Source organism: Schistocerca serialis, chromosome 1 (genome assembly GCF_023864345.2).
Source record: "Schistocerca serialis cubense isolate TAMUIC-IGC-003099 chromosome 1, iqSchSeri2.2, whole genome shotgun sequence".
NCBI lineage: Eukaryota > Metazoa > Arthropoda > Insecta > Orthoptera > Acrididae > Schistocerca > Schistocerca serialis.
The window spans coordinates 343,210,746-343,282,834 of NC_064638.1; positions in this window are offsets into that span (position 1 = coordinate 343,210,746).

The window sequence follows — 72,089 nt, forward strand, 5'->3', positions numbered from 1 at the left end:
ACTTTAGTTCGTGTTAAGCGACGTTTGAGGTGGCGTAAAGAGCGACGCCAACGGGCAGCGAATGCCTCGAAACGAGTGATCTGGAGTAACGAATTGCGCTGAAAACCTTTGGCAACCCAGTGGAATGTTTTGGGGTATGGCGAGAAAAACGTTATTTGCCGTCATGAGTAGTGCCAACAGTGAAATACAGCGGAGGCGGCGTTTACGATGTTGGGGTGTTTTTAGTGGTTAGGGTGTGGTCTCCTTACCGCGCTTAAGTAAACGCTAGATGCAGAAGGATACGAACACATTTTATAGCGCTGTATCGTGTGTGCAGTAGAGGAACAGTTCCGGAGACGATGGTTGTTTGTGTCGGCATGACAATGATCTAAAGCAGCGTCCGTGTGGCAATGGTACGTGGAGAATGACGTTCCTGAAATGGGTTGGCCTACACTAAGGCCCACGTGAACCCAGTGGAAAGTATACCTAGCTCCAGAGTCCACCATAACCTTGGGTGGTTTCGGCTCTGAGAAGGGCTGGGCTGCTATTCCTCCACGACATTCAGACTCCTCACTGAAGGCGACTCAAACTACCGTAAAGGCGAGGGGTGGACACATCCCCTATTAATGTCCTCTAAAAAGTGTACGGGTACTTTTGAACATATTGTGCATGCGAATCCCTTTCCTGTCGACATCGTATCCTCCCTTCAGTAATTTTCACACTATCGGCTTATCTAACTTCGACGTTCTGACTGCACGTTCCTCAACTTTTGTAGCAGCAATGTAATTCCTTTCTGCTCATAATTACTACATGTAATGACTTAAACAGAAAGCCATAGTAACCTTCCCGTATCAATAATAATAAAAATAATTAAATTTGGATAATTAAATTCTGACGTATGAAAACTGATAAATCCTAACTCATGAAAAACTGATAAATTTTGACGTCAGCAGCGCTACGCCATGGCCCTGTGAAATCAATCTGAATCTGTCAGTGAGAAATAAACTGAAAAATGGTGTCGCCGGATAATGCTGTCTATATATCTGCTCGTAAATGGCGCAGCTTAGTGCAATGTGGCCTATCTACTAATACTGGGTAACCTTTGTCTGAGATCTGAATTACTAGAAAAACTGACTTTATTTAGTGACACGGCTGCACAGCTAGTCGTCTGATTACTGAAGAGCACTTGACTATGATCTGACAAAAATTCTGGAATATTTTAATTTAGATAAATGACTGGATCGGGACTGGCAATGACTTAAGGGGAAATTATACATTTATAATTGACTGGTTGGGTTGGGTTCTTTGGGGAAGGAGACCAGACAGCGAGGTCATCGGTCTCATCGGATTAGGGAAGGATGGGGAAGAAAGTCGGCCGTGCCCTTTCAAAGGAACCATCCCGGCATTTGCCTGGAGCATTGTAAGGAAATCACGGATGACCTAAATCAGGATGGCCGGACGCGGGAGTTGACTGGTAAAAACAATTATATTCTGAAATTTTTTTACGTTATTGATAAAGATCTACAATCTATTACACGAGAAAATTGAATATTTTACAAATCTTGGTCAACTGATGCTGAGGAATCACAAAAGAAAATATTGAAAGAAATTCCCATTAAAATTTCAGAGAAGTGACTTAACTACGTGCATGCAAGTAAAAATAATAAAATTTACCTTACAATTGCTGGTTGACTTAATTACACTGTTGAGTTTTCGTTATATTAACAATTATTCATTTGTTCATCATCATCATCTCATTCCATGGTATCACTTACCTCTGCGGCCGATCACAATTATTATTCAGTTCCATATATTAAAACTTTACAATTTGTTCTGCACTGTGACTTTAACAACTACTTAGTATAAACTGCACTGTACCAGCTACAGACTACAATTACACTCTAGCAGTGAGCGGATGCAACTGCCGCAGAGACTGCTCTGACCTGCGACTCTATTGCAGCTCTCTTTTAACAGGGGCAAAGATATTTTATGTCTCAGGGAGCGCCTGTGAATTGTCGTTCTAGCAAGTGAGCAACACATCGAGATTACAGTTGCTCCAGCATGTTGGTGAACCCCTTACACCGTCACAGCTGCATTTTCCGCTGCCACTTTCCTTGCTTGTACCGCGAGCTGACTAAGGACACTATTTTAAATAAAATGTGGCTTTACCTTATCACGTGACCAAATTAGTTTCCGCTATGTGCGAGTGTACTATTCGATTTTTCGAGTAATGTACGCTTTGTCTTTCGTTTCGAAGCAAACTTATTCGATTCGCACCTGGTACTTGTTTTGACAACAGTAATGGCCACTTCACTCTTCACCATGAAGCTTGCACTTAATACTGCATGGTTATATTTCGGGTTTGTCTTTCCGACAGAGTAAGTCATACGATAAGAGTGACACACAGCAGTACGGATAGGTTTACTGATGAAGAGGTGGCCGATGTGCACCTGTTTTACGAGCGTTCTGAATGCAGTGGAAGAGTGGCGCAGCGACGGTAATCACGTCGCCCTACCTTAGCATCTGGGGGGTTGCTGCATTACTCTATGTTTTGTGCTGTATGTCTGGTGATAGCATATTACAGCCATTTTCAATGTTGTAGAGGTATTTTCACACAAACTGAGGTAACTAGCTTATCAAACCGAATAAATCATAATCACATCATTACTCCACCACGAGTCAACGTGACCACGCGTCGATTATACCAAAATACTAAGAATGTATCCCCGGACAATCTCAGAAATTTAGTCGAGGTAGTACGGGGCCAGCTCGTCCGGTGTGGCCGAGCGGTTCTAGGCGTTCCAAATGGTTCAAATGGCTCTGAGCACTATGCGACTTAACTTCTGAGGTCATCAGTCGCCTAGAACTTAGAACTAATTAAGCCTAACTAACCTAAGGACATCACACACATCCATGTCCGAGGCAGGATCCGAACCTGCGACCGTAGCGGTCGCCCGGCTCCAGACTGTAGCGACTAGAACCGCACGGCCACTCCGGCCGGCTCTAGGTGTTTCAGTCTGGAACCACGCGACCGCTACGGTGGCAGGTTCGAATCCTGCCTCGGGCATGGATGTGTGTGATGTCCTTAGGTTAGCTATATTTAAGTAGTTCTAAGTTCTAGGGGACTGATGACCTCCATTGTTCAGTCCCATAGTGCTCAGAGCCATTTGAACCATTTTGAAGTACGGGGCCCACCCTGTATAAAAGTCACTAGACTGCAAAACTCCGTCATTTACAGTTCGTAATTTGTCCGAAATTTCAGGACAAAGCTGAATTCATTGGCACCAAAGTCCGTTTAAAATCTTCGCTTCACAAGTCGACTATTACTTCATCTCCTGTGTTATGCGTCACTCGGCGTCGATATTTCAGAGAGGTTTCTTCAAGAAACCGGTCTCTCGGACCAATATGGTTGCAGTGGTTGTGATACTGAGTTTGTGTTCGCGGTGGACGGAGTTGTAAATTCCCTTCCCGTCGTCCTCGCTTAGATCTTTAATGTTTCTCTTAATTACTTAAGGTAAATTTTGGTGCGGTTCCTTCAACAAGGCCATGGCAGTTTCTTTCAGAATCATTGTCAAATCAGAATTAATGCCCTGTCTCTAATGACATCCATGTTAAATGCCACTTAAGGTTTATTCCTGTCTTATCGCTGTGCCGTATCTCGAATCCAGCCCCTTGTTTTTGCTGAGGCTGATCCTCCTATGCAACCACCAATGCACGCATTGTAGACCGACGCAGACCTTCTGTTGTTCACAAGAGCCTGATACGAATCCATCGAATATTCATAACAAGGATAATCTTCTGAGGTATTGCAAATGAATCCCAGTCCCCTGCGAGATGGTCAGACATATTTTTCCTCCGTCACCTAGGTTCAGAATTACATGCATTCAAAATTGCATGTAAATACACAAGTATAACACACCTAATTTTACCACGTCTGTTGATTTCAAGATAGAAATTTTTACTCCATTTCAAGTATGTAGAGATATTATGTCTGAGGTAAAAATGTGAACTGAGGAATGTAGTATGACGTACATCTGTGAAATTATGTTTGATGCCCAGATATACAGAAATACATAAAAGTCACCTAGGAGTGAAATAATTAGGAACTGCAGGGAGTTACGGCGAAATGACTACATGAAAAATGTGAAGAAATAGAAAACTAAATGATTGCAGGAAAGACTGACTCATCATATAGAAAAATCAAAACAACCTTCGGCGAAGTTAAAAAAAAAAAAAGAAAAGCGACGGTGGTAACATTAACAGCGCAATGGCAATTCCACTGTTAACTGTAGAGGAGAGAGCGGGCAGGTGAAAAAGTACTCTGAAGGTCTCTATGAGGGGGAAGAATTGCCTGATGACGTCGTAGGGGAAGAAGCAGGAGTTGGTATAGAAGCGATAGGGGATCCAGTGTTAGAATCAGAACTGAAAAGAGCCTTCTGATACTTACGATTGAGTAAGAGAGAAGAGTAGATAACATTCCATCAGAATTGCTAAAATGATTGGGGGAAGTTCCAACAAAGTGACTATCCACCTTGGTGTTAACAGTGTATGAGTCTGCGATATATCATCTGACTTTCGGAAAAACATCATCCACACAATTCCGAAGATTGCAAGAGCTGACAATTGAGAGAATTATCGCACAATTTGCTTAACAGCTCATGCATCCAAGTTCCTGACAAGCATAATATACAGAAGTATGCAAAAGGAAACTGAAGATGTGTTGTATGAGGATTAGTTTGGTTTTAGAAAAGGTAAAAGCACTAGAGAGGTAATTCCGACTAGCGGTTAATAATGGACTGTAGAAAAATCGAGACATGTTCATAGGATTTGTAGACCTGGAAAAAGACTTCGAAAATGTAAGGTGTTGCAAGATGTTCAAAATTTTGAGAAAAGTAGGGGTAAGCTTTAGGGAAAGTCGCGTAATATACGATATGTAAAAGAACCAAGAAGGAAAAAATGTGGGAGACGAAGAACGAAGTGCTCGGAATGAAAGGGTTGTAAGACAGGAACGTAGTCTTTCGTCCCAACTGTTCAACCTGTACATCGAAGAAGCAATAACGGAGATAAAAGAAAGGTTCAAGGGTGGAATTAAAGCTCAAGGTGAAAGGATATCAATGATAAGATTCGCAGATGACATTGCTATCCTGACTGAAAATGAAGAAGAGTTACAGGATCTGCTGAATGGAATGAACTGTCTAATGAGTACAAATATGGATTGATGGCAAATCGAAGAAAGACGAAAGCAATGTGAAGTAGCAGAAATGAGAATAGCGAGAAACTTAGCATCATAAATGGTGATCACGATGTGCATAAAGTTAAGGGATTCTTTTACCTAAGCAGCAAAATAACCCATGACGTCGGAGCAAGGAGGGCATCAAAAGCAGACTAGCACTGGCAGAAAGGGCGTTCCTGGGAAATACAAGTCTACTAGACCTTAATTTGAGGGAGAAATTTCTGAGAATGTACGTGTGGAGACCATCATTGTATGGTAGTGAAACATGGACTGTGGGAAAACCGGAAAAGAATAGAATCGAAGCATTTGAGATGTGGTGTTACACATAAAGTTCGAAAATTAGTTGGACTGGTAAGATACGGAATGAGGAAGTTCCCGGAGGAGAGAGGAATATATGGAAAACATTGACAAGAAGATGGGACAGGATGTTAGGACATATGTTAAGACATCGGGGAAGAACTTCCATGGTACTAGAGGGAGCTGTAGAGCGAAAAACTGTAGGGGAAAAGACAGACTGGAATACGTGCAGCAAATAACTGAGGGCGTAAGTTGCGAGTGCTGCTCTGAGATGGAAAGGTTGACACAGGAGAGGAATTCCTGGCAGGCCGCATCAAACCAGTCAGAAGACTGATGAGTAAAAACAAATAGATAAGTATGAGAGAACAAGTGAACAGTTTGAATATATTTATTGACATCAGGTAACAAGGAACTTCTTTCAGGTAACTGTTCACTATCTTAACGTCTTGTCACTTCTCCGTGATAGAAGTGAAAGATTAAGAGACACATTCCAGCAAATGAGGCAAAATTTCAGGGATACCATATGTCACCATTTTGTGACTCAAATACGTAAACAGTAATTCGCAACATACCTAACTGAAAATATTAAGTCTTATATACGTTCAGTATTGGTTATCAAAGGGCTAGTAATACGACGGTAAGTGAATGGTACACCATAATACCCGTGTTTCCTTTTAACGTGCTAATTTTCACTGCACGAAGAATGTGTCCATTGGCACTTTCATAATGAGTATCCAATTGGTCCTATTACCTTGCTCGTTGTATAGAAAAATGCTGGATACAGACTGTGCATGCTTTGAAGTAAAGCTCTGGTGGAATCATAGGCCGTTCGGCATTTTAAGGCCATAGAGATTTCAATTGGAAGCACAGGTTCTCATTAAGGACAGTTGCTCAAACAGCAATAACATTAGAATTTTGAAAGAAAGTAATGCAGCGGTTTTTCCGAGAATGAGGTATTCTTGGGAGTGTAAGGCGTGTCACTATTAGTAGTTTGAAAGACCATTGAATCCGTTCTGATTCGTTCCTCTAGTGTTTCTAGTAGGCTGCTACTCCAACATAGTAGTGGAAGGCATTGTGTTTTCTGAGCTATTTCTGGGTTTGCATGGATTCTACGGCGACGGAAACTGAAGTATTGTTGAATAATTTTCAAAAGTGAAAACAGTAAGTACGAGTACGAAATGGCTTAAGATGTTATGTCAGTACGGGATTTATTTCTGAAAGACGAAGGATATACGGTATAGTCGGCGCCTTAGACTCCCCTCTGGGTCAATGGAGTGTTACATTAAACGTGCCTGAACTTTGTGTATCCTGTATAGGTTCAGTATGTGAAATGAGAACTCTTTATAATCATCAAACACGCGCGCGTGCACACAGAATCAGAAATCTGGAGCGATAGATGAATGGATGAGATTAGGAGGAACAAGTATGGATATAACTGAAGGGCGTAATGCGTGGAAAAGATTAGAGAAGGTCTTTCTTCAGCAGCGGATGTGAAATCGCTGATGATGATGATATCCAGTGATGGCTATTGGGCTTGACGAGTCATAAATCAGTTAAGTTAAAAAAGAAAAATAAATAAAGAAGTTTCTTCAGAGAGTCAGCAATTCTCTTGTAATTATGCGTACGGTACTTAAATACTATAAGAATACGAGGAAGCTTGTTTGGCTAAGAACTGTGATTGTATCATTTTCACACATGCCGATTCAATATTATTAGTATGGTAAGTGTCTTCAGGTCTGAAGATGGTCATTATTGATCGAAATTAATAACCTGATTTATAAATATTTTTGCGATCCCTGTCTGGAACAAAAAGGACATAAAAAACAACAACAACAACAATAAATCTCTGTATCCAGTGCTGTGTTGCTGCACACGTCACTGAAGAAAACAGTGGTGCGAACAGAACTGCGAGAATCAAGGTAGTCTCCGTTATAGAAGAGGGGACTAACGGGACCCAGACCAATTTGTAGCAGAAAGAAGAACGTGCCAAATCATTAATTTTGGCGGCTTGCGGTGAAAAATTAGTTCTCTCGTTAAGGGGGCGCCAATGCCGGCGATCAGACCGAAGGCTGATGACCGTTTTTAGAGACTGCTGCACGGTGGGTGATGCCGCGTAATTGTTTGGGCTGGCGGGCAAAAAAGGAACCAGTGGGCGTGGTGCAAGGCCGGGAGCGCTCGCTCTGGGCCAAGGACGGAGCCGCGGGGGCAACGAACGTCCTACCTGCTACGCTCCGACGCCACACTGCGCGCCTGCCGGTGACCACACGTACAGTTGCTAGCGAGCACCCCGACACTGTGCGATGCGCATGCGGCCCCAAGTGCTCGAATTTAGAAGCTGAGTAAATCTCTTTGACATGAAGGTCGTTGGACACGGGCCAGCAGAGATGTACAGCGCCTTCTTTAACCCTGTGGTGCATGAATTTCACTGTAGTGGAAAAATTATAATGGTCAATTCTCTGGCGTTTTCCATCAGCCACAAGGCTGCAAATGCATCCAGGACACAACACCAGTAGGGAGTGCCCACTGCAGTGAACTGTGTGCATTTGCAGCCTCAGGACTGATTGAAGATGCCAAAGAAGCGACCATTGACAGCTGTCCACTGTAGTGGACGCTATGCGCCACAGGGTTAAAGAACCATCAGTAGATTCGTATCACGTTGTCCTGGGAAGAAACGGAAAACCTTAATCGCTTAATCGGCATGAACACATCGGAATTTGAACCACGCCCCCCCCCCCCCCCCCCCCAAAGTTCAGTGTACTAATAGATCCAACGACTATCTCTCTTAGTAAATTTAAGAGCAACGAGCACGAAAATACAGTGTGTTGGAAATCCACTTGCCTTATGCTCCTAGTATTTGACTAGTACGTATATTCCTAGTAGAGTTTCGTTCTGGACGACTGATATTTTTAAGGAAGCAATCGGCGATGACTGCAGCAGAGAGCAACTGCCGGTATTTTCTGCATAACGTCACCTATGGGAAATTATATATGTCCATGCTGTACACGTTCCTTACGCTCCTGTGCAGCAAGTTAATAGCTGTCCGCTTGTTGCCAATAATTTACGATGGTTTTTCGCATGGTACGGGTCTGCCTGGTTCCTAGGTACGTGACGGATTCATCGGCAATCTACATCTACATTTACATTTATACTCAGCAAGCCACCCAACGGTGTGTGGTGAAGTGGTGGAGGGCACTTTACGTGCCACTGTCATTACCTCCCTTTGCTCTTCCAGTCGCGTATGGTTCGCGGGAAGAACGACTGCCGGAAAGCCTCCGTGCGCTCTCGAATCTCTCTAATTTTACATTCGTGATCTCCTCGGGAGGTATAAGAAGGGAGAAGCAATATATTCGATACCTCATCCAGAAACGCACCCTCTCGAAACCTGGACAGCAAGCTACACCGCGATGCAGAGCGCCTCTCTTGCAGAGTATGCCACTTGAGTTTGCTAAACATCTCCGTAACGCTATCACGCTTACCAAATAAACCTGTGACGAAACGCGCCGTTCTTCTTTGGATCTTCTCTATCTCCTGTGTCAACCCGACCTGGTACGGATCTCACACTGATGAGCAATACTCAAGTGTAGGTCGAACGTGTGTTTTGTAAGCCACCTCCTTTGTTGATGGACTACATTTTCTAAGGACTCTCCCAATAAATCTCAACCTGGCACCTGCCTTACCAACAATTAATTTTATATGATCATTCCACTTCAAATCGTTCCGTACGGATACTCCCAGATATTTTACAGAAGTAACTGCTACCAGTGTTGGTTCCGCTATCATATAATCATACAATAAAGGATCCTTCTTTCTATGTATTCGCAATACATTACATTTGTCTATGTTAAGGGTGAGCTGCCACTCCCTGCACCAAATGCCTATCTGCTGCAGATCTTTCTGCATTCCGCTGCAATTTTCTAATGCTGCAACTTGTCTGTATACTACAGCATCATCCGCGAAAAGCCGCATGGAACTTCCGATACTACCTACTAGGTCATTTATATATATTGCAATGTATATACAATCAATTTGTATGTATAAGCTGTGGTCCCATAACACTCCCCTGCGGCACGCCAGAGGTTACTTTAACGACTGTAGACGTCTCTCCATTGAGAACAACATGCTGTGTTCTGTTTACTAAAAACTCTTCAGTATAGCCACACAGCTGGTCTGATATTCCGTAGGCTCTTACTTTGTTTATCAGGCGACAGTGCGGAACTGTATTGAACGCCTTCCGGAAGTCAAGGAAAATGGCATCTACCTGGGAGCCTGTATCTAATATTTTCTGGGTCTCATGAACAAATAAAGCGCGTTGGGTCTCACACGATGGCTGTTTCCGGAATCCATGTTGATTCCTACAGAGTAGATCCTGGGTTTCCAGAACAACATGATACGCGAGCAAAAAACATGTTCTAAAATTCTACAACAGATCGACGTCAGAGATATAGTCTATAGTTTTGGCATCTGCTCGACGACCCTTCTTGAAGACTGGGACTACCTGTGCTCTTTTCCAATCAATTGGAACCTTCCGTTCCTCTAGAGACTTGCGGTACACGGCTGTTAGAAGGGGGCCAAGTTCTTTCGCGTACTCTGTGTAGAATCGAATTGGTATCCCGTCGGATCCAATGGACTTTCCTCTGTTGAGTGATTTCAGTTGATTTTCTATTCCTTTCGATGTCAGCCATTTATTCGTTCGTGCGAGGATTTAGAGAAGGAACTGCGGTGCGGTGTTCCTCTGTGACGCAGCTTTGGAAACCCAGTTGACAACAGGGGCAATAATCTCCTCCAGTAGACTGTATCAGTTAATGTTAGCACGAGCAACACAAAAAAAAGATGTAACGCCTATATCACTCTGTGTCAGGATATACACAGTCGATATGAAAAGTATGACTGCAGGCAGATGTTACAGGTTTGGAACCTCTCTAGCAGATGAATAATTGTGGCCTAGAAAATGTAGCTGCCCAACCACAGATTGTTGTGGTAGCGCAGAATGAACACCTTCGGGCACGCAAGGAAAGTGAAGACATCGATTTTGACCCATCATTTAAATGTGGGGTAACATGTGATGTCGTACGCGCGCATGCAGAAATAAAACAGAACACGGACGACATTTATTTTAGTTATAATGTAATATGTAATGTATGTAATGTAATATCTTTCTAATTCTGAAGGTGGCAAGGGTAAAATACAGGGAGCGAAAGTCTATTTACAATTTGTACAGAAACCAGATGGCAGTTATAAGAGTGGAGGGACACGAAAGGGAAGCAGTGGTTGGGAAGGGAGTGAGACAGGGTTGTAGCCTCTCCCCGTTATTATTCAATCTGTATATTGAGCAAGCAGTGAAGGAAACAAAAGAAAAATTCGAAGTAGGTATTAAAATCCATGGAGAAGAAATAAAAATTTTGAGGTTCGCCGATGACATTGTAATTCTGTCAGAGACAGCAAAGGACTCGGAAAAGCAGCTGAACGAAATGGATAGTGTCTTGAAAGGAGGATATAAGATGAACATCAACAAAAGCAAAACGAGGATAATGGAATGTAGTCGAATTAGGTCGGGTGATGCTGAGGGAATTAGATTAGAAAATGAGACACTTAAAGTAGTGAAGGAGTTTTGCTATTTGGGGAGGAAAATAACTGATGATGGTCGAAGTAGAGAGCATATAAAATATAGACTGTCAATGGCAAAGAAAGCGTTTCTGAAGAAGAGAAATTTGTTAACATCGAGTATAGATTTAAGTGTCAGGAAGTCGTTTCTGAAAGGCTCTGAGCACTATGGGACTCAACTGCTGAGGTCATTAGTCCCCTAGAACTTAGAACTAGTTAAACCTAACTAACCTAAGGACATCACAAACATCCATGCCCGAGGCAGGATTCGAACCTGCGACCGTAGCGGTCTTGCGGTTCCGGACTGCAGTGCCTTTAACCGCACGGCCACTTCGGCCGGCGTTTCTGAAAGTATTTGTATGGATTGTAGCCATGTATGGAAGTGAAACATGGACGATAAATAGTTTGGACAAGAAGAGAATAGAAGCTTTTGAAATGTGGTGCTACAGAAGAATGCTGAAGATTAGATGGGTAGATCACATAACTAATGAGGAGGTACTGAATAGGACTGGGGAGAAGAAAAGTTTGTGGCACAACTTGACTAGAAGAAGGGATCGGTTGGTAGGCCATGTTCTGAGGAATCAAGAGATCACCAATTTAGTATTGGAGGGCAGCGTGGAGGGTAAAAATCGTAGAGGGAGACCAGAGATGAATACACTAAGCAGATTCAGAACGATGTAGGTTGCAGTAGTTACTGGGAGGTGAAGAAGCTTGCACAGGATAGAGTAGCATGGAGAACTGCATCAAACCAGTCTCAGGACTGAAGACAACAACAACAACAACAACATAATATTACTTTTGGTTACTTAATAATCTGTAGCTTAGCTCGAGGTCTAGGTTAAGTTGGAAAGTGACAGTCTGGGTGGTGGGTTGAAGAAGCCAACGAATGTGAAGACGAAATCTTAATTGTAATGAGATCCTCACGGGCAGCCTACATTATCTGAGTTTTCCTATATATCAAGTTCATCACTGACGCAGAACGTCACGCTAGTACAATAATTTTATCTTGAAACTCTTCCATTTGTCAGTGTTGGCATACAAAAACAACATTGTGGGAGTGTGGGTCCGCCTTGATGTAAAACACTTTTGTTATTTATTTATTTTTTTCCCCCGAAGTAGTTTCATCGATATCACCATCATCAGTGGGTGTTTTGAGTCCAAAACATGCAAAAATAGCAACTTATAAAACATTATTACATACGTACTGTTTTGTTCCGAATATTGTTTGTGCGAATAATTTCATAATATCTTATTTACTATACGTCACAGCATGATTTTACAATTACTGCCGCTGTTCCTGGCATATTTTTACAGTTTGGTTGTGTGTCGGTGAAGTCAATAAGACTTGGTGTAACACTACATACAATTCTTGTTATAGTGCGTATTTTGCGCATATTTGATTTCGATGAGTGGCTTATGTTCGCCATTCTGACGACGTCATGTGTCGAGAGAGATTGGTGGTATCGGCGAATATCATGAAACATACAATAATTAAAATATCAGTGAACCTCAAAAAATGTCTGGTTCTGAATTGTACTTGTTAAATTCAGTGCGAGAAAATAAAACCAAAACGAAGTTGTAACGATAAGACACGGTCATAAATGAGTGATGTGTGTGAGTATTCGAGCACTTAGTCCGTGTACTGATAACAGAGATAAGAATTTTTCGTTTTGCACTGTTTACGCGACATGAAGTGTTGGTGACACGTGATTTGTCTTTTCAGAACCTGGAAGTGTCTGCGATCGTTACGTATTTTATGTATGAATGATTTCAGCCCATGCACGGCACTTTGGATTGCTACTGGCTCTACGATCGCCAAATGGATGGGAGAGAAAATATTTTTGGAATGTTTTAAAGCTCTTTTAAAGATTTTAATATTATTAATCTCCTCCTCTGTATTACATATGTTACATTTAGGAACTTGTTTTATGTATTAGGTTGGTCCATGGAGAGCACTTTTGAGCGCTAGAGAAATTTGCACCAGTTAGAATCCTTATAAATAAAATTAAATTTTTTGTAAATGTTTCATAAAGTTCTTTTAAAATATTTTAATGCTATTGAATTCCACGACAATCTTCATACTAAACTTGTTAGGAGCGTTTATTATGAATTACTTCAGTATACCCTCTACAGATAAAGGGCGCTTTTCAACGTCGTAGGTGTTGCGCCAACCAGATTTCTTATGGAAAAACTTACAAAGTCTTAGCAGGCTAGTGCATAGCCAGTGAATTTTCAGTTCAATATTCAACATGTTACTCTCTAACTGTGACAAGTGGTATGTTGCACACGTGTTGTATTATGAACAATATTTTAAGAAGTTTTACTCGTGGTCTAGTGATAGCGTCGTTGGTAATCAAAACGTCCTCGGTCCCAGGTTCGAAACCTGCCACCGCTTAAATTTTGATTAATAATCAGCATTGGCGGCCGACCGCCAACGTGCGTGACTCCAACTATAGAAACCACTCACACGGTTGCAGATGACATGATGTATGCCGAGAAAAATGGCAACAAACAAACGCAGAAAATATGCCGTAAACAGCGGCAGTAATTTTAAAATCATGCTGTGACGTACAGTAAATAAGGTATTATGTAATTACTCGCAGAAACAGTATTCGGAATAAAACAGTACGTATATAATAATGTTTTACAATGTTTTGTAAGTATGCTATTTCTGCCTGTTTTAGAATCAAAGAACCCACTGATAATCTTGATAAGCTGAAAGTACTACGGGGAAAAATATAAATAAACAACAAATGTGCTTTGCATCAAGGTGGATTCACAATCCCATATCGTTGTTTTTGTATGCCAACACTGACAAATGGAAGAGTTTCAAGACAAAATTATTGTACTAGCGTGAAGTTCTGCGTCATTGATGAACTTGATATAAAGGAAAACGCAGATGAAACAGTAACTTACAACATAATGAGACTTTAATGTATCGCAAGCACAATTGCTGAATGTCTTTTTTTATGGCTGCACAATTTTGCACAGTCATATGATGAACTATGGTAGTTTTACCTGTGCATTCCTTTGTGATTACGTTAATTTAAACGAGAAACGGTAAGTTTCTTCTTTAAAGTTGGTCTCGTACTGGTAATATGTTCCCAATAAACCCTTAATTGAAACAGGAATGGCATCAGCACAGTTTTCGTGAGAAATCTGTACGTTGTTCTTAACAATAGAAATATTCCCGTTTGGGGGCTTTAATACCCGTGTACAGTATCTAAAAACAGGAAAGTATAGTACGAAATCTACTAAATGTTTTTAAAAATGTTATTGGTTTTTTTTTCAACATTTATAATGAAATTATGTAACTGAGATTTTCAAACATGTGTTTAGATATGGTCCTGAGTACAGGTGAGATACTTCCACGGAAATGATGAGCTATAAAGAGGTGGACCCGAATATCAGAAAAAACTGGAGTATATCACGTTATACGCACTAAGTCTTATAACAGGTGATTATGTTTTCGGGCTGGAACGGTTTATACGTACTAGAAATAAAGCTAACCATTGAGTTCGAATAAAAGAGAATTAAAACGCTGAGAAAAACAGAAAATTACACAAGAAGAAATAAAAGAAGATTAATAGTTATGAAGAAGATGGAAAGACGACGACCAGATAGCTTGGTTACGTGAATCGCCTTGAAGACAGTGAAAGCCTCAACAGGATTTTTATGTGGAATTCATCTTTTAAAACTAAAAGAGAAAAAACACTGAGAGAATGAGAAAACAAAGGAAGAATAACAGGGCAGAAGAGGGATGTAGGAAGATTAATGAAGATATTATTTATTTGTTTATTTATTTAACACTCTCCATTACACTGCAGTTTCGGATATGTCTAGATAAGCTCAAATGTTTTTGCAGTGTTTTAAGTTAATAAAGGCAACACAGCTCATGCGGTTGTATTAGGTACATTTCTTTCAAAATACTGGTTTAGAATACTTCAAACCTTAACAATTTTACTGAGATATCACATTTATATCTACATATACATAATATCTTAAGTTATGATAACAAATCCGTTAGTCTTCCAGCACATATCCAGATTTTTTCAGGGTGTGTGTGAAGAAGTTACACTTGTCACCAAAGGTTCGTCGTACGACTGAGAATTTTACTGAATAACAGAAGTCGTAAAACCTGGTTGTGAATTTATAAACTAAACCTGATTTGTTATTAATCGTCGTATCTTTCGTTAACTTACACTAGCCTACAAGCAGATGGCCAATAGTTGGGCCCGCTTCATTCATGTACACAGCGCGTCTTCAGTAATTGTAACCCTTCACAATAGGCTTTCAGGTTTCCATGGTCCGTTAACGTGGTTGTAAAGATCGACGTTGGTGGATCGCAGGAAAATGCAGTTCTATTTTCCCCGTACTTAATTCGTTGTTACTGTGGCACTTGTAGATATTTTGCTATAGCTTATTTTTGCCCCCTTGATGAGTCTGCTCTCGTAGCTAAATTTCAGCAAGTTCATTACGTCATACCCCTGCATGAGCTTTAATATATCCGAAATCTACTTAATAATGGTGTATCTGCAATCTGCGGACTCAATGTTGTCAGTGTGGATGCTGCAACTTCGTCAATATTCGTTAGATTGTTCACTCACTCAACAACATTTAGTATAACAAACCGTTCTGCTTGGTTATTTGAGAATTCACTGTCGATTTCGAGCTGTAATTGATTAGAAGGCGTCTGGGTGATAAATATTGCTAGCCCAGAACCTACTCCGTCGTCCGATTTTTTACCATCTGTTTATACTTTATCAGAGTAGTACATATTTTCTTGCTTCTCAGTTCTTCTAGAAATCTCTGCAGCGTGTGGCCCACTTCGGTACTCTAGGGATGCCTGTTGTCTCTCTGGCGCCTTTAGATTTGATTGTGTTATAAAGCACTCCGTCTTCAGGCCACAAGTGGCCCATCGGTACCAGCCGACCGCCGTGTCATCCTCAGCTGAGAATGTAGATAAGAGGTGTGTGTGGTCTGCACACCGCTCTCCCGGTCGTTTTGATGGTTTTCTTTGACCGGAGCCGCTGCTATTCGGTCGAGTAGCTCCTCAATTGGCATCACGAGGCTGAGTGCACCCCGAAAAATGGCAACAGCGCTTGGCAGCCCGGATGGTCACCCATCCAAGTGCCGGCCACGCCCGACAGCGCTTAACTTCGGTGAATTGACGGGAACCGGTGTATCCATTGCGGCAAGGACGTTGCCTGATTGTGCTATAACATTCTGATATTTCTTTTACATTAAACGGTGCAGTTACATTAATGTGACAACCGCCTATGTTCGACGTCAACGTGTCATATCCATTCATAGCTGACAGGTGGCAGCACTAACAGTACAGGTTATATCAATTGCGTCGCGCAGACGCGAAAAACAGTTCAGTCGTTGTCAAAATGGGGGAAAGGAGGGATTTATCTGACGTCCAAAAGAGCGTAACCATTAACTTTCGAACTAAGGATGGAAGTATTTCCCAAATGGTCAAGTTGGCCAAGTTTCTAAACTGTTCGCGTGTCGCCCTGGTAAAAGTGTACCGTGCATGGCAAAATGGCGCTTTCCAAAGCCGGCGCCGAGGCAACTGTAGTGCATCATGGGTCATAGATGACAGGGTTGAATGACAGCTGCAGAGGTGTGTACGGTCGAATAGACGTGTAACTGTTGATCATCTGATCGCCCACATCAACCAACAGAGTCTCTTCAACGACCGTTTAGCGAACGTTGCTGCTAATGAGCCCCCGCAGCGGGTGCCCGGTTAATGCACCCGGGCTCATTGCTGTCCATCGGCGACGAAAGCTGGAATTTGCAGCGGACTCAGCTGAATGGTCAAATGTTCAAATGTGTGTGAAATCATATGGGACTTAACTGCTAAGGGCATCAGTCCCTAAGATTACACACTACTTAACCTAAATTATCCTAGGGACAAACACACACACCCATGCCCGAGGGAGGACTCGAACCTCCACCGGGACCAGCTGCACAGCCCATGACTGCAGCGCCGTAGACCGCTGAATAGTCACAGCTGGTCGTTTTGGATTAATCGCGTTTTGTGCTCCATAGGGCAGATGACCGTTGGCATGTACGGCGTGAAACAGGAAATATCTTTCAGAAATCGTCGGAAGGTTCCAAGCCGGGGGAGGTAGTGTTACGGTCTCGGGAATGTTTTCGTGGCATTCCCTGAGTGGTCTCGTCATTCTGGAAGGCACAATGAATCAACAAAAGTATGGAATAAAAATGAGTATGGATCTATCGCTGGGGACCACGTCCACCCTTACATGCAGTTTGTTTCTTCCTCGGCAGGATGGTATCTCCAGCCGGACAGTGCAACGTGTCATACAGCTCGCAGTATGCATGCATGATTTGAAGAGTAACAGGATTAGTTTACTGTACTCCACTGGACATCAGACTCCCCGAATTTAATCCAAATCGAGAATATATGAGACCACCTCGATCGGTGTGTTGGTGCGATGGACACTCAGGCAAGAAACCTATCGCAATTGGTCACGGCTCACAGCCCTGTTCGTACCTTCCAGATCCTCACTGACTCTCTTCCTGCACGCTCCATGTTTCGCAGCGGTCCTCACCGCAGAAGGTGGTTGGTCAGGCTCTTGACAGGTGGTCACATTAATATGACTACACCATATATTTATGGAAATGAGAGCAGCCAAAACAAGTAACTCTTCGTTCGGTATCGTCATGTGAGCTTCTACTGGAAAAGACGATGTAAAAGATGGCATAGCCAACTGTGTAATATGTAGATAGGAATATTTAGACGAACGGATAACAGGTTTGCAACAGCTTATAAGACCGGCTCGTTACTACATTCCCAATTTTAAGGATGGTAAAACTCTCGCGGATGAAGTACCTTTGAGGGATACTGTCGGCTTCATTCTTAAAATTGCTTGTGTGGTTTTTTCAACGATTTAATGACACGACACTGTTGGGGATATGATACTTGGGTAAGCGAAGTATCCGAAATTTATTTCAGTACCATAACAAAGGCTGAAACTTCCCGGCACGGCCGAGACTCGAACTCGGGACCTTTGCGTTTCGCGGGCAAGTGCTCTACCATCTGAGCTACCCAAGCACGACCCACGCTCCGTCCTGGCAGCTCTACTTCCGCCAATACCTCGTCTCCTACTTTCCAAACTTACAGAAGCTGTCCTGGCTTAATCTGCCAGGAAGTTTCATATCAGCTCACACTCCGCTGCAGAGGAAAATCTCATTCTGGAAACATCCCCCAGGCTGTGGCTAAGCCATGTCTCCGCAATATCCTTTCTTCCAGGAGTGCTAGTTCTGCTAGGTTCGCAGGAGAGCTTCTGTGAATTTTGGAAATTAGGGGACGAGGTACTGGCAGAAATGAAGTTGTGGGGACGGGTCGTGAGTCGTGCTTGGGTAGCTCAGATGGAAGCCGGCACGGTAGCTCAGCGTGTTCGGTCAGAGGGCTGCGTGCTCTCTGTGATAAAAAAAAACTGAGTCAAAGAATCAACGATCAACTTATAAAAAAAAAATAAAAAAAAGGATGGTAGAGCACTTGCCCGCAAAAGGCGAAGGTCCCGAGTTCGAGTCTCGGCCCGGCACACAGTTTTAATCTACCAGGAAGTTTCATATCAGCGCACACTCCGTAGCAGAGTGGAAATCTCATTCCATAACAAAGGCTATTTGGGACTAGCATTCTGGTTCAGACATTGACGACTAGTTTACTGAACTTGGTGTCAGAGGCTATTGCAACGTATACGGTTGCCAGATATGACAGCGCGCTCTTTTTTACCACCGAAAATTGTTTCCAGATTGCGTGGGCGTGTTCGACTCGATACTTGGCCGGGGCAGCAATTTCTTGCTGGACTGTCCAACGCTGCGCATGCTAGCACGCTCGCCAGACATCCGCATTGCGACCGCAGATAAAAACTGAAGACATCATTGCGGCATACTAACCGAGCTGCAGCTTGTAGGGTGTGTTTCAAGTTCGCCTGGCACAATTTCTTGTAACTTCTTGGTTTGACCTCGGCAAGAGGTACAGTTTTCTCAGAAATGCGATATGTTTCTGGAACAGAGCAAATAAGATTGTGATGTCCAGTCTTACTTGACAAAATTTAATGCTTCACACGTCAGTAGGAAGCAACGACTAGATATACATTTACAAGTAACGGTGAAACACTTGAACTAGAACCGCTATGGTAGTAGTAGTAGAGGGGTTGTTTGGGCGCACGACAGCAAGGTCTTCAGCGCCGCTATGGTGTTGTTGGCGTAGTTGTAATATTACATTTGAAGGACGGATGGAAAATGAATGGATGTTGTAGCTAATACTGCGTCCTGATCCATTTATGCAGAGAATATTTTTTCTTAACTTTCAAGATCTGGTGCTAATTGGAACCCAGTGACTTGTTTCTTTTCTTCAGATGAAGAACCATTGCGTCAAAGTATATCCAGAATGACGTCAAGTGAATTTTGGGGCGGAAATTTTCCTGAACATCCAAAATGTATACTTTTCCAACAAAGCTCTCCGCCAAATCATTCATCTTTGGGAAAAAGGGCCGCACTGATGATAAATATGGAGAGAAGATCTTACACCATCACCAGATCTAATGGTAGCAACTTGATTTTTTTCGAAGTGATAGCTATAACTGTGCGGCCATCCTCATAAGTAGTGTAGGAGGTTTAATAAATCTATTCCCCCCTCCCCTGCTTCTTGGAAAGATAAAGGTAAAGAGAAAGGTAAGAGGTTTCTTCGAAAATATCGGTTTGTGACTCGACGTTGTCTGTAATGTCTGAAGTTATTCGAATAACATAGCTGCAAACCGAAGAGAGAGATAAGAGTTGTTCTCGGAGGCTCCACTCTCTCTGCGGAAACGTTAGATAGCCAGAAACGGCTGCTGGAACAATGAGAAGTGCGTGTGGCTCTTGCATCCGGTCACAAGGGGAAAGCTGTCAGTAGTTCGTTCAATGTGTAAATGAGCGTTCCGGTGCGCTGCACACCGAAATCTCGTCGGACTCTCTTATAAACGCTCCACTAATATGACGCAGCCAGACAACTCTCTTGGCAGTGGGCTAACTATCGACGACAATCTTTAAACCTTTTCCTGGAACTTGTCGTTTGAGCAAGGGACTTATTCATTTCTTGCTATGACATTAGTGAACTAATCAAAATTCATCTTTTCCACTATTGCTATTTATCTTCTGCTTAAAAAAGGAAATTAAAACCATTGATTTATGGAAAAAAATGTAAACCGTCGAGTTTCACTACAGTTTCTTCTGGTACCAGGACCGCCTGCTCCATCTCTCCATTCGAACGATGAATTATCCGAGAACATTCTCATAAAGGAATTGGTAGTTGGAATGATTCGCTTCCGCTTTTCCTTAATGATAGAGATTGGTATAGAGACTCATGTTCACAGCTTCTTATACTACATTTGTCAGGGCGTTTTACACACACACACACACACACACACACACACACACACACACAACACATACACACACCCACACATGTTTGACTCTTATTAACCCCTGCGACGACGTAGATGACAATGAGACAAGTAATTTAATACAAGACACATGGCGTCGCCATTATCGAGAAGTACCTCGAAAACGGATGAGAACTGTTGAACATATGACGTCACCAGATGAAGTACCTCACTACACGTACAGCGGTTGGGCTTGGGAGCAAAGGAATGATTGAGCGATGCAGTAGTATAAGCGCGAACTAAGTTGACACTCAGAGCGGCGGCCTATGGGAGCGACTGTAAATGTGAAATGCGTTTATGTTCCTTCGCATCGCCCACCGCGTCGAGTGTCAACTTATTTTGTGTGGATAGTACTTGCATTCGAGCAAACGGTGCAAATTTTGAACAGCTTTTGTACATGTGATCTATTATAAACGTACTGTCCTGGCTATAGCCAAGCAAAAACTGTTTTTATTCTGTGTTTCTTTTCCCTTGTGTCCTTTTTTTTTTATTCCAGACATTATTTACTAATGAAAAAGTAGACCACTTACTGGTAGCGATGCATTTCGGATGCTTATACTTATTTACTTATAACGCAATACAGTAGGTATTTGTCGTACTGTAGTTTGCAAAAAACCAGCGGAGACCAAGAGACTGGTTAATGAAGTAATAAATCTCACTTAAATGCAAACACATAACTGTCTAATGCAGTGAAAGAAAATACTACTTACCGGAAGCAAGACTCGAACCATGAACACCATGGGTCAAAGTCGCCCAGAGACACACCAACGTGAGTAGTTGACTTGGGTTGGAATGGGTGCGACGGACCCATAGGCTCAACCGTGGCACCTGCGATAAGGTATGTGATCTGGTGACGTCACACTTTCACCATTTGTCATTTACTTTTCGGGTCTTTTCCACTTTGGGGACCTCATTTGTCTTATACCAAATTAATTTTCAGAGCATCGTCTACGTCGCTTCAGAGGATTTTAAACTTAATAAGAATCGCCCTGTATGCGGTGGTTATAATTAAACTTTCGCTACATGAGAGGGCCCGATGAAAAACAAGTGACCGTAGGATACTGAAACTTCGTGGAGACATTTTTTAGGACATATGGAAGAGAAATAACGAATAAAGCATTGAAAGAAACATTTTTTACACAAGACAGGGTAACATTTGTTAACTGCGTACCATGTTTATGTTCCAGGCTACAAACGTGTCTCAATGTGACGCCCATCAGCGTCCACAACAGCCTGGAGCCGCGCTAGAGATAGAATTTCACAATTGTTCGCAGCAGTTTTAGAGTGGTGGACAATGTTTTGTTCAGCTGTCGTATATATATAGCTAGAATCTTAGTTTAATAAATCCAACTCAGATAGTACGATGACGGCGACAGTTGGCTCAACAATTTCCGTTAAGTACACGTAACCGAGTTATGTTGTACATAAACAGAAAAATAATACCTTTATCTTGATGAGACCTAAGTTCTTACATTTCAACTACGCATTATAAGCAGACGGTACGATGATATTAAGGAGTGGTCCATTTGCACCCATGTAACGGTAATATTCGGTATTGGAACTTAGAAGAGATTTTCTTAAAACAAATGAGTGTCACGGTTCCATTAGTGAACTTTTTTTAATACTTTTCATTTTCTGCTCCGAAGGGTAGAGCGAACTGTTAGAGATCCGACGTATTTTAGAGTTCAGTTCATTTCAGCCAGATACGTGGCATGTGTGTCAGAAAGTTCCCAGTTGCAAGTATTTGGAAGCGGATCTCCATTTGCGTTACATTCAAGGGAAACCTTTCGGAAACCTCGGTCGGATCCGGGGGATTGAGGCTACTTCCCATTTATATTTTGGAGAATACGTCCCCGACCAAAATGTGAAGACCTTGGGTGTATTTGAATATCTTTCTGAATATGTAACACTCTCAAGACTGGTATCCTTTTATAGCGTGTTCATCAGTAAGTGCTTATTTAGTTTGTTTAGAGTATCCATATGAACCTGCCTATAAGAGCCGAACAGAATAAGACTGCTATCCTTTTACAGCGTGCACATCAGTAAGCGCTCAATTAATTCATTTAATCGCCGATCTCAGACATCTGGGACCGTATTAATCTGATATAAGAGCCATGTATCTTATATCTTCCTCATACCAATTACTCTGAGCATAAGGTTTTTATCCCACTTACTTCATCGTGTCAATTCAGAATTTCTGTGCCACAGAAGGTTCTTCCGTCAATGTTTTGTTGCGTCAAGCTGGTTATTCGTAGCGGTATTACTGTGCGAAAAAATTGATCAGAGCGTTACAAACCGCAGTGAAAATATTCGCAGAAGTTGCATCAATGAAAGTAGAACAAACCGTACTTTGTGGCTTTCCAGAAAAATCTCTTTAGTGTTATTGAGCGAGGGGACACAAATGTTAAGATATTACACTAGCACTGGGAAGGAGTGGTGCTGAAATCACCGTCCTGAACTCAAAATACAGATTGTCGTCAGTATTTGCCTAAGTAGCTCCAGGGCGACACTAAAATGAGTGTTAAAAATGTACTGCAGTTCTTCTTCTCAGCGTCTAATGTTTTCAACGATCCGTCTATTATAATTTGGATGTCGAGGTTAAAATTTCAACTGTAATCTTTCTTGTTCCTTTCTAGAATCTATTAGCATTTAACCACTTTATTGTTAGTTTCTGAAAATCATGTGTAAATTAATTAGTATTAAATAATAAGGAATTCCGTCTGAATGTCTTAACTGGTTCGTCAATTCCCTCGCCAACGAAGTATGTCTTCACCAGGGTTCCCTGTATTAGTCTAGAGGTAGAGTAAAATATATGCTACTCACTCTGAAGCTGTTCAAGAATGCAATATCCAACAATCAACTTATTGAAAAACAATTCTGTCTTTGCTATGGAGAAAAATGAAGCACAAAAAGCAAATGATAAATTTGAAATGACAGTACCTGAGGAGGAAAATGTGAAAAGCGTGTGATTATTTCTTGATTGATGTACTGACAATAACTTGATCAACTGCAATTTTACCATAAGTTTTCTAATTGGTACTTTACTATTATAATGAGTTTATTCAAATGTTCAAATGTGTGTGAAATCTTATGGGACTTAACAGCTAAGGTCATCAGTCCCTAAGCTTACACGCTACTTAACGTAAATTATCCTAAGGACAAACACACACACACCCATACCCGAGGGAGGAATCGAATCTCCGCCGGGACGAGCCGCACACTCCATGATGCAGCGCCATTAGACCGCTCGGCTTATCCCGCGCGGCAAAGTGTTTGTGGACGTTCTCCGGGAATACTGTTGTAGATACAGTAAATTTATATCTGGGTTAAAAGACTCCTGTGGAGATTGCATCCACAATGGAACAGTCAATTTTAAATGAGCGTTACCCTGACGTCGGTCTTCGTGGTGCACCAAGTGGTATCAATAGATCATAGAATCGTTATAAACCCTTTTTTTAAAGTAGTTATCGTGTGTCGTTTGCCGCTGAAGGATTTGAATTCGGAGAATACTTCGAGGTCTTCTCTGGAAATAGAGGTGTTGAAATGTGATATTTTTTCTCGCTGAGACACATGTACTTTGTTTCTATGGGTGACACTCTCTTAGGGTGCTTCACAGACACGATTTTCACCTCACGTGCTGCAAACAATATTTCAGGGGGAGACTATGGAGTGGAACGATGGAGAAGGGGAAGAATTAGTTCAAAATGTTGCAAATGGCTCTGAGCACTATGCAACAACTTCTGAGGCCATCAGTCGCCTAGAACTTAGAACTAAGTAAACCTAACTAACCTAAGGACATCACACACATCCATGCCCGAGGCAGGATTCGAACCTGCGACCGTAGCGGTCGCTCGGTTCTAGACTGTAGCGCCTAGAACCGCACGGCCACTCCGGCCGGCGAAGAATTAGTTGTACTGTCTGTATCGGCATGGGCTCTATAGGTTCGACTGCAAGGCAATGAGGCCGGTCTATTCAACGAATTGCTGCCAACGGCCTTGACCCAATGGTAACATCGGTCCGCGTACGATCACCAAAGTTAAGCGCTATCGGGCTAAGCTAGCACTTGGATGGGTGACCATCCGGTCTGCCGAGCACTGTTGCCAAGTGGGGTGCATTCAGCCCTTGTGAAACAAACTTAGGAGCTACTTGTTGAGAAGTAGCGGCTCCGGTCTTGTAAACTGACATACGGCCGGGAGAGCGGTGTGCTGCCCACATGCCCCTCCATATCCGCATCCAGTGACGCCTGTGGGCTGAGGATGACACGGCGGCAGGTCGGTACCCTTGGGCCTTCCAAGGCCTGTTCGGACGGAGTATCCAACGAATTACTTTGAATCGCACTGATGATTTCTAACGACGAATTAGCACCCAACCAAGAAGACTGTCCGTCCAGAACGATACATGATCTCGCTGCACTTCTATCTAGCATGGAAAGATTCGATGTCTCTGCCTGGGTGTGGCGAACGGAGTGAGAGGGAGGGGAAGAAATTCATACAAAATGTCGTTATACATTATGTACCGTGACAGCACTTCTGCAACGGTATCAGATGAACTGTTCTTGATATACAGAGTGCGTGTCTCAGCCAGAGAAAGTGGGAGTGTTGCGCGGCGTCGCGTGTGGACCGAAATTTCGCATACGACACAATTTGGAATCGTGGCTGGACGCCGACCCGACCTTGGCGAAAGCGAGCGAGGAGAGCGAGTCGCTGGCAGAGCTCCGGACGTCCGCGAAAGTCCGCAGCGGCGGCTTGGCGAGCCGTGCAGAGCGGCGGGGGCCGCCCGCCAACCGGACCCGCGGCCCGCGCTGGCCGAGCGTGAGGCGAGCAGAGGAGAGGCGCACCAGCAGCGCCGTTCCGGACCACATAGCGCTGAGGATGCCGCGCGCTAGCGGCATCCGGAACGCCTCCACGGGCTAGCTGCTAATTACTCGCCGGCTGGGTCTCCCCATTCAGAGACAAGTCGGCAGATCGCAACTGCAGGAGACATACCTGAGGTAGACATGGAGGTTTAATATCCTCGAGAAATTCAAGCTGCGACCATGAAACTTTTCTACGTATCCCCCCTGAAACCTGACACTTTTTTTTTCCAACTATTCATTATATGGTGGAGACACTGATTGTAGAAGTCTACACTTCATTTGTTCAGGAAATTTTCCACCTCGAGACAGTTAGTTAGTTACTTGTTCCACAGATCATTTGATCTATTCATTTATCGAAATGATGTGGAACGAGTCAGTTTACAGGATACATACGTACATGATTACTGCTAACATTAATGAACACATACTAATGAAACATTACTTTTTTAATCCTACTCATGCAACTATACTTACGTTTTTTATTCTTCATTTTATTTTATTTTTTTATCTTACTTTTCTTACTGGCTACCAATGTTTAAGTAAAGATTCGTCAACGAAATACCCGCCAGGATAGCCGAGAGCGCTAACGCGCTGATTACTGGACTCGGGTAGGCACGCTGGCCACGTATCGAATCCGCCTGGCGGATTAACGACGACGGCCGGTGTGCCGGCCAGACTGGATGTGGTTTTTAGGTGGTTTTCCACATCCTACTAGGTGAATACCGGGCTGGTCCCCACGTCCCGCCTCAGTTACACCACTCGCAGACATTTGATACACATTCACACTATTTCCCGATTTACACTAGTCGCAGACAGCTGGGGCACACTAATTCCATCCCGGGGGGGGGGGGGAGGGGGGGGGGGTATGGGATGGGGTGGTGTCCGGCCACCCCTTAAAATTCACCATGCCAAATCCGTACTTAACCCTGCCGACCCTGCGCACACTGCAAGATAAAGGCAGTAGCAAAAGGAAGAAAGAAAGAAGATTCGTCAACGGAATAGAAGGAGTTGTCCAGGAGAAATGATTTTAAATTAGATTCACAATTTGCTTCGCTACCTGTCAGACATTTTATGTTAGTGGGTACATGATCAAAAGTTTTTGTTTCTACATACTTAACTCCTTTCAGAACCACTCACAGCTTTAAGGATGAGTAACAAAGGTAATTTTTTTCTCTAGTGTTGCACACGCGTTCTTCTCAAATTGTGAAGGATTATTTATGACGAATTTCATTAGCGAATATATGTATTGTGACGGCGCATTGAAAATGTGTAGCTCCCGGAAGAGGTACCTACCTGACGTCCGTGGGTGAACACTACATATTATCCTTTGTAATCGTTTTTTTGCAATCGGTACTGCCTTTCTAAGTGATAAGTTACCCCAGAAAATTATTCCGTAAGACATTGAGTGTAAAAATGTAAAATATGTCAGGAGGATGATAACGTTTCTTTCCAAGATTAGCAATTATACCAAGAACAAAAGAAACAGAACTTAATTATTTGAGCTCAGCAATATGCTTCTTCCAGTTCAAGTTTTCATCAATATGTACACCCATAAATTTGGGGCATTCTACCCTATTTACTGACAGTTGCTGCTATGCTACATCAGTTGTAGGTAAGACTCTATTCGTTGTCCCGAACTGAATGTAGTGTGGTTCTTTAAAAAATTAGGGACAGTTTTTCTTTCAGAGAATCTCTTAATAATTCTTTGGAAAATATCATTTGCCAGTTATTCTGTTGTTTCCCCTCTAATGTGATTTGTTATGAAACTAGTATCGTCAGCAAAAAGTACCAATTCTGCATGTCGAAAATCACCCCATCGTCATTTCCGATATCTCTACCACATAATTATCTCCTCATTTGAGCAAACGGAAAGACGTGTCTGGGTGCCATGTCAGCAAAATATGGGGGCTGAGGGAAAATTCAATAACGCAAAGAAGCAAATAGCGTGACTGTCCTGGGCATAATGACTTGGGGCTTTACAATGAAGTTTAAATACCCCCCTCTGACAGTTTCCTGCAACGCATCTTCACAGCCTCGAGCCTCGCGTAACCTCGCCATTAGATTTCGGTAGTAAAGCATCTGATCAAAAATATCTGGACATCTCCATGCGAAACTGGCCACAAAATGAGGTGGGGAGTATTGTGTTGTCAGCAGACAAGCAATAACAACAGAATGAGTAGGCCAGGAGAGGTCAGCGACTTCGAAAGTGCACTAGTCTCTGGATGTCACCTGAGTAACAAACAGATCAGACATATTTCAACATATCTAATGCTGCCCAAGCGGACTGTTGCTGATGTGACTGTGAAGTGGAAACGCGAAGGAACTACAACAGCTAAACAAAGGCCTGGCAGACAACATGGAGCGTCGAGCATTGCGGGGAGTGGTTGTAAGAAACCGCTTGGAATCAGGGGAAGGAACCATTCGTGAGATCCAAAGTACTACCAGCCACCCGGCTATCATAATGACTGTGCGCCGGGAGTTAAAAGAAATGACGTGTAATGGTCGATCAGCTCCTCATAAGCCACGCATTTCTGTAGTCAATGCGAAACGACGCTTGAAACGGCGTAGAATGCGACTTCACTGGACAGAGGATGATTGGAAACGAGTGACGGATCGGGCTCTGCGCTGTGGCAGTCCGATGGAAGGGTTTGGATTTGACGAATGCGTGGAGAACGTTACCTGCTATCACGTATAGTGCCAACACGAGTACGGAGATAGTGTAGTTGTAGTTTCACAGAGGAAGACTGCACTGTAGTTCCTTCTCTAGATTGTCGCACATATGACAAAACGGTAGATATCGAAATAGACGACAGAGGGATAGAGAAACAATTAAAATCACTCAAAATAGGAAAGGCCGCTGGGACCTGATGAGATACCAGTTCGATTTTACACAGAGTACGTGAAGGAACTCTCTCCCCCCCCCCCCCCCCTTCTTGCAGGGTGTAACGTAGGTCTCTAGAACAGTGCAGCGTTAAAGATTGGAAAAGGGCACAGGTCATCCCCGTTTTCAAGAAGGGACGTCGAACAGATGTGCAGAACAATAGACCTATATCTCTAACGTCGATCAGTTGTAGAATTTTGGATCACGTATTATGTTCGAGTATAATGACTTTGCTGGAGACTAAAAATCTACTCTGTAGGAAGCAGCATGGGTTTCGAAAAAGACGATCGTGTGAAACCCAGCTCGCGCTCTTCGTCCACGAGACTCAGAGGGCCATAGACACGGGTTCCCAGGTAGATGCCGTGTTTCTTGACTTCCGCAAGGCGTTCGATACAGTTCCCCACACTCGTTTAATGAACAAAGTAAGAGCATATGGACGATCAGACCAGATGTGTGATTGGATTGAAGAGTTACTAGTTAACAGAACGCAGCATGTCATTCTCAGTGGAGAGAAGTCTTCCGAAGTAAGAGTGATTTCAGGTGTGCTGCAGGGGAGTGTCGTAGGACCTTTGCTATTCACAATATACATAATTGACCTTGTGGATAACATCGGAAGTTCACTGAGGCTTTTTGCGGATGATGCTGCAGTATATCGAGAGGTTGTAACAATGGAAAATTGTACTGAAATGCAGGAGGATCTCCAACGAATTGACGCATGGTGCATGGAATGGCAATTGAATCTCAATGTAGATCAGTATAATGTGCTGCGAATACATAGAAAGATAGATCCTTTATCATTAAGCTACAATATAGCAGGTCGGCAACTGGAAGTAGTTAATTCCATAAATTATCTGGGAGTACGCATTAGGAGTGATTTAACATGGAATGACCATATAAAGTTGATCGTGGGTAAAGCAGATACCAGACTGAGATTCATTCGAAGAATCCTAAGGAAATGCAATCCGAAAACAAAGGAAGTAGGTTACAGTACGCTTGTTGGCCCACTGCTTGAATACTGCTCAGCAGTGTGGGGTCCGTACCAGATAGGATCGATAGAAGAGATAGAGAAGATCCAACGGAGAGCAGCGCGCTTCGTTACAGGATCATTTAGCAATCGTGAAAGCGTTACGGAGATGATAGATAAACTCCAGTGGAAGACTCTGCAGGAGAGACGCTCAGTAGCTCGCTACGGTCTTCTGTTGAAGTTTCGAGAACATACCTTCACCGAGGAGTCAAAAAGTATATTGCTCCCTCCTACGTATATCTTGCGAAGAGACCACGAGGAGGCATACCGACAATCTTTCTTTCCACGAACAATACGAGACTGCAATAGAAGGGAGAACCGATAGAGGTACTCAAAGTACCCTCCGCCACACACCGTCAGGTGGCTTGTGGAGTATGGATGTAGCTGTAGATGTAGTATGCGGTTGTTTTTCGCTTATTGCATTTGATGTCCACTAGCAGGTGACCGGATACTTTTGATAAGATAATGCATGTTCCTGTGTCGGTCTGTCATTTGTTACCATAATCTGTTAGCATCACAGCTTGGCATTCCCAAAAAACGCTACCATCACTTTGCCTTTTTCGGAGGTGATGAGTCCACATGTTTCCACTACTACATTTGCTCCTTCACCACGGGACCACAGTGATATTTAGCCGACTAAAGAAAGCACCCGTGTTGGCCTGACACAAGTGAAACATTTTCGCTGCTTCGGTTCGGCGGGCTTTTTGACTTGTAGGCACTAGCGGAACCAGCGAGCGGCGACCTTTGCCAAGATCAAAAATACCTGAAAGATGCTGAAATTGCTGCATGACTGATTTCCACTTATTCCACTATCTCTTCGCTTGTGATCGACATCTACATGAGTACTCTGCAGTTCCCACTTCATCGGCTGGCAGAACCTTGAGACTATTCCTCAACCACTCCACTTTCTAACAGCACGCGGAAAAAAACGTACACTGAAATCTTTCCGTGCCAGCCCTGGTTTATATTATATTATTACGATAATCATTTCTCCCTATGTAAGTTCCTGTCGACTAAATATTTTCACATTCTGGGGTCTTCGCTACAAATTGTTACGACTTATTACTAATTGAGACTAAGAGACTGTTGTTACCTTGTGTGACCTAATGGGTGTCCCTCACTGTGTGTTTGTTAAAGAACAGTCGTCGGGTTCATCAATTAACTTTAAAGTTCACTTTGATTACTGTGTTTTCTGTTGAACCCTCTTATTCAAACTAAGGGTCTGTTATGCTTCTTATGAGGCGGTGTGAAGTTTATTTGTTGTAACAGTTAACTGAAATTCCAACTATATGCGAGTGCAAATATTGTGTAATGTTATTATTCTAATACTATTTTGTATTGTTTTAAACTATTTTACGTTTTGTGGTTGCTACCCATATGCTCGTAAAAAAATTGTAATTTGCCGCAAGCCTCTTGGTTTGCGTATTGCTTTTAAGTATATGTTTTTGTGCTGATAAATAAAAATTCGACATTTATGGACTTTTGACACGCATACCTGTCGAATCTAGGAACACCACTCCTTCCACCGTCATAAAATTGGTGGTAAAAATTTTGTGAACAGATCGTAGGAGGAGGAGATTAGTGTTTAACGTCCCGTCGACAGCGAGGTCATTAGAGACGGAGTGCAAGCTCGGGTGAGGGAAGGAAGGGGAAGGAAATCGGCCGTGCCCTTTCAAAGGAACCATACCGGCATTTTGCCTTAAGCGATTTAGGGAAATCACGGACAACCTAAATCAGGATGGCCGGAGACGGGATTGAACCGTCGTCCTCCCGAATGCGAGTCCAGTGTGCTAACCACTGCGCCACCTCGCTTGAACAGATCGCTCCGCCTCTAGAAACATCTTTGTTTTAATGATTACCACCCCAACCTGCGTATCACATCCGTGATACCCTGTTCCTTATTTCACCATAATACAAAACGAGCTGCTCTTCTTTGAACTTTCCGGTATCGCCCGTCATTCCATTTTGGTACGGTTCCCATACTGCACAGTGTACAGAACATAATGGACAAGAGCAGTGTGTAGGCAGTCTCTTTAGCGGGCCTCTTTCGTCGTCTAAGCTTTCTGCCAATAAAACCTAGTCTTTGGTTTGCCTTTGCCACAACATTATCTATGTGATCGTACTAATTTAAATTGTCCTTAATTATAATTACTCTGTATACAGCTATATTAACAGCCTTTAGATTTCTGTAGTACATCGTGTGACTGAAATTTAACGCAATCCTCTTAGTACTCATGTGGACAACCTCTCACTTTTCATATTAAACTGCCACTTTTCGCACCATTCATGTCTTCTTTCTCTTGTGCCTTTGTGCAGCATCTGCGCATGGCTATGATTTACGGATTGGGCACGGTTAATTCGTGCCCAGATGCCCTTCCTGTTATCCTCCTGGAGAGAATGTGTGTAACACAACTGTCTGCCTGCAGTGTTATTCATGTGAAAGTGAGCGGAGGTTTCCTTAAAGTTTGCGACTCGTGTAACTGAGGTGGGGCTTGGTACCACACCGGTATTCACATAGTCGGATGTGGAAAATCGACTGAAAACCGCATCCACGATGGCAGGCACATTGACCCACGTCATTGGTGGTTGGTTGGTTTGGGGAAGGAGACCAGACAGCGTGGTCATCGGTCTCATCGGATTAGGGAAGGATTGGGAAGGAAGTCGGCCGTGGCCTTACAGAGGAACCATGCCGGCATTTGCCTGCAGTGATTTAGGGAAATCACGGAAAACCTAAATCAGGATGGCCGGACGCGGGATTGTACCGTCGTCCTCCCGAATGCGAGTCCAGTGTCTAACTACTGCGCCACCCTGCTCGGTCCCACGTCATTATCCGCCAGCCTCCTACGATCTGGCACTATCGCACCTCCCCATTCCGGAAGTAACGCTTTAACAGGCACGCTATCCGGAGTGGGTTTTCACACCGTACAGATGTTTTCTCTAATCACTTTGCAACTGGTTTTGATCTTCTTGTAACTTTACTATATGGCATCATCTGTAAACATTCTAAGAGACCTGCTCAGATTGTCTCCTAAATATACAATGATGAAAAAAAAAGCAACACCAAATTAGTTAACGTACAGTTATTAAATCTCGGGAATACATTTGTCTAGGTACCATTTTTAAGTGATTGACAGTGCACGGTCGCGGGTTAATGCACGCGCGGTATAAGTCATTGCAGATGTGAAATGCTGGTACATTATTAGCCGGTGTAACCGTCATAATGTTGAATGCATGCATCCAAAAGTGCATGCATTACGTTGACCAGATGCCGGGTATCAGTTTGTGGGATGGAGTTTCACGAATGTTGGACCAGGTCGGTCAATAAAGGGGCGGTTAATGCCGTTTGCGGATGACGCTGGAGTTATCGTCAGATGATGTCCCATGTGTGTTCGATTGGAGGCAGATCTGTTGGTAGAGCAGGCTAAGGCAACAAAATGGCTCTAAGCACTATGCGACTTAAATTCTGAGGTCATCAGTCGCCTAGAACTTAGAACCAATTAAACCTAACTAACCTAAGGACATCATACACATCTATGCCTGAGGCAGGTTTCGAACCTGCGACCGTAGCGGTCACTCGGTTACAGACTGTAGCGCCTAAAACCACACGGACACTCCGGGCCGGCCCTAAGGCAACATGTCGACACTATGTAGAGCATGTTGGGTTACAACAGCAGTACGTGGGCGAGCGTTATCCTGTTTGAAAACACGCCTCGGAATGCTGTTCATGAATGGAATTGCAACAGGTCGAATGTCTAGATTGACTTACAACACTGCAGTCAGGATGCCTAGGATATCCACTAGAGTGTTTCTACTGTCATATGAAATCGCACCCCAGGCCATAACTGGAGATGCACGTTAAGTGTGTCCAGCTATCAGACAGTTTGGTTGCAGGCCCTCAACAGTCCTCCTAATCAACACACAGCCATCACTGGCACCCAGGCAGGACCAGTTTTCATCACAAAATACAACACACCAGCACGCTGCCCTCCAATGAGCTCCCGCTTGGCATCATGGAATGGTGCTGATCGAGGGTCACTGGAATGCACGCTACAGGGCATTTGGCCCGCAATTGTCCTTGAAGTAAATCATTTGTAACAGTTCGTTGTGTCATTGTGGTGACAACTGCTGCTCGAATTGCTGCTGCAGATGCATTACGATGCGCCAGAGCCATACGCCGAACACGATGGTCTTCCTTCTTGGTAGTGCCACGTGGCCGTCCGGAGTCCGGTCTTTTTGTGACCGTACATTCTCTGAACACTGTTTCGGGCAGTCACGTACATTCCTGCCAAGTCTTTCTGTCATATCACGGCAAAAACATCCAACTTCTCGTATCCCTGTTACACGACCTCGTTCTAACTCAATGGGGAGTTGATAATGGCGTCTTTGTTTAACATCAACATCAAGTCCAATCCCAAAGTTAATTAACCCTCACAAGCGCCACAGCGCCTATTTAATGCCAACCCGATTTGCATTCTCATAGAGTTCTCGCCATACGGTACATTTATAATTGATGTAATACCTCTAGACGCGCGGAACTGAATATATTGTGTATCTTGTTGAAATTGAGGGTAAGACCATTCGCAGAAAACCAGTCAATGATACACTGTTTACGATTTCTTACGCTTCTAGCGCCACTCTTACGCGACTGGCGTGAAATTTTTATATACATCATCTTTCTGATGTAGAAACATGCCTATCAGCTTTAGTTTATGTTGCACCACTTCTTGTTGGTGCTGCGATTCTTTTCCTTCATTGTAAATTACTAACATCAAAGAGCTTGTAACACCTCTTTAGGGAATGCCAGATGTCATTTCTGTTTTACTGTGTGTTTCTGTCCGTTACTACGAACTATCACCTTCCTGACAGGAAATCATGAATCCAGTCGCACAACTCAGACGTTACTCTATGCGTACGCAATTTGGGTAGAAGACGCTTGTCAGGAACGGTGTTAAAGGCTCCTGTACATCTAGAAATATGTAGTCGTATTGAAATCCTCTGTCTATAGCTCTCATTACTTCCTGTGGATAAAGAGCTAGTTGTGTTCCATAAGAAAGATATTTTCTGAATCCGTGCTGACGATGTGTCAATAGGTCGTTTTCATCGAGGTTGTTGAACACAGTACATATTCCAAAATCCTACTGCTAATGGACGCCAGTGATATGGGTCTGTAATTCATCGGATTACTTCTCTCTCCTTTCTTGAACTTTCCAGTCTTTCACTACGGATATTTCATCGAGCGAGCTTTTGTAAGCTATTGCTAAGTATGAAGTCGTTCCTGTCGAGGATGCTACAGACTGCCTCCATCTCGTAAGCAAGACTACCACTCTTTACCACTTCACACAGCCGCCCTTAACGAGAGAGAATCCTTCCATTCTTTAGTGACACTCATCATTAATACAAATAAGCCACCACTTGCAGTTGGCTACATCCTGTGCTCTTCATGCCACTCGTTCCCCATATGGGATGGCTCTCTCTGATATGCACACAGAGTACACACTGGAATTGTTCCCTCTTGGGAGCCATGTCCGTAAGCGGACCCCGTTTCGCTACTAACGTTGGAGCTCCCAACTAACAGTAAACCTACCCTCGGTGAATGCCCAGATCTTTCAGACCGAGAGGCTTCCTCTGAAATAGGACACGTGACTGCATCTGGCTCAGGACCTGTATTAGACACAGAGTACACCTGAAACCTGTTCGGCAGACGAAGTGGGGAGACCTTTTGATCGACGCCCTGGAAAGTCTTTCGCTGCCAGTGACATCTTGAAACGATATCCCATTCGACCACAGGTGAGGGCTCAACCTTAAAGCGGGCAATAAGAGGGGCAGCCACACTAGTGCACCGATCGGAGGAGACGTGACACATGATGGACGTCTCCTGGATCTCTACATCAAGTCCCTCACAGTGATAACCACTGTCAACAGCCTCAAGATGCGTGACTGAAGCCGGAACCACATGGAGCTGTGAGCTAATGAACTTAGCTCACATCCGAACACAAAAAGCTTAGTCCCTACCCATACTAAAGCCAGTGAGATATACACTACACCGTTATTAAAACGTGGGACTATGCTAGTAAATACAGAAAACATGCAATACATTTACGGATTTCAACTAAAAAGCGCACAGGTAAAGCAAAATAAGTCGCTTCTAATTTTTATCTCGTACACAATTCACAAACGAAACTGTGTGCTTTGCTCCGCTAATTTAGGGACGGAAGCTGGCACCTAACTCAACATGATTGACGTAAGTCGGAAAATTGTAAATTTTATCACCACATTCTTCTAAAACCCATTCAGGCCATCTCCAGTCAGTATTTTAGAACATCTTTCTGACGGTTCAGCATTTAATGGCGTGAGAGTGCAGGAAGATAACGACAATAGCTAAATTACGCCCTTGATATCAAGTCTCTTTTCCATGTGAATTGCATAACTCACTGGCGGCTTGAAGCCACGTTTAACTGACACACGGGAGGAGAGGAGGCTGTGCATTCGTCTGTTGCCCACAGACAATGGCAGGAAAGGACGCGAGATATTCACTGCTCGTAATCTCTAGAGCAAATACATATAAATATTTCAACTACGGTCTGTCCATGCTGTAGACTGAAAGGGTGACTCGATCGAAACTTACATGCAGAACCATTCTTCGTATACATACAGACGACCAGCGTATATGTACCGTTCACTTCCATCCATGAGCGGTAGGCTTTGCAGTGAACACACTGACGTTTATACTGGACTATAGATCAGTGGAAAAATAACTTTCTGCATGGAGGTTAGTTTGTTATCTTCTTGTTCAGTGGTTCATTTTCACGATGAAGCGTAATGATGTGGAATGTCTCATTTTATATTCGAATAATAAATTAATCTGTAAATATGGCTACACGACGACTTTTTTTAATATACAGATGTGAGTTAATAATTCCTACCCTCCGCATTTTACACGTTACATTGAAAGAAATTCTTCTACGGAATGGAAGGCGTCGTTAAGGAGAAACTTTTGTAGTTTGTTTTCAAGTTTTATTTTTCTGTCTGTCACACTTTTTTATATCCATTGGTAATTGATCAAAAGTTTTGGTTGCAGCATTGTGAACTCTAAATGTGCTGCAGATAATCTTAATGCGGAGTAATGAAAGTCATTTTTTCTTCTGGTATTGTAATTAGTGCATCATTGTTCCTTTTGAACGCTATGGATGATTTACAACAAACTTCCTGAGGGAATTAGTATACGGCGAAGCAGTAGACAAAGTTCCTAACCCCTTAAACATATGTTTACAAGATGACTGTGGGTGAGCAGTACATATTATTCGTACAGCACGTTTTCAGGCAACGAGGGCTTTATTATTAAAGATGAGTTTCCTCAGAACATTATTCCATCCCACATTATAGCATGAAAATATCCGAAATACGTCAAATAGCTGATTTGTCTTTCCCCAGATTTTTCAAAGTTTCTAAATGTGGCTGAGCTCAGTTGTTATAGGAATATAAAAATGTGCTTTTTCCAGTTTAAATTCTCCTCAGTGTGGACACCCAAAAATTTTGAAGTTTATTGTGTTCTCGCCATACGGTACATTTATAATTGATGTAATATCTCTAGACGCGCGGAACTGAATATATTGTGTATCTTGTTGAAATTGAGGGTAAGACCATTCGCAGAAAACCAGTCAATGATACATTGTTTACGATTTCTTACGCTTCTAGCGCCACTCTTACGCGACTGGCGTGAAATTTTTATATACATCATCTTTCTGATGTAGAAACATGCCTATCAGCTTTAGTTTATGTTGCACCACTCCTTGTTGGTGCTGCGATTCTTTTCCTTCATTGTAAATTACTAACATCAGAGAGCTTGTAACACCTCTTTAGGGAATGCCAGATGTCATTTCTGTTTTACTGTGTGTTTCTGTCCGTCACTACGAACTATCACCTTCCTGACAGGAAATCATGAATCCAGCGTTGTGGAACCCCACAAGTGATTCCTTCTCAGTCAAAGTAATGTACCTGTACTGCATTTATTGAATTAATGATTACAACATTCTGCATTCTTTTGGCTAGATACGACAATATACATTGGTTGGCTATACCATCAGTCCTGTAAAACTTCAGTTTAGCTAGGAGATTATCGTGATTCACACAGGTAGGTCGCAGAAAATATCAGCCGTTGGTATTTTGCTATTTAATGCCGCTAGAATTTGGTGTGCGTACATGTAAATGACATTCTTAGTTAATAAATTCCTCTGAAATCCAAAATGTGATTTACTGAGAACATTACTGTTGTTTAGGGGGATTCTATTCTAGAATACATCACCTTTTCAAAATTTTGGACAATGTCGATAATGAAACAGGTAGTTACTGACAGCTTTCCTGTGATCTTTCTTATAGAGGGACTTAACAACGGCATATTTCGACCTTTCTGGGAAAACACCGTGAGATAGTGTGTGCATTAAATATTTCAGATAATGCAGGGCGTATTATATAGGAACAATTATTTAGTGCTCTGTTGGAAACATCGTGAGATCAGCTGAGCTTTTATTTTCGGGGGAAATACTCAGTTTCAGAAGGAGAAGTTGATCATACATTCATACAACTGAATTTTATGAGAAACGCTTTTTCAACATACTTCTGGGGTTCTTCTGTTGAATTGTTTCTCCGTATATTTTCTACTACATTTAGGAAACTATTTTCAAATAATAATATGAATTCATCATATAATAGATTAAATTTTTTGTCAGCGTTTGGTTCATTACAAATTTGTAATGAACCATGTCAACTCTTATAAATTATTCTTAAAAATATTTTCCGGGCTCGTTAATTTTCTAACTGATTTCTGCTGAGGAGTACCTATACTGTAGCATAGTGCCTTGTTTACACTAGCTAACTAAGCATCTTGCTTAAAGAAAGCATTTGTTACTGTGTATACAGTTCTTCTACTGCTTTGAGCTACATCAAAGGAAACATTATCAGTTAGGACTCTACTGCGTTTTCCACTTGTGTTAAAAAGTTAATTACTGAGAACAAATTATGGTATCCAAGTAAGGCTTCCACATCATTTTTCCTATAAGAATCCTTTAGAAAAACTGCTCTGAAATCACAGCAGATATTTATATTGCTATCTGACACATAGCGTATTAAGGTCTCCATGTTCCTCGTGAATAGTTCAAAATTTCCCAGTGGGGATCTATTACAGTTACAGTTCGAAATGGACTATTTTTCAGAATTAATTTACATGCACACATTTCTGTGTGCTGATAACTACAAAATCTAGTTGTCTCAATGTTTTTGAACTTGTGTTTTGTATTTTCCTTACTAGTTCCACATGAGTAACAGGCTAGAGTATACTATTTTATATTTAGATTTTCTAACCCTGTAGTTACGTGGTACACAGGTAAGGCTAGGATGTCTATCTTGTCAGAGCTCTCTAAATTTTCCAGAAAGACTTCAGAGTTAGTCTAAAAAGTGAAATAAGGCGTGTTTTGCTTCACAAGGAGACATATCCGATGTCAGTCATTAAACTGTCAGTCATTAAACATTAGCAAATAAGTGATCAGACAGGACAGCGTTATGTCATATATGTAATACACGAAACTCTCAAAATTAGAAGAGGAGATCGGATAATTAAGGAAGAGTACTGAAATGAATCAGAGGGAAAATATATTTGTGATACGTGCTATGATGACAGAACTGTAAAGGGGAAAGGTTGTAACGGGACTTGGAGCCAGAGCTAGAGAGTCTGGACGGTAATGAGGCCACACTGTAGTTGGCCAGTGCTTGTCAGCGCCCCTGGAGTACGACATGAGCGTCCAGTCATTCCTGCAATAGCCAACGTAATAACAGAAGCGCTCTACACTCTGAGCACAGAAGCGCGATACAGCCGTAAGTTCACACAGCAACCGCCGTTGGCCACACCTTCCCCGGCCGGGGAATCCGAAAATCCGACGACGCAGTGACAGCAGCAGGAGCACACGTGATCAACAGCCGGGGGCCAACACACTGGGACACGCTGCGACATTCACCTCACCCACCATTGTTACTTATAGTTCCAAGCTAGTGATTGTAAGTAAGCTGCAACAAAGAAGTTATTGTAGCCCTGTCAGACCTACTTCGGCTGCACATCTCGTTTTTTTTTCAGCAAAGAACCACAGCCCGCAACTAGCTGTACTGGTCTTGCTGTTATAGTTGGTGTCATAAGGACTGCTGAAGATTAAGATGAACACCCAGAAGACAGAAGCTAGTTCCGTGGTTGCATAGCAGCAGGGGAGTGGATAGGTGGAAGACAGACTGCTGAAGAGTCGTATGGGACAGCAAGAAGTGTAAGTAGCAACCTGAACTATAATTTTCAGTCGTGGGATTCCCTAGACCCTTGCGTTTGATCTTTCCTTATTTTCCCTTAATATAAGAATTAGATACCAATGTAAGTTTTGGTAAGGGATAGAGGGCCGAACCTGTATCCTACGCACTTTGGTCCATACACTGAGTCACATTCCGTAGTTCGTTGGGTATGTCGACAAAAAAGGCATTACGGCAGCAGCCGGCCAGAGTGGCCGAGCGGTTCTAGGCGCTTCAGTCTGGAACCGCGCGACCGCTACGGTCGCAGGTTCGAATCCTGCCTCGGGCATGGATGTGTGTGATGTCCTTATGTTAGTTAGGTTTAAGTAGTTCTAAGTTCTAGGGGACTGATGACCTCAGATGTTTAGTCTCATAGTGCTCAGAGCCATGGTGGTTTCTAACCACCTAGCGATTCATCAACAATGGCCCATATATTAATTGCCTGCAGCAGTGTTGGAGCCATGTAGTGTGATTAATATCCGTTGGTTGGATATTCGTGTACACAGTATTCTGGAAAACATTATGAATGTTTACCAGTGGTTTACAAGCATGCGGAACGTGTTACCTGTGGCTAAGTCTGTAAAGAGGAGTACAAATAACGTCACTGGAAAACATTCATTATGTTTTGCAGAATACTGTGTACACCAACATCCAAGCAACCGATACTAATCACTCTACATGGCACCCACAAACAGTTAAAATATGTAGCATCTGATGATGAATTGCTAGGCTGTTCGAAACGGGCAATGTAATAACAAAAAAAATTGGACAGTAAAAAAATTGAATAAAACAAAAGGCGAATGGATGCAATAATTTCAAGAAAACTTTTATAAGTTAGGTTTAAGCCGCGATACAACGCTGTTAAACTGAAAGAGTCGCAATAGTATTGCTTGGTTAGGGTTTACTGTCTTCACCTGATGCGGAATTGTCTCAAAACAGCAAAAACGCTGAATACCCCACAGACGCGAGATGGTCATTAGATACGACGGCGTCAGTTAAACTGCGCCAGGTCCCTTGAGAAGCAGTGCTTAGGCTATCGAAAGATTCACCGACAGTAGTCGACCAAGTGACGGAAGTGACCTCGGGGGAAAATCTATCCGATATCAGTAGAAACTAGGAAGTAAAAAAACTTTAAAGGATTCTTCTTTATTGATCTAAAGCCTCTACCTCGAAAAATCATATTACAGTAACATACAGAACATACTGTATAGGGCTGATATAGCGTCCGTAGAGTCGAGGATTATAGGACTGTTGTAGAGCTCAAGTAGGGCTGGTATAACGCCTGTAGCTGGATCAGTGTTATCACTCAATAAATCTCTAAGAAAGAGGGATTAAAAAAGAGTGAAGAAGAATAATACACTCTAACACAAAAAAACTTTGCACTGCTAAGGAACTAGCGGAATGGGACGGAAATCAGAAGATGTGACATCGATGTACAGACAAACAAATGATTACAATTCCAGAAAAATTGGATTATTTATTCAAGGGAAAGAGCTTCACAAATCGAGCAAGACATAACGCGGTGCTCCACTTCTAGCCGTTACGCAAGCAGTTGTTAGGCGTGCTATTGAGTGAAAGAACTGCTGGATGTCGTCTTGAGGGACATCGTGCCAAATTGTGTCCAAGTGTAGCGTCAGATCGTCAAAATCCCTGTCTGGGCCGTATGATTGTCGATAGTGGGGTTGGTATCCCACTGCTGTCTGGGGCGTCTCCAGACACGCCTTCGCTGGTCGTCGGGGCTCAGTTAGAATCGGGACTCATCACTGGACACAATGCTTCTCCAGTCATTGAAATTCCAGGACGAATATGTGTGAGGAGACGCCCTGGACAGTGGTTGGATACTAACCTCACTGTCGACCGCCACACGGCCCGAGAACAATGAGTGATTGTCTGGGGTGCCATTCTTTTTCATAGGACACCTGTGGTTGTTATCTGCAGCTCCATTACAGCACAGCGGTACGTCGACTATGTTCTGTAACCGGTTTTACTGACCTTCATGGCAAACCATTTTGGGCTTACATATTAGCAGCTTAATACCCGCCCGCACACGGCTAGAATTTATACCGCATGTTTTCGTACTTGCCAAACCGTATCTTGGATAGCAATGTCGCCGGATCTCTCTCCAATTGAGAACGTTTGGGGCATTATAGGTATACCCTTCAGACCGCCGTGCGGGGTAGCCGCGCGGTCTAGGGCGTCTTGTCACAGTCTGCGCGGTCTAGGGCGTCTTGTCACAGTCCGCGTGGCTCTCCCCGTCGGAGGTTCGAGTCCTCCCTCCGCCATGGGCGTGTGTGTCGTCCTTAGCGTAGGGTAGTTTAAGTTAGATTAAGTAGTGTGTAAGCTTAGGGACCGATGACCTCAGCAGTTGGGTCCCATTAGACCTTACTACAATTTTTTTCCTTCAGACCAGCTGAGGATTTTGACGATTTAACGTTCCACTTGGACAGAATTTGGCACCCCATCCCTCAGGAGGACATCCAACAACTCTCTAAATCAATTCCAACCAGAGGATTTAAGCTGCAGTACATGTATTCTGCTTGCGTAAGAGGCCGAAGCTGACCAACGATTTACGGACTTGCTCATTTTGTGAAGCTCGTTCTCTTGAATGAGTCAACCATTTTTTTCTGAAATTGTAATCAAGTGTTTGCCTGCACATGTACATCACAACTAATGATTTCCGTCCGATTCGAATAATTCCTTCGAGGTGCGTTGTTTTTTTTTATTTATTTCAAGATTTTAAGCATGACTGAAACAGCAACTGTGGAAATCCTTCACGGTAAATGATGATAGGCAAAACAGTTGCAGGATAAAGATTTATTAAAATTCTTGACCACGGTTTCGGTATATCTAAATATACCTTCATCAGGAGTAAAATACCTAAAATCATATCCTGCAATGCAGATTCATAAATCAATTGTGCCAAAGGCGTCGTCAGTAGTTAGAACATCATCTCCATTTATACAACATAATTATGGACAGAGGGTCGATGCGAACACAGCTTAGCATCAGTACTTCGCCTACGAACTGAATGTTGTACAAATATATCATTTCTTCTCCATTATTATTACTCGGGATGTTATGCCGTGGTCGGTTCAGGAATTGTGTGTCAATTCCCAAAGTTTCGTCCCCGTCTGCGGGAGAAATCTTCAAGAGGGTCTGTAGCTCGATGGAAGGTCCAACACACCCACTGGCTCGCTACTGACAGTCAGTAGCGAGCCAGTGGGTGTGTTGGACCTTCCATCGAGCTACAGTCAGTAGCGAGCCAGTGGGTGTGTTGGACCTTCCATCGAGCTACGGGTACAGACCCCCTTGCAGATGTCTCCTGCAGACGGGGACGAAACTTTGGGAATTGACACACAATTCATCAACCGACCACGGCATAACACCCCGGATAATAATAATGGACATTACATTTCCGGCCGTGAAAGTCTACATCTTTGTATCATTTCTGTAACACTCTCTCCCATATTTCACGATAATACAAAACGTGCTGCCTTTCTTTGAACTTTTTCGATGTACTCCGTCAGTCCGATCTGGTAAGGATCCCACACCGTACAGCAGTATTCTAAAAGAGGACGGACAAGCGCAGGGTAGGCAGATGGTAATACAGATATAAAATAGACACATTATGAGAAAAGGATAGTCACATCAGACAGAAAAAACAAGACAATATGGGATGCAGTGAAGGAGGAGATTGGTAAAACGAGAGATGAAGATAACAGGTAACAGATGGTTACAGTGTTGCTGATATGTTCAAAAGACACTTCATAACTGTTACTGAAAAGATGGGGTTGTCAGACTCAGTATATGCTGGCATGCAACATCTCAAACAAGTCACTACAAATAACTGCAACAATATGAATATGACCCTCAACAAAGTAGAAGTAGTGTTAGCTATAAAATCCTTAAAAATCAATAATTCTAGTGGCTATGGTATACACCAACAAAGTTCATTAAACAGAGTGCCTCTAAGTTTAGTGACTTTTTATCACTGGAACATTTCCTGAAGAGTCGAAATATGGTGAACTTAAGCCTTTGTATGAAAGGAGGTAAAGAAATGCCATCAATCTTCCAACCAGTTTCACTTTGCCCACATTCTCAAAAATTTCTAGGAAAGATGACATACAGTTATCTTCTTAACCACCAGACCACAAAAAAAATGTTATCCGTCACCATTTGGATTTCTGAAGCGTTCTGATATTGAGAAGGCTATCTAAACACGGAGTAAGAATGTACTTACCTCATTAGACGATAAATTACAGGCCAGTGGTATATTTGACTGTCTAAATCACAATATCCTTTTAAGTAAATTTGAATATTATAGCGTAACAGGAAATGCAGTAAATATGCAAAATGGTTCAGTTTCCATGTCTCTGATAGAAAACAAATGATGTTAACAGGAAGGAGACGTGTGTTATGCTGTCAGACATCATCTAACTGTGAACCTATAACATGTAGTCTCCTTCAAAGTTCCATCTTAGGGCCTTTACTTTTACTTGTGTACGTCAATGACCTCTCATCAGTAACATAACCAGATGCCAAGTTTTTTCTTGTTTTCAGATGATAAAAACATTGCAATAAGTATTAAATCAAGAATAACCTATGAAAGGTCGGCTAATGAAATTTTCATGGACATTATAAATTGTTCCTAGCCAATTGTAACACTAAACCTTTAAGAAAGGTACTGTATGCAGTTTAGAACTTGTAAAATATTTCCTGCCAGTACATGCCTAAAATATGATGAGAAGCAGATAAAAGAAGGTGACATTGTTAAATTGTTGGGATTACAGTTTGATAATAAATTTAACTAGGAGGAGCATAGTACAGGACAACTGAAGCACCTAAACAAATCTCTATTTGCTATGCGAATGTTTTCAGACACAGGTGATATAAAAATAAAACAGCTAGCGTAGTATGCTTATTTTCATTCCATAATGTGATATGAGATTATTTTCTGTGGTAACTCATCAAGCCAAACAGAAGTTTTCTGAGCACAAATACGTGCAAAACGAATTATTTGTGGTGCGAACTCAAGAACGTCCTACATGACGCTGTTTATAAAACTGAGGATACCAGCTACACCTTCCTAATAGGCTTATATTTATTCATTAATGAATTTGTCATTCAAAATATGTTTTTTTTTTCAAAGCAATAGCACTGTTAATGGAATCAATTTAGGAATAAGAACCACTTTCAAAAATATTTAAAGTCATGTACTTTGGTTCAGGAAGGTGTCCACTATTCAGCAGTACACATCTTCACTAAGTTGACAGCAGCACAAAAAAATTAACTAATAAAAAAATCAGTTTGAGAGGAGCCTAAATGTTTCATTGGTGGCCAACTCCTTCCACTCTACTGATGAATTTCTCAGCAGAACCGATTATTGCTTGTATGATGTTAATGACATCGTATAATGTGATTACCATGTACAGTCTGACCTCTATACAAATTTTGTGCAGTAATGTGATGATTGTAAATAAAAGCTGTAAAATGATTTATTTTATTTTATTTGATGACGTGTGTTTACAATAGCGTAGCTAACTAAGTGTATTGAAGATTTAATATTTGGTGAGAAATTCTATTAAATGTAAATATGCTTAATACTTTTTAACCAATCCCACATCTATAGGGGCAATTTCATTTGGGATTTATGAAAGGTAGATTAGCATATCTGTCCTTATTTTGTAAACATTCATTGTGTATTCTTCTCTTCTGACAAGTTCCACATCCCAGAGGATCTTCTCACCACGTATTAACTGGAACAAAAAGTACATCTAACGTAATCTACTTATATAAGGATACCGTCTTCATTCATCTAGCGATTGCTAGTATTTCATGTTGGCTTCATAATGACGTTGTGAGTGAAGTCTTTGTCCTGTAGTGGTATGAATACCACATGGTTCAGGTAATTTTAACTCTATTCTTCATGTAAAAGATGTCTTTGGGTTGCAATAATTAACAATTGATACAAAATATTTCTATTTTTGTTCACACACCTTCCTATCATTAAACTAAGAACGTTAATATAGCGTTTCTTTTCAATAAGCCTTGTAGTTACGGACTTATAAATTATTCGGTAATGGGGATCTGCTGTGATCATTCACCTTCAACAAATTTATTTTTTCAGTGAGAACTGTTCACCGCTTGGTGCATGTATTTAAACCAGCATAAGATTGCTAGCAGTCCTTTTCATACGATTCTTCCAGATTCCAGAAGGCATTTTGTCATCAAGATTTTCAAAGCATCAAATAATATATAGTCTTCCATACAGTTTGTTTCAGTTATTTAATATTTTCAGTACCTTGGCAAAGATGTGTTTAAATTACAATTGTGAGCCATACAAGCTCAATGCACACATTTCACATATAAGGTGAAACATTTTAGCATTTCATAAGTCAAATAGTAGTTCTATTAATAGGACACTATATTGCATAACAGATTCTTATACAGGGTGATTCACGAAGATATTCAAATATTTTAATATGTCTTTCTACAAGTAAAACTAAAGAAAAAAGTTCATGTAAACATAGGTCAGCAGATGTTTAGCTACGTTACGGCTAATAAAAGATTTTGCCTAAAATTTAGCAACTTCGCTAATATGAAGCCATCGCAAAAGAGTATAAGGTTAACGTACGGCACGATTTCCATTTATTTTGTTGTAATTGATCCGCTGAATCTAATAAAGCCTGTCCCAAACGTGTATCTACAGTAGTTTTCCAGAACATCCATAGAAGCAAAGACGTAATTTGGAAAAATTTTTAATTTATTAACTTCTTGGCTCAATTTATTTTTTAAAATCCTCACAATTAGATAAAATTTTCAACAGAAGGTATAGAGAATTTAATTTTGGAAAAAAATGGTAATTACGTTAACTGAAACTGTATGAATGTTTCAGATAATCTGATTTTATTAATACCATAGCACACGTAATTTCATGTTAAATCGGAAAAAACAAAGCTCAGTGTAAAGTAAGTTGTACAGTGTACATACAGTTTCACAATACATTCACAACAGATGTCTTCACCGAGTTCAATGCATTTAGCTGAACGTACATGAACATATTTTCTTGCTCGTTGCAGTTTCACAGGGTTGTTCTTAATTTCGTCTGTTGCATTCATAATGAGAGCAAGTAATGCCTCACATTTATTGACTTTTTCCTCATAAACTATGTCTTTCATCCATCCCCTTATAAATCGGGTGATCTGGATAACCACAGACGTGTAGCACGACGACCAATCCATTTCTGGGGGAAATGTTCATTTAAATGTGTAGTAACGGCGTTGGTGAAATGTGGACTCGCGCAGTCTTGTTGAAAATACATTTGCAGTCGCGTACCAAGTGAACATCTTCGAGCAACCGGGGCATTTCATCTTGAAGGAATTGTAAGTACGTCTGGCTAGTTAGACGTCCTGGGAAAATGAATGGTCCAATAGAGTGTGTGTTGATTATACCACACCACACATTTATGCTAAATCACTGCTGGAAATTGCGTTGCACTATTGCTAGTGGGTTTACTTCAGACCATACGTGCTCCTTATGTAAATTGTTCATACCATCTCGACTAAACTGTGCCTCATCAGTAAATAAAATGTATTTGTGTAACTGCCGATTAGTATTTAACCAGTTGCACAATTTCAAACCGGAGGGCAGGATCTCCCGGATGTAAATGACGCACTTTTTGTTTATGGTAAGGATACAGATTGTTGTACTTCAGTGTACGCCATACCTTAGACTGCGAAATGCCTAATCGTTGAGAGATACGTCGTGTACTGGTAGCCGGGCTACGTTGAACCGCATCCATAATATCCTAATCATCGTCTGCATGTATCGAGTGCTCTTACCGACTATGATCGCTAGGTAGAGAACCTTTCTCCCGCAACATTCGAAATACTCCACTAATAGTTCGTGCATTCGAAATACTCCGAGTTGGATAACGTGCACGATATTCGTTAACTGCAGCCGTATCGTTACTACCATATTTTCCTTAAATAAACACGATATCGGTGTATTTCTCTGCCGTAAATTTGAAAGGTACCCCTTTTTTTTGGTCATCAGTCTACTGACTGCTTTGATGCGGCCCGCCACGAATTCCTTTCCTGTGCTAACCTCTTCATCTCAGAGTAGCACTTGCAACCTACGTCCTCAATTATTTGCTTGACGTATTCCAATCTCTGTCTTCCTCTACAGGTTTTGCGCTCTACAGTTCCCTCAAGTACCATGGAAGTCATTCCCTCATGTCTTAGCAGATGTCCTATCATCCTGTCCCTTCTCATTTTCGGTGTTTTCCACATATTCCTTTCCTCTCCCATTCTACGTAGAACCTCCTCATTCCTTACCTTATCAGTCCACCCAATTTTCAACATTCGTCTATAGCGCCACATCTCAAATGCTTCGATTCTCTTCTGTTCCGGTTTTCCCACAGTCCATGTTTCACTACCATACAATGCTGTACTCCAGACGTACATCCTCAGAAATTTCTTCCTCAAATTAAGGCCGGTATTTGATATTAGTAGACTTCTCTTGGCCAGAAATGCCTTTTTTGCCATAGTGAGTCTGCTTTTGATGTCCTCCTTGCTCCGTCCGTCATTGGTTATTTTACTGCCTAAGTAGCAGAATTCCTTAACTTCATTGACTTCGTGACCATCAATCCTGGTGTTAAGTTTCTCGCTGTTCTCGTTTCTGCTACTTCTCATTACCTTCGTCTTTCTCCAATTTACTCTCAAACCATACTGTGTACTCATTAGACTGTTCATTCCGTTCAGCAGATCATTTAATTCTTCTTCACTTTCACTCAGGATAGCAAAGTCATCAGCGAATCGTATCATTGATATCCTTTCACCTTGTATTTTAATTCCACTCCTAAACCTTTCTTTTACTTCCATCATTGCTTCCTCGATGTGCAGATTGAAGAGTAGGGGCGAAAGGCTACAGCCTTGTCTTACACCCTTCTTAATACGAGCACTTCGTTCTTGATCGTCCACTCTTATTATTCCCTCTTGGTTGTTGTACATATTGTATATGACCCGTCTCTCCCTATAGCTTACCCCTACTTTTTTCAGAATCTCGAACAGTTTGCACCATTTTATATTGTCGAACGCTTTTTCCAGGTCGACAAATCCTATGAAAGTGTCTTGATTTTTCTTTAGCCTTGCTTCCATTATTAGCCATAACGTCAGAATTGCCTCTCTCGTCCCTTTCCTTTTCCTAAAGCCAAACTGATCGTCACCTAGCGCATTCTCAATTTTCTTTTCCATTCTTCTGTATATTATTCTTGTAAGCAGCTTCGTTGCATGAGCTGTGAAGCTGATTGTGCGATAATACTCGCATTTGTCAGCTCTTGCCGTCTTCGGAATTATGTGGATGATGCTTTTCCGAAAGTCAGATGGTATATCGCCAGACTCATATATTCTACACACCAACGTGAATAGTCGTTTTGTTGCCACTTCCGAAAATGATTATAGAAATTCTGATGGAATGTTATCTATCCCTTCTGCCTTATTTGACCGTAAGCCCTCCAAAGCTCTTTTAAATTCCGTTTCTAATACTGGATCCCCTATCTCTTCTAAATCGACTCCTGTTTCTTCATCTGTCTCATCAGACAAATCTTCACCCTCATAGAGGCTTTCAATGTATTCTTTCCACCTATCTGCTCTCTTCTCTGCATTTAACAGTGGAATTCCCGTTGCACTCTTAATGTTACCACCGTTGCTTTTAAAGTCACCAAAGGTATTTTGACTTTCCTGTATGCTGAGTCTGTCCTTCCGACAATCATATTTTTTTCGTTGTCTTCACATTTTTCCTGCAGCCATTTCGTCTTAGCTTCCCTGCACTTCCTATTTATTTCATTCCTCAGCGACTTGTATTTGTGTATTCCTGATTTTCCCGGAACATGTTTGTACTTCCTCCTTTCATCAATCAACTGAAGTATTTCTTCTGTTACCCATGGTTTCTTCGCAGCTACCTTCTTTGTACCTATGTTTTCCTTCCCAACTTCTGTGATGGCCCTTTTTAGAGATGTTCATTCCTCTTCAACTGTACTGCCTACTGCGCTATTCCTTATTGCTGTATCTATAGCGTTAGAGAACTTCAAACGTATCTCGTCATTCGTTAGTACTTCCGTATCCCACTTCTTTGCGTATTGATTCTTCTTGACTAATGTGTTGAACTCCAGCCTACTCTTCATCACTACTCTATTGTGATCTGAGTCTATATCTGCTCCTGGGTACGCCTTACAAGCCGCGTAGGATTAGCCGAGCGGTGTAAGGCGCTGCAGTCATGGACTGTGCGGCTGGTCCCGGCGGAGGTTCGAGTCCTCCCTCGGGCATGGGTGTGTGTGTTTGTCCTTAGGATAATTTAGGTTAAGTAGTGTGTACGCTTAGGGACTGATGACCTTAGCAGTTAAGTCCCGTAAGACTTCACACACATTTGAACGCCTTACAATCCAGTATCTGATTTCGGAATCTCTGTCTTACCATGATGTAATCTAATTGAAATCTTCCCGTACCTCCCAGCCTTTTGCAAGTATACCTCCTCCTCTTGTGATTCTTTAACAGGTTATTCGCTATTACTAGCTGAAACTTCTTACAGAACTCAATTAGTCTTTCTCCTCTTTCATTACTTGTCCCAAGCCCATATTCTCCTGTAACCTTTTCTTCTACTCCTTCCCCTACAACTGCATTCCAGTCGCCCATGACTATTAGATTTTCGTCCCCATTTACATACTGCATTACCCTTTCAATATCCTCATACACTTTCTCTATCTGTTCATCTTCAGCTTGCGACGTCGGCGTGTATACCTGAACTATCGTTGTCGGTGTTGGTCTGCTGTCGATTCTGATTAGAACAACCCAGTCACTGAACTGTTCACAGTAACACACCCTCTGCCCTACCTCCCTATTCATAACGAATCCTACACCTGTTATACAATTTTCTGCTGCTGTTGATATTACCCGATACTCATCTGACCAGAAATCCTTCCACTTCACTTCACTGACCCCTACCAAGTCTAGATTGAGCCTTTGCATTTCCCATTTCAGATTTTCTAGTTTCCCTACCACGTTCAAGCTTCTGACATTCCACTCCCCGACTCGTAGAACGTTATCCTTTCGTTGATTATTCAATCTTTTTCTCATGGTAACCTCCCCCTTGGCAGTCCCCTCCTGGAGATCCGAATGGGGGACTATTCCGGAATCTTTTGCCAATGGTGAGATCATCGTGACACTTCTTCAAATACAGGCCACATGTCCTGTGGCAACACGTTACGTGTCTTTAATGCAGTGGTTTCCATTGCCTTCTGCATCCTCATGTCGTTGATCGTTGCTGATTCTTCCGCCTTTAGGGGCAATTTCCCAGCCCCAGGACAGGAGAGTGCCCTGAACCTCTATCCGCTCCTCCGCCCTCTTTGACAAGGCCGTTGGCAGAATGAGGCTTATGCCGGAAGTCTTCGGCCGCCAATGCATATTATTTATCAAAATTTAGGCGACTGCAGGGATCGAACCCGTGCCCGAAGACGTTTTGATTATGAATCAAAGACGCTACCCCTAGACCACGGGTGGTACCCATATTTTATAAATAATCTACGAACAACTACAGTTACTATGTGGTTTCACTTAAATACACTGTTGTTATTGTGTTCTTTCACTGTAAAATACAGGAAAGTAACTCGTTTCAAGGTTAGGAAACGACTGAAACAACTCACTAACGGTTGCCAATAATGAAGTAAACGTTTCTACATTCTTAATGGAAAGTAAAGAAATTTGCTTTATAATAATCATTGCTTCTCTGGATGTTCTGGAAAACTACTGCAGAAACACATCTGTGACATCTTTAATTAGATTCACTAGACCAATAACATCAAAATAAATGGAAATCGTGCTTTACTTTAACCTCATACAGTTTTGCGATTGTTTCATATTAACGAAATTACTAAATTTCGGTCAAAATATTTTATTAGCCGTAACTAAAAGTTTGCGGACCTATGTTTATATGAACAGTTTGTTTAGTTTTTCTTGTAGAGTAGAATCATCATGATGGTAAATGTATATCTTCGTGAATCACCCTGTATAGGTCGGAGATCATTCTTAGCACCTATACACACATTTTTCCTCCATTGCATTGTGTTTACCATTCCTTGTCATGCAGTTTGCCCACATCCATCACAAGATATAAAAAAGAAAACCCTTAAACATAACTATAATGTAGCACGTCCACAACAGTACTGTACTTCACAATGGTAAGTAAAACTTATAACTGTAAAGTACAGTATAGTTGATTACGTGATAATTGAGTTTATATTTGAAGTTCTATATTCCTCTGATTAGCGCTATACCTGAAATTTGTCCTGAGGAACAATTACCACGACGAAATCCACACAGATTTGGTGTGTAAGTTGGTCAAACGTCGTCACATGTGTATTCCTTCTATACAGTCGATGCTTCTTCTGTGTTGGTCATATATATGTATTGGATATGCAGAGAGCATGGGCATTCTCTGGTGGAGGATGGTGGATCGCAATGACTCAGAAGCCGCTCAGAAGCTGTATAATACTTTTATTACACCCGGTAGTTTATAGTAAAATACACAACAACATCAGGCAGTCTTGGATGTCGGGAGAAGACCCACGGACTACAGCAGTGAAGCATCATAGTAGGATTCCTGCCATTGCTATGCCGAGCAACGTCAGAGCTGGCGTAGTAGGTTGACAGGGCCTGCTGACTGTGGGGAAATGGCAAGTGACTTGCGCAGAAGCCAAGGAATGATTCCCAGACTGGCGGCTTGCTGGCAGCCAGTGACGCTGGTAAGCGCCAAAGTGGATTGCTAGCTACGAGGGCCTCTGTTCCATACTCAGCCCATTAGGTGGCGGCTGGACCCCTTAGGTTAGGCAGACAGTCCTGTTAACAGGACGGAAGAGCGGCGGAAGGAACCCGGAGGGGGCCGACACTGTGACGATTAATGAATCGGTGACTCGCTGCTTTAGAACATGCCCAGTCTGGCCAGACAGTTAGTATTTATTCGCAGGCTGCTTTTTGTCATGTTGCGGCCGCAGAACTCACGTATGCTGTGTGCCAAAGTATCCCAAGTTGGGGTTTCCGTCCCGACACTGACTGGCATATGGACGGCAATGCCCAGCGAGCACCGTGGCGCCAGTGTATTTCCATAATCGGCCCACTTTATGTCATCGAGACCATCTGCCTACCCTCGTGTCTTTACAGATACTTAAAATTGAAACGCTGTCACCAACAACAGAACCGTAAGTACTTTAATCAGTACTAGATGCATGCTGGTACTATAGCATGCTGATTTCATTTTCAGGAAAACTATGTACTGCGTGTGGGGCTAGTGACTTATCGCGAAATACAGGAGAGAGTGTTATAGAAATGATACAGGATTTGGGCTGGAAATCATTAAAACAAAAGGCGTTTGTCGATGCGACGGAATCTTTTCACGAAATTCCAATCGCCAGCTTTCTCCTCCGAATGCGAAAATATTTTGACGACACCGACCTACATAGGGCGGAACGATCACCACGATAAAATAAAGGAAATCAGAGCTCGTACGGAAAGATATAGGTGTTCATTCTTTCCGCGCGCTATGATAGATTGGAATAACAGAGAATTGTGAAGGTGGTTCCATGAACCCTCTGCCAGGTACTTAAATGTGATTTGCTGAGTATCCATGTAGATGTAGATGATTTAAGGTCGAATACGTCCAGTAATTGGTAGGATACAATTTGAAAATCGTGGCCATTTTCATCATAAACTGGATTTAAGCCCAAAGACGTACGATAAGTGGTAGGATATAATTTGGAAGCCGTGGCCATTTTCATCATAAACCGGGGAAACTTTTGGAAATTCTATTTAATTAATGATCAGTTTGCTAGAATAAAGTTAATGATTAATTAAAAATAAGTTTCCTTAGTGTCTGTTACCTACGATACAATTAGAGTATAACAGTGTAATGTATCCCCCAATTCTAAATGCACATCCCCAGCAATGAGTGTAGTTGTTGGATGTTTAGTACTGTCTTATCTCAGCTCACCATATGCAACATCGTAGATGATAATAGTATTTCAGCAGTCTTGTGCGTGTTGTGTTGTGGTCCTCAGTTTGCAGACTGGTTTGAAGGAGCTCTCTACCCTAGCTTATCCTGTGCAGTTCTCGTCATCTTTACATAACTACTGCAACTTCATCCATTCGAACCTGATGATTATATTTGAGCCTTGGCTTCCCTCTAAACTTTCTACAGCTCCCACTCCTCACTCCCTCCCATGCCGGCTCTCCACTCCCGTCCACCACCCCCTGTTACCACAAGGACGATTCTCTGATGCCACACGATACATGCTGTCAACCGATACGTTCTTAAATTCAGCCGCTGACAATCTGTATAATCCCTTTATTACACCCTGTAGTTCATATTAAAACAAAGGTCCACATCAGGCAGTGCTGGAAATCAGGACAAGACCCCCTTATCGATCTAAGTGCCTGCTCATTAGTTATTCAATGTATCTACCTAATCTGCAGAATTATTCTGCATTCTTGTGAAGAATATTATTACTTCGATTAATCCTTTTATTACACCCTGTAGTTCATATTAAAACACAGGTCCACATCAGGCAGTGCTGGAAATCAGGACAAGACCCCCATATCGATCTAAGTGCCTGCTCATTAGTTATTCAATGTATCTACCTAATCTGCAGAATTATTCTGCATTCTTGTGAAGAATATTATTACTTCGATTTATATTCGATGGTCATAAATTTCTTTTCTTCACAGATGCTTTTCTTCCTAACACTTCAGCCATCATAAAGTATTTTTCTGTAAGTGTCTGATTTTCTGATTTCCTCAGAATCACCTGATTTAGTTAAACAACACTCCATTATCTTTGTTTTACTTTGTCAATATTCATTTCATACCTTCTTTTCAAGATGCTGTCTAAGGATGTATCCAGAATTTTGCCAAAGGGAAAGGTCAAGTTTGCTAAAGAGGACCTTCAAAAGGCTTATGGTTTTTACTTATTCTGAAAACATATTTATTTATTTTTCAATTTTATTCATATAATTCGCTTTTGGAAGGTTTTCATGCAATTAGTATGTGGTGTGTAGGATTAAGCAAGAAAAGCTTTGTAATTTCAACAGTACATATGAGGTATCCTCAAATGCAATGCACCATTAATTATTTCTAATTTGGCAATATGAAACTTCACTCTAATGCCAAATGAATTAAAATTCTAATATATTGTGCTGCCTCTTTGCTAACAAAACACAGTGCAGTCTTCTAGTATAAGGTCCAGTATCGCATAGCAGAAGAAGCTTAACATTGGGTTAAATAACTTATAAAACCAAATGCATTCAAATCTCTTTTGAAATCAGCTATCTTTCTCCTACTACAATTTTGTATTTAAATTTGTGACTTATGTGAAAACAAGCAATAATTCTTTCAGCATATTAATGCACCCAAGTTCCTCAATTAAAGTGGAAATTTTATTTATTAAAGTATCTTTCATTTTATTAAAATTCTTCAATTTCATTAAGTGATCAAAAACTTTTTTTCAAAAAATTATTGTTTCAACAGTCCATGTTGAGATGGCTATAAAGTGTTTGATGCTAATAAACTCCTCTATGACCTGCAACATCCATCATCACTTATATACCTTTTATTTACAAATATGTTAGAGCTATGGTGGTTGGACAAACTTTTCCAAAGATATTTTAAATAAGACATTTCACAGTAGAACATCATTCTTGTAGTAAAACTTAAAGACATGATATATCATCAATCCACAATGTACAGTCTTTATGCATAGATTCATAGTACAAAATGACAAGCACTAGCTGCCTTCAAATGTAAATATTGCTACACCATGCATACTGTTGAAATATTACTCAAATAAACATTAAAATTACATGTTATATGTCTCAGAAATAGATACACATTCACCAAATCAATATAAGTGCTGTTACAAAAGAAAGAAAAAATTGTTTTGCATTGCTGTTTCTACAAATTAAAAGCATTGCATTTTGAACATAATGATACAATATCTGAAAAGCAATGAAACTGCTAAAAAAAGAACATGAATAAAAATAATTCATTTGAATAATTGTAGATAGAGTAAAACAACATTTAACTTATAATTCAGTCTTACAAATTATTATGTGAATGTATTACCTATCAATTATCTTTACATAATACCAATAGGCAAATTATAAACTGAGTTAACCAATTCAACTAAAAGTATTTTACTACAGTGCAATGAAATGAAAGATTATTTCCTTACACTACAAATGCAGGAGATTACGTTGGTCTATTAACTAAACAACCACTTGCTTTAGATGAAAGATAGACTTCCTAGATAATTAATTGTTTCAAAATATATTTGCTTTAAGTATTCACTAATTTCATTATTGGAAACGACCTCTCAGCTTTGGATGTTGATACTGGTAGAGATAAAACTACACAGTAAAGGTATCACACGTCTGGACAGAAATTCTTGTCACAAGCATCAATAACCAACATGAGTTGTGTAGGGAAGTGAGACATTTCTTCATAACATCATATCTTACATCTTAATGTGCACTCTGCTTCAAGTTCATTTTGATTTACCCTATTCTCAAAGTCAACTTTCTGTTCCTAATATATTATCTAAATTCTGGTGATGGCAGTTATGAGTAACATTATTTTTATTGAAGATGAGAATTCCTTGTTTTGATGAAATCTCTTCTCCAGATTTTCAATCCGTCCATCTATTGCTGGAAAAAATACTATTCTTCTATAATATACTTCAAGAGAGTTGTGTGGATGGGTATCTATTTCAGTTGGTTTCTAGCTGTCAAGACACCTTAATAACATACTCAGACACTTCTTTAGGAGAGGTTGACGATTTTTCAAATATCTTGTGATATTCAGTCTCAGATTTATCATCAGAACGAAAGTCTTTACATTTCTGAATTAGTTCATCCTTAAACTGAAGAAGTGACGACAGAGTGCACTGAGTATTTTCAAGATACACTGAAAATTTTAATGTAAAGCTGAAAAGCAGATGACAAAGAAATTGAAGAAATGTATGATGAAATAAAAGAAATTATTCAGATAGTGAAGGGAGGTGAAAATTTAATAGTCATGTGTGACTGGAATTCGAGTGTAGGAAAAGGGAGAGAAGGAAACGTAGTAGGTGGATACGGATTGGGGCTAAGAAATGAAACAGGAAGCCGCCTGGTAGAATTTTGCACAGAGCACAACTTAATCATAGCTAACACTTGGTTTAAGAATCATGAAAGAAGATTGTATACATTTAAGAATCCTGGAGATACTAAAAGCTATCAGACAGATTATATAATGGTGAGACAGAGATTTAGGAACCAGGTTTTAAATTGTAAGACATTTCCAGGGGCAGATGTGGACTCTGACCACAGTCTATTGGTTATGACCAGTAGATTAAAACTGAAGAAACTGCAAAAAGGTGGGAATTTAAGGAGATGGGACCTGGATAAACTGAAAGAACCAGAGGTTGTACAGAGTTTCAGGGAGAGCATAAGGGAACAATTGACAGGAGTGGGGGAAAGAAATACAGTAGAAGAAGAATGGGTAGCTTTGAGGGATGAAGTAGTGAAGGCAGCAGAGGATCAAGTAGGTAAAAAGACGAGGGCTAGTAGAAATCCTTGGGTAACACAAGAAATATTGAATTTAATTGATGAAAGAAGAAAATATAAAAATGCAATAAATGAAGCAGGAAAAAAGGAATACAAACGTCTCAAAAATGAGATCGACAGGAAGTGCAAAATGGCTATGCAGGGATGGCTAGAGGACAAATGTAAGTATGTAGAGGCTTATCTCACTAGGGGTAAGATAGATACTGCCTATAGGAAAATTAAAGATACCTTTGGAGATAAGAGAACCACTTGTATGAACATCAACAGCCCAGATGGAAACCCAGTTCTAAGCAAAGAAGGGAAAGGAGAAAGGTGGAAGGAGTATATAGAGGATCTATACAAGGATGATGTACTTGAGGACAATACTATGGAAATGGAAGAGGATGTAGATGAAGATGAAATGGGAGATATGATACAGCGTGAAGAGTTTGACAGAGCACTGAAAGACCTGAGTCGAAACAAGGCCCCTGGAGTAGACAACATTCCATTGGAACTACTGACGGCCTTCGGAGAGCCAGTGCTGACAAAACTCTACCATCTGGTGAGCAAGATGTATGAAACAGGCGAAATACCCTCAGACTTCAAGAAGAATATAATAACTCCAATCCCAAAGAAAGCAGGTGTTGACAGATGTGAAAATTACCGAACAATCAGTTTAATAAGTCACAGCTGCAAAATACTAACACGAATTCCTTACAGACGAATGGAAAAACTAGTAGAAGCCGACCTCGGGGAAGATCAGTTTGGATTTCGTAGAAATACTGGAACACGTGAGGCAATACTGACCTTACGACTTATCTTAGAAGAAAGATTAAGGAAAGGCAAACCTACATTTCTAGCATTTGTAGACTTAGAGAAAGCTTTTGACAATGTTGACTGGAATACTCTCTTTCAAATTCTAAAGGTGGCAGGGGTAAAATACAGGGAGCGAAAGGCTATTTACAATTTGTACAGAAACCAGATGGCAGTTATAAGAGTCGAGGGACATGAAAGGGAAGCAGTGGTTGGGAAGGGAGTAAGACAGGGTTGTAGCCTCTCCCCGATGTTATTCAATCTGTATATTGAGCGAGCAGTAAAGGAAACAAAAGAAAAATTCGCAGTAGGTATTAAAATCCATGGAGAAGAAATAAAAACTTTGAGGTTCGCCGATGACATTGTAATTCTGTCAGAGACAGCAAAGGACTTGGAAGAGCAGTTGAATGGAATGGACAGTGTCTTGAGAGGAGTATATAAGATGAACATCAACAAAAGTAAAACGAGGATAGTGGAATGTAGTAGAATTAAGTCGGGTGATGCTGAGGGAATTAGATTAGGAAATGAGGCACTTAAAGTAGTAAAGGAGTTTTGCTATTTGGGGAGCAAAATAACTGATGATGGTCGAAGTAGAGAGGATATAAAATGTAGGCTGGCAATGGCAAGGAAAGCGTTTCTGAAGAAGAGAAATTTGTTAACATGGAGTATAGATTTAAGTGTCAGGAAGTCGTTTCTGAAAGTATTTGTATGGAGTGTAGCCATGTACTGAAGTGAAATATGGACGATAATTAGTTTGGACAAGAAGAGAATAGAAGCTTTCGAAATGTGGTGCTACAGAAGAATGCTGAAGATCAGATGGGTAGATCACATAACTAATGAGGAAGTATTGAATAGGATTGGGGAGAAGAGACGTTTGTGGCACAACTTGACCAGAAGACGGGATCGGTTGGTAGGACATGTTCTGAGGCATCCAATTTAGTATTGGAGGGCAGCGTGGAGGGTAAAAATCGTAGAGGGAGGCCAAGAGATGAATACACTAAGCAGATTCAGAAGGATGTAGGTTGCAGTGGGTACTGGGAGATGAAGAACCTTGCACAGGATAGAGTAGCATGGAGAGCTGCATCAAACCAGTCTCAGGACTGAAGACCACAACAACAACAACAAGCCGAAAACATATTCAGTAACTAGCAAAGCCACTATAAAGCTTCCTTTTTCACAGGAGGTAGAAGTGTCGAGGAAGTACTGGAGCAAGTTCTACCCAAAACAGAAAATTCTTGAAGACTTTGCAGGAAGAAGTTCAACAAAAACATTAAGAAGCTTGACACTTATATTTATAATATTGTTTTGGCTGTCAGGACTTAGATAAGTGGTATTTATTTTGCTGTTTAATAGATGATTTTTAATGATTCATCATATTTAGCACGGTATCCCACTAAGGCCCGAAATTTTCCATATTTCTTGTTGGGAATTCTAGGGGTAATGGCGACAGCATCGTTATCTCCTCGGAGGTGTAGTTCATTCCTTCCACAAAACATAAATGATTCTTTGATAGGCGGTACAGCACCCCTGTTTTGTTCTTGTTCTTTACTCCCTTTGTTGTCCAAGCAATTAGCAATGTTTTCTGTTTCACATGAAACTACTTTCAGAAAACTATCAGCCAAAAGTGCAGCACAAATATGGTAGCTGTTTTTAGAATGTTCTTGGAATTTGCACCTTTCCATTTTCTGAAGGATTACCTTATCAATGAAGCTCTTTTTTCCAGTATATCCACTATGAATGACGAACTGCAACTGTGACTTAAGTTATCTATTTATTTCGATATAAGTATGGAAACACCCGCATTTTTTGGAGTTTGTATACGGTTTATAGTACCATTATCCAGTTTTCGAGCCACTGCAGGCGCATCATCTGATGGAGTTGTTCCAGGAACATTATCTCATGGACCAAGTGTTGCTAGACGCAGTGGTGCTGGTGAGTGCAATGCATCGTGGTATCCATAGCGTCCATTATCAGGTAATATGCACAAATATATAAGGTATTTAGCTGCACTTTGGTTTACACTTATGCACGGCACGTACACATTAGATGTGACATCTTTTAGATATGAACGAAGTGCAGACTGTGCCGTCATGACATACACATCACAAACCCTTCCCCATCGTTCCGATTCCGAAATGGTCTTCATAATTCATGACCACCCAGATGATGCCCAGATTGGGCACTATGTTGCCATATGAGCTAGCAGTAATAGAATGTTGAGCAAACTTTTACAGAAATGCTATCACCCCCATTTTGGCCATATTTTTATTGATCAATGTGAGTTTTGAAAGACACTGGTAAAACCAAATGTATTTTTATGCACTGATTATAAATTAGTGTTTTCGTAAAGATGTTTACCGCTCCGCTGCCCTTGGAATTCTGAAATATTGCAGGCTTCAAGTTTTATCAGTGCTAACACAAAACTACTGTAGGTAGGTAATTAGACTATTATAGTTTTTTTTTTTGGTCATCAGTCTACTGACTAGTTTGATGCGGCCCGCCACGAATTCCTTTCCTGTGCTAACCTCTTCATCTCAGAGTAGCACTTGCAACCTACGTCCTCAATTATCTGCTTGACGTATTCCAATCTCTGTCTTCCTCTACAGTTTTTGCCCTCTACAGCTCCCTCTAGTACCATGGAAGTCATTCCCTCATGTCTTAGCAGATGTCCTATCATCCTGTCCCTTCTCCTTATCAGTGTTTTCCACATATTCCTTTCCTCTCCGATTCTGCGTAGAACCTCCTCATTCCTTACCTTATCTGTCCACCTAATTTTCAACATTCGTCTATAGCACCACATCTCAAATGCTTCGATTCTCTTCTGTTCCGGTTTTTCCACAGTCCATGTTTCACTACCATACAATGCTGTACTCCAGACGTACATCCTCAGAAATTTCTTCCTCAAATTAAGGTCGGTATTTGATATTAGTAGACTTCTCTTGGCCAGAAATGCCTTTTTTGCCATAGTGAGTCTGCTTTTGATGTCCTCCTTGCTCCGTCCGTCATTGGTTATTTTACTGCCTAGGTAGCAGAATTCCTTAACTTCATTGACTTCGTGACCATCGATTCTGATGTTAAGTTTCTCGCTGTTCTCATTTCTACTACTTCTCATTACCTTCGTCTTTCTCCAATTTACTCTCAAACCATACTGTGTACTCATTAGACTGTTCATTCCGTTCAGCAGATCATTTAATTCTTCTTCACTTGCACTCAGGATAGCAATGTCATCAGCGAATCGTATCATTGATAGCCTTTCACCTTGTATTTTAATTCCACTCCTGAACCTTTCTTTTACTTCCATCATTGCTTCCTCGATGTACAGATTGATGAGTAGGGGCGAAAGGCTACAGCCTTGACTTACACCCTTCTTAATACGAGCACTTCGTTCTTGATCGTCCACTCTTATTATTCCCTCTTGGTTGTTGTACATATTGTATATGACCCACCTCTCCCCATAGCTTACCCCTACTTTTTTCAGAATCTCGAACAGTTTGCACCATTTTATATTGTCGAACGCTTTTTCCAGGTCGACAAATCCTATGAAAGTGTCTTGATTTTTCTTTAGCCTAGCTTCCATTATTAGGCATAACGTCAGTATTGCCTCTCTTGTCCCTTTACTTTTCTTAAAGTCAAACTGATCGTCACCTAGCGCATTCTCAATTTTCTTTTCCATTCTTCTGTATATTATTCTTGTAAGCAGCTTCGATGCATGAGCTGTTAAGCTGATTGTGCGATAATTCTCGCACTTGTCAGCTCTTGCCGTCTTCGGAATTGTGTGGATGATGCTTTTCCGAAAGTCAGATGGTATATCGCCAGACTCATATATTCTACACACCAACGTGAATAGTCGTTTTGTTGCCACTTCCCCCAATGATTTTAGAAATTCTGATGGAATGTTGTCTATCCCTTCTGCCTTATTTGACCGTAAGCCCTCCAAAGCTCTTTTAAATTCCGTTTCTAATACTGGATCCCCTATCTCTTCTAAATCGACTCCTGTTTCTTCTTCTATCACATCAGACAAATCTTCACCCTCATAGAGGCTTTCAATGTATTCTTTCCACCTATCTGCTCTCTTCTCTGCATTTAACAGTGGAATTCCCGTTGCACTCTTAATGTTACCACCGTTTCTTTTAATGTCACCAAAGGTTGTTTTGACTTTCCTGTATGCTGAGTTTGTCCTTCCGACAATCATATCTTTTTCGATGTCTTCACATTTTTCCTGCAGCCATTTCGTCTTAGCTTCACTGAACTTCCTATTTATTTCATTCCTCAGCGACTTGTATTTGTGTATTCCTGATTTTCCCGGAACATGTTTGTACTTCCTCCTTTCATCAGTCAACTGAAGTATTTCTTCTGTTACCCATGGTTTCTTCGCAGCTACCTTCTTTGTACCTATGTTTTCCTTCCCAACTTCTGTGATGGCCCTTTTTAGAGATGTCCATTTCTCTTCAACTGTACTGCCTACTGCGCTATTCCTTATTGCTGTATCTATAGCGTTAGAGAACTTCAAACGTATCTCGTCATTCCTTAGTACTTCCGTATCCCACTTCTTTGCGTATTGATTCTTCCTGACTAATGTGTTGAACTCCAGCCTACTCTTCATCACTACTCTATTGTGATCTGAGTCTATATCTGCTCCTGGGTACGCCTTACAATCCAGTATCTGATTTCGGAATCTCTGTCTGACCATGATGTATACCTCCTCCTCTTGTGATTCTTTAACAGGTTATTCGCTATTACTAGCTGAAACTTTTTACAGAACTCCTCTTTCATTCCTTGTCCCAAGCCCATATTCTCCTGTAACCTTTTCTTTTACTCGTTCCCCTACAACTGCATTCCAGTCGCCCATGACTATTAGATTTTCGTCTCCCTTTACATACTGCATTACCCTTTCAATATCCTCATACACTTTCTCTATCTGTTCATCTTCAGCTTGCGACGTCGGCGTGTATACCTGAACTATCGTTGTCGGTGTTGGTCTGCTGTCGATTCTGATTAGAACAACCCAGTCACTGAACTGTTCACAGTAACACACCCTCTGCCCTACCTCCCTATTCATAACGAATCCTACACCTGTTATACAATTTTCTGCTGCTGTTGATATTACCCGATACTCATCTGACCAGAAATCCTTCCACTTCACTTCACTGACCCCTACCAAGTCTAGATTGAGCCTTTGCATTTCCCATTTCAGATTTTCTAGTTTCCCTACCACGTTCAAGCTTCTGACATTCCACGCCCCGACTCGTAGAACGTTATCCTTTCGTTGATTATTCAATCTTTTTCTCATGGTAACCTCCCCCTTGGCAGTCCCGTCCTGGAGATCCGAATGGGGGACTATTCCGGAGTCATTTGCCAATGGTGAGATCATCATGACACTTCTTCAAATACAGGCCACATGTCCTGTGGATACACGTTACGTGTCTTTAATGCAGTGGTTTCCATTGCCTTCTGCATCCTCATGTCGTTGATCATTGCTGATTCTTCCACCTTTAGGAACAATTTCCCACCCCTAGGACAAGAGAGTGCCCTGAACCTCTACCCGCTCCTCCGCCCTCTTTGACAAGGCCGTAGGCAGAATGAGGCTTATGCCGGAAGTCTTCGGCCGCCAATGCAGATTATTTATCAAAATTTAGACAGTGGCGGGGATCGAACCTGGGACCGAAGACGTTTTGATTATGAATCAAAGACGCTACCCCTAGACCACTGGCATAGTAGCACATACATACATACTGTAACACTAGTGGACGAATCAGAATCGATATCCTCTTCTTTCTTGTGGCAATCTTATCCATAATTAGAAAGTATCACAATAGCACACAGCACAAAAGCAATAAACGGCAACATTTACACAAAATTCAACTGCAAGTAGGAACTGAACTGGTTAACAAAACAACAACAGAGTTCAAGTAATAATGACACTGTACAACAGTTAGTCTTTGCTAAAGTAAGAATGGGCAACAGCGATAATGCTATCGATATACCGATAGTTTAAATCTACTGATGGCCTTATTGACTGGAGTAGTGTAGGTAATGTGTAACCTTTCTCGCTGTATACTTGGAAAACAAAAGATCTTTCAATTCACTGCAAGGCAGATAGGTAGTGTATAATTTCGGAATGAACGGGGGGGGGGGGGGGGGGGAGTGGAAGGTACCAGTCCCCCCTCTTCCCCTCTGCCCGCTCTGACCTTTGGCTACGTCCTTGCGCTATCCGCTATCCATTCCGCTCAACAGCTCTTCCAAGTTCTTCGCGCTGTTTCTCGACAGAATTGCAATGACACTGGCAAATCTGCTAGTCCTTGTTATACTGCCATATCGTCAATTCTTCCTCTAAATACACAAATGCTATAAACGTAGATTTGTCTTTCTGAACTTTAATTTCCTTTCCAAATATCTCCTTGGTTTGCTTCCTCAGTGGACACATTGAATTAGGTCGGGAATAGTATACGACCCTGTCTCATAGTTTTGTCAACTACTGCTTACTTTGGAAGGTCTTCATTTCTTGTAACAACAGTGTGGGTTCTGTACAAGTTGTGGATTACCTTCGCCTCCATCTATTTTATCCCTTTCATGTGTTCAAAGAGTGTATTCCAGTCAACACTGCCATATCGTCAATTCTTCCTCTAAATACACAAATGCTATAAACGTAGATTTGTCTTTCTTTAATCCATCTTGTAAGATAAGTCGTGTGCTGGGATTGCTTCACGTGTTCCTACTAGTCCCCAGCGCCTAAACTGATTTTCCTCGAGGTCGGTCTTTCCATTCTTCTGTAAGTTACTCATACCAATATTTTGCAACCATGACTTTTTAAACTGATAGTTCAGTAATATTCAGACCTGTCAGCACGTATCGCTATTTTAAATCTAATTATTAAATTCGTCTTTAAGTCTGTGGGCGTTCATTCTGTCTTAGGCCGGTATTACACTATCAGATTTCTTTGTCCAATATCTTTGTCAAAGATATTTGATAGTGTAATAGGGACTTTGTCAAATGTCGTCCAATATTTGATCAAATCTAGGGCCTCGCTGTATATTTGATCAAAGAAATCGCTTGTCTTCTGTTCACTGCAATGTGACATGTTACCACATCGAGCGCTAGCATCGCTGCAGCGTTCTGTCGTCTGTAGTGTTTTTATAACCATTGCCGGTAAATATAATTGGTGTGTGCCGACAACTACAAAATTTATAGAGATGTCTGAAGCTGATGAGGCGCTTTACAACGTGAGGCAGCCTGAATACAAAAATAGATTAAGAAGATTGGAGACCTAACCTAACCCAACATAACATAACATAACCCTCTCCTGTAGCAAGGAATCGGAGTGTTACAGTGCGCCTGTCTTCTGATGATGTAGCAGTTCTTAAGTGAATATTGTGCTTTGTGATATGAGGATACACTTCATTGAGCACATACAGAAATGTATGCTCATCCATTCTTAAGTAATTGATGTACGACTTGACGTCTTCCACTGTAAGCTCACGTAACAAGTTTTGTTGAATGCTTTTATCGTGTCGTCGTAAAACCCACGGCTTCACCCAGATTAGATTAGTTTTTCGTTCCATAGATCCGTGCTGAGGAGATCCTCGTGGATGTGGAACATGTCGATTTTTTAAAAGCTGAAATAACAATACTAATAGTACGAATAAATACAATACATCATTTGTTTCTATTAAAAATTTCGCCAATGGAGTAGAAGGAGTTGGCCAGTAGTAAGTCTTTCAGGCTCCTTTTAAACTGATCTTTATTTCTGACTAAATTTTTTATGTTTGCTCGCAAATTATTGAAGATGAGTGTTCCTGAGTAGTGGATCCCTTTTTGAACTAAAGTAAGTGCTTTTAAGGGGCTCCGGAAAGGCTCAAAATCATGAAAAGTTCAATTTTTACTTTTTTGCGTTTTCTGAATCTGCAGACTATTACCTTTTAATAGATACATAATTTATTCAATTCCGAAGACTACAACTATTTTTAAATTTTTTTTGAAATGTGTTCTACATGGGCGTGACCCACTGTGGCGCTGTTAAACTGCTGTCAAATTGTGTTATTATTAACGTCCGTGTTCATCAGGTACATTTTAGTGATGTGAGATAAAGTATGTGTTGTGGCTAACCTGTGATGGTTCAATATATATCGCTGGTGTGATTGTCGATTGTTTCATGTTTATTTACACTGTCGTTATCTCGAAAATATTCGTAATTAATTCTGTTTCTTGAGTCTGTGTTTTGTTGAAGTATAATAATGAGTAAAAGTAAAGTCATTAGAAATCCTCTGAAGGCTTTTAAGAAAAGGAGAAATGTTGGAAAGCCAAAGGTATGTGTTATTACTGTAAACAATAAAGACGATAACCAAGTGAGTGAACCTAACCTCTCAAGTACACCTGCCCATAGCAGTCAAAGTGGGAAAGAAAATACTTCACAGAAGAAGCTTGGTTCAGTGAGTGAAAACTATGAATGTTTTATGGGCGAATCGGATGTGAATGAAATATTTGATATGTCGGTTCTCAAAGGAATTTTTTCAAACTGTGTAAGATGTATTCATTGTAGTGAAGTTGGTCTGGAACTCTCCATAATAAAGCACGTAGGACTTGCTAGTGAAATACAACTGAAATGTGATAAGTGTTCATACATGACCACCTTTTGGAACAGTGTTGCAGTAACTGCAACTGAAGAAAATGGTAGCAAAATCTACGAACACAACAAGCGATGCTTTCTTTAGACAAGGAACGCCTTCGGGCTGCAGACAGGGCTGTAAAGAGTCTAGAAATACAAGCAAGAGTAAACAGGAGGAGGAACAAGAAGAAGCTGGAGGAGGAGTTTGCAGAGGATGAAGATAATCCGTCCTATGGACCTGGAATGCACTAAAAAGTTAATCCAATCTTTGTCGCTCGATTCCAAAAACTTTTATTTTCTCATACTAATTACATGTTTTCTAAGGATCTTCCAAACATATTTGTTTCAAACTTTCAGTAAATGTTACACAGTACCTTCTACATAATTTAACACAGCCTTTTTCCAAAAAACTGTATATTTTTGAATATATAAATAAAAAATTGCAATAAAATGTTGTGAATTTTCATTACAATTGAAAAAAAATCATCTTTAATAACTGAACTAAAATTTTGTAAAATCCCTGTGTTAAGTTGTAGGCCATATTCCAATAAATAATCTGTAAAAAGTTCAACTTCCTACCTCAAATACTTTGTGAGGAAAGATGTAATTTATAAGCGTTATTTTAACATTGCAAGTATAGGGCGTTCCGGAGCCCCTTAAGTCCTTGTGCAGATCATTTTTGTTCCTGGTATTGTATGTATGAACTGAGTTGTTTGTTGGAAAAAGAGATATATTATTTACGACAAATTTCATTAAGAAGTAAATATACTGAGAGGCAGTAGTTAGTATACCCAGTTCTTTGAAGAGGTTTCTGCAGGACGTCCGTGAATTTACTCCACAACAAATACGTGTTACACGCTTTTGAACTCTGAAAACTTTTGTTTGACTTCAAGATTTACCCCAAAATATTATCCCATATGACATTATGGAATGAAAGTAGACAAAGTATGCAAGCTTTTTCATTTTTATGTTGCCTATGTCTGCTAACACTCGAATTGCAAATACAGATTTGTTAAGGCGTTTCTGCAGTTCTGTGGTGTGCTCCTCCCAACTGAATTTATTATCAAGTTGTAATCCCAGGAATATAAGACTGTCAGCCTCGTATGTATGGTTCCTTTTTTTTTCCCCCACTTCTTTTCCGCATGTGCACACAATGCAATTGGGGCACGTGCAACTGCTGCGGTTAATAACAAGTTGTTGTCAGCCATCTTGAACTTTGACGAAAAATTTGATGACAGTGTAATACCCCTTCTAGCGCTACGTCAAAGATCTTTGTCAAATATATTTGACGGAATATTTTATCACATCTTTGATCAAATCTTTGACAAAGAAATTTGATAGTGTAATACCGGCCTAATGTACCTTGCACTCCAGGTTGAGTAGGTTTATCATGGCTTTCTCTCCCAAGGATCCCAACAACTCAGAGGGAACATTCTCCACTCCACCTCCAGTTACGTATTTCTCTCAAAAGCTCCGATACTTACAGTGAAAGCACTGTACGCGTAGTGTACTTTGCGCAGCCCACTTTCGTAGCGTTTAGGCAGTCAGGCCACGCGCGCCTGCATGCGTGTCCTCTTGTTTGACAGCTGGTCGCCACAGAGCGGTGACAGGCGGCGACACGCTTATGAATGGCGGCTGCGTGCCCCCTGCACGCCTCCTGCATACTGACTGAGCGCTCAGGCTCTCGCGGAAGCCGACCATTTTGGAAGGGTACTGCCCACGCCCAAGAAAGCACCAGTAGGTGACAATTAACTTCATGTTCTCCTGTATAGACCCTGCAGTAACGCGTCTAGTACAACGGTAACCCATCCACGCATCAGGCGTTAAAAAGTTTTGAAATGGAGTACAGACCCTACCAAGTCAATTATCAATTGTTTTACTGGGGCGAACAGAAGAATGCCCGAATGACATATTTTAAAACCTCTGCAGCCTACTCCATATTCAGGACATGCGAAATCCACATCTATATCTACATAAATACTCCGCTAGCCACCAAGCGGTGTGTGGCGGAGGACACAATTCGCACCAGTCATACACTCCTGGAAATTGAAATAAGAACACCGTGAATTCATTGTCCCAGGAAGGGGAAACTTTATTGACACATTCCTGGGGTCAGATACATCACATGATCACACTGACAGAACCACAGGCACATAGACACAGGCAACAGAGCATGCACAATGTCGGCACTAGTACAGTGTATATCCACCTTTCGCAGCAATGCAGGCTGCTATTCTCCCATGGAGACGATCGTAGAGATGCTGGATGTAGTCCTGTGGAACGGCTTGCCATGCCATTTCCACCTGGCGCCTCAGTTGGACCAGCGTTCGTGCTGGACGTGCAGACCGCGTGAGACGACGCTTCATCAAGTCCCAAACATGCTCAATGGGGGACAGATCCGGAGATCTTGCTGGCCAGGGTAGTTGACTTACACCTTCTAGAGCACGTTGGGTGGCACGGGATACATGCGGACGTGCATTGTCCTGTTGGAACAGCAAGTTCCCTTGCCGGTCTAGGAATGGTAGAACGATGGGTTCGATGACGGTTTGGATGTACCGTGCACTATTCAGTGTCCCCTCGACGATCACCAGTGGTGTACGGCCAGTGTAGGAGATCGATCCCCACACCATGATGCCGGGTGTTCGCCCTGTGTGCCTCGGTCGTATGCAGTCCTAATTGTGGCGCTCACCTGCACGGCACCAAACACGCATACGACCATCATTGGCACCAAGGCAGAAGCGACTCTCATCGCTGAAGACGACACGTCTCCATTCGTCCCTCCATTCACGCCTGTCGCGACACCACTAGAGGCGGACTGCACGATGTTGGGGCGTGAGCGGATGACGGCCTAACGGTGTGCGGGACCGTAGCCCAGCTTCATGGAGACGGTTGCGAATGGTCCTCGCCGATACCCCAGGAGCAACAGTGTCCCTAATTTGCTGGGAAGTGGCGGTGCGGTCCCCTACGGCACTGCGTAGGATCCTACGGTCTTGGCGTGCATCCGTGCGTCGCTGCGGTCCGGTCCCAGGTCGACGGGCACGTGCACCTTCCGCCGACCACTGGCGACAACATCGATGTACTGTGGAGACCTCACGCCCCACGTGTTGAGCAATTCGGCGGTACGTCCACCCGGCCTCCCGCATGCCCACTATACGTCCTCGCTCAAAGTCCGTCAACTGCACATACGGTTCACGTCCACGCTGTCGCGGCAAGCTACCAGTGTTAAAGACTGCGATGGAGCTCCGTATGCCACGGCAAACTGGCTGACACTGACGGCGGCGGTGCACAAATGGTGCGCAGCTAGCGCCATTCGACGGCCAACACCGCGGTTCCTGGTGTGTCCGCTGTGCCGTGCGTGTGATCATTGCTTGTACAGCCCTCTCGCAGTGTCCGGAGCAAGTATGGTGGGTCTGACACACCGGTGTCAATGTGTTCTTTTTTCCATTTCCAGGAGTGTATTCCCCCCCCCCCCCTCCCCCTCTGTTCCACTCGCGGATCGCAGGAGAGAAAAACGACTGTCTGAACGCCTCAGTACGAGCTCTAATTTCCCTTATCTTTGAATGATGACCATTGCGAGATTTGAAAGTTGGTGGTAATAGGTTCGTATGAGCAGTTGCCAGCGGGCTCGTGCGCATGCGCAGAGCTGAATTCGCGTATGAGCAGTGCCTTCCTCCCGCTTCTGGCTACTTGAAGCGTGGCTGTTTGCTGTATGAGCAGTAGCACCAAGTAGCCAGAAGCTACCCGGAAAAATTTTTCTGGCGCCAGATTCGTGCATGCGCAGAGCAAGCTGAGTTATAGTGGGGTGGGGGGTCCTTCCCCACGTGACCCGTGTTTCGTGTATATGTTTCGTGTCTTCGTTTACAGCTCCCACGTCAAATGAAAACAAAACGGATTTCTGTGGGCGGGAGCCATCAGGTGAATTAATATACATTCTCATAACCATGAAAGACCAAAATAAGTTAGTAGTTTCGATTTTCTGGTTTTATATTATTTCCACGTTATTAGCAATCAACCATTAATGTCTTGATGAAGCTATTTCTGTCTGTTTTATAGATAAATTTGCTTCAGTTAATTTTTTTTCCGCTGAGGCAGTTAGTTTATTTGAAACGAAGTGTTTCATTCTATTGGCTACTTTCAACCTCGTTCAATTTAAAGTGCAAATTTTCATTTTCTGGGACGAATTGCGTTATACCATAATAAATAACCAAACATGAGAATACAGTACTGGACCTCCAAGAAAATTGGTATCACGAAAACCACATGAAAAGCTGAATATCAGGTACTTCAGAGTGCATCTGGACATAGAACTGTGCAATTAGAACGGAATGAAGCATTTTAGTATGGTTTATGAAATTCCGATGCTGCTGGAGTAGTCTCTGATGTCCCGTTCCTTTTATGACACTGTAAGATCTCTTAATGCTATATACGTATGAACATACGTAACCATTGACTTGAAGCTGACTAAGTTGGCAAATTTGGTCAGTAGTTTTGAACTAAATATTTTGTTTCAAATATAATGACAGCTGTAGTAGAATTTTACAAATCTGCCTTCCGTGAAAGTGCTTTTCGGTCACAAGGCACTTGTCTAGTACTTCCTCTATACCTGAAGTTATTTCTTAATTTTTGTTTACGTCTTAAATTTGCAGAATGCCATTCTATGCTAAATTTTAGACTGGCAGCATACCGTGTTTTATCGTTTTAACTCCCCACATGGCTTCATATTTATTCCTAGAGTAGAATATAAACTGTCAGTTGTACAGTTTCTTTGCCTCACAGACAACCATGTTAATTTTTTCACATTTTGAAATAGTCATGAAATTTATTGTCCTTTATTCCGGTGTAAGCTACACAAGAAACTGTCTCTTTTTTTGTTGCAAGAAGTTTGTATTCCATTCTACTAGCTTTTTGCAGTGCTGTGTAGATGTAAATCTGTTGGAAATTCTACATAACAAAATTGCAGAGTACGAAATAAAAAAAAAAAACCTGCCAAAGTCACCGCTTAGCAAAATTTTATGGTACTTCGAGCTGTGGAGTCTAATTTTGAAATGATATTTTGCCAAGAACTGCATCTTTGTTTGCATCCTTTATCTGTGTGGGATATGATAAAACAATTGCTCTCAGGACAACTCAGTATGTCCTCTCAACAACATGCCGCACGGCTACACATGGTCACGTGATGCCTCACCAGAAATACGACGAAAAGCCTATGAGCAGAGCAAGCACCGAGCAAGGGCTGCCTACGTCATCGTAGCTGCGCATGCGCAGTACACCCTGTTGTCTGGCGCTTTCTGGTAGCTGCTCAAACGAACCTAATATGCACTCTACATCCTCGGCGAAGATCGGATTTAGGAATTTATGAGCAGCTCCTTCCGTTTAGCGCGTCGTCTATCTGCAAGTGTATCC